General features: G+C 38.4%; 1 protein-coding gene across 1 annotated transcript; it reads left to right on the top strand.

Moving 5' to 3' along the window:
* Positions 1–29,475: 29,475 nt before the first annotated feature.
* Mmrn1 (multimerin 1) lies at positions 29,476–71,301 on the top strand. Its single transcript, XM_038319611.1, has 8 exons — positions 29,476–30,107; positions 37,559–37,678; positions 40,198–40,304; positions 52,615–52,728; positions 53,836–54,009; positions 55,470–57,428; positions 69,156–69,308; positions 70,172–71,301. Exons 1-8 carry the CDS (start codon positions 29,542–29,544, stop codon positions 70,591–70,593), a joined length of 3,615 nt encoding a protein of 1,204 aa, XP_038175539.1. The 5' UTR covers positions 29,476–29,541; the 3' UTR covers positions 70,594–71,301.
* The last annotated feature ends 788 nt before the right edge of the window (positions 71,302–72,089 follow it).

Genomic DNA, 72,089 nt, shown 5'->3' with positions numbered 1-72,089 from the left:
ATTCAAATTTTGGAACTGAAGTTGTATGTGGAACTTGTGTTCACTTCATGGCACTATTAAAAAACACCTGAGTGAAACATTAATCTAATTAATATTTATCAATAAAAAATAAGGACTCAAATATTGGGGTAAGAACCTGAAAGATCATATAACAGGGAGCAGCTGCCAGGTGCTTCCTCCCTTTCCCATTTCTCCCTTTTAAAGGGGCAGAGATCCTGTCTCAGTCCCACCCTACCAGTTCCTGTCTCCTCTCTCTACAATCCTCCAGACCTCTATGGTTAGCTAGTAGCTAGCTTCTGCTCTCTGACACCAAGAAAGATTTATTTGTCAGAACACAATCAAAATATCACACAAACACTTGAGATAGTTTATATGAAGAAAGTCTCATTTCCTTCTTGGCTCAGATTTTGGAAATTCAAGAATAAAGTAGCTTATTTACACACTTTATCAACTAGAAATCAAAAAGAGGGATGCAAAGACAAAGGCCTTACAATCTCTGTTAAGGACAAAAACATAAGTAATTCCTATTCCTGTCTCCTTAAAGGTTTCACCATCTCCCAACAGTTTCAGCTGGGCCTTTAATGCAGAGAAAGGGATCACTTCCTATAGCACACTGGACTCTAAGCATGAGTAGGAAAGGGAGGCACTCAGCAATTACCATGACTACAGGAGATTTGCCTTTTGAACATGTTTGATTTATTCATGCAAACATTCCTTACAACACCATGTCAATATAAAAGCTAACCAGGCATCTCATCACGTGGGGGAGTAGTTAGTCTGTAACATTAAGGGCCAAGCTTGTTGGTGTTTCCATCCCACCAGATACCCCACAGCCAGCAAGCCCCAAAGAAAATCACACAGAGATTTCTATAAGTTATAAAACTGATTGGCCCATTAGCTCAGGCTACTTATTAGCTCTTGTAGCTTATATTAACCCATTATTCTGATCTATGTTAGCCATGTGGCTCAGTACCTTTCACAGCGGGGCAGATCACATGTTGCTTCTTCTTCGGAGTCTGGGCAGGAGTGGGAGGAATTGGCTTCCTCCTTTCCAGCATTCTCCTGTTCTCATTGCCCCACCTCTACTTCCTGTCTGGTTGACCTGCCTATACTTCCTGCCTGGCCAATCAGCGTTTTATTAAAATACATGATTGACAGAATACAGATAATTCTCCTGCACCATTAGTCAAACAGGAATCACTGAGGCATCTTCTCCATGCACTCACATCTGGAGTTCTGCCAGGTGGACGGACACACAGCTGCTGTGAAATTCTTTAGCTTTCGGCAGGCCAGTTAGGTGGCCCTGGTGGAAGTCCAGAAAATCCCCCAAAAGCTTCAAGCATCAGCGAGTGCTGAGAGCAGGACATACATGAGCTCAATAAAGGTGCCACAAGGTCCACAGCAACTAAGGCCAGGACTGCACAGAGGACTACATCAATCTCAAGAAGTGCAGTGTCAGAAGCCAGGTCTCAAAAGCATGGCAGTGTGACCCTAGCAGCCTCTTCCGAAGTTCCAGGCTTTATACCATTTCATTGGGAAGTAGCTTTGTTATAAGGGTTCATAGCTTAACACTGGTTCCCTAATGTATCCATTGCTGCCTTGGGGTTAGCTCTTTAGCATGTCAAGGCTCATCAAATTGACTCTATGAGTTGCTTTGTAGCTGGTTCATAAGCACTTGCCCTAGGGCCTAGCTCCCATCAGAGCTGCCTGGTGCCAAGCAGACATTGCATTATTCTAAGTCACACAAAAATGGTTTTTTAAGTTACACAAAATGTTTTCACTTATGCTCACTTATGCAAGTGACTTTTAAAGGAAAGGCACTTGAACTCTGAGCAGACTTTAACACATGGTCTGACAGTACTGAAAAAGGACTATATGTGATGTTTGTAATGCATCTGCTTTTCACCCATGCATTGTCACACGTGGTCAGATGTGGAAGTTTCCATGTTGGGCACCATTATTGTTAGATTAATTTTTAAAAGCTACTGTGGACAGAGAAAGAAGGTGGAAAGAAAGAGAGTCTTCATCTGACCTAAGGTGGGACCATGTTTATTCCTAGTGAGGAAACAAACATCTTGTCATCCTCACATGTGGATAATCAAAATGCTTAGGGAAGATTGGATGCAGAAATAACTTCCATATTCTGCAACGGAAGCTGGGAAGTGTAGTCCTTCAGCAAGAAACTATCATTCCTAACTCTGAGAGGATATAAAAAAATGCAGGGAATGTGTTATGGGTGGCCTTTGCTGAGGCAGTTCTTTGTCAAAAGGGGTAGTTCTGGGTCCATTGCAGAAGGAGTCCTCTGGTCTTGTAGCAAGGAAAGAGTCTTTCCAGTTGCAATGTATTAGGTTATTGCTGTCCTCTCTTCCTAAAGGGGAATTGAAAGTAATTATTGTGAAATCATCATTACAGGGTTATAAACAGATAATTTGGCCTCAGAGTAGGACTGAGAGATTCCCCAAGAAAGCTGTGGGTTAGGGAACACCTGCGGTGGAACAAAATGGTCATAAAGTTAATTCAGGATGGCATGACAATGACTGGTTCCATTGCCAGGACTATTGCATCAAAAAGAGCAGAAGTCACTAGGAGATACAAAGCATCAAAGGAAAGAAATGGGGAAAAACAGAGGACTAATGTAAAGGACTATATCCAGCCCTGGGTAAAAGGACTAAAGATCCCCTTTAGACAGTTTTTCCACAGAATGTAGAAGGTCTTTTTGCAGATGTATCAAGGAACAAATGAAGGTGTTGTAGAGTGAACACTATTGGGAAAGCTTTTGTAGAACTGTTTTTTTTTGGGGGGGGGGTATATAGTGAAGTTTAGTAAATAAAGAATTTAAAATACAGCATGAAACATAAGAATTAGGATAATAAGGAGAAGGGAAATGACCAGAAGGAGGAACCAGAGTGGGAGGGAAACAGAAGCCCAGACATAGGATGCTTGTGTTTTGATTTTTTTTGGTTTCTGTTTCTAGATCTCATTACAAACCAGTTAGAATTGATTATTGGTTTGAAAACAACATGTCTATGGAGGACAGAAATCGATTCAAGCAGTCGGGTCTCATCCTTTTACACTTTGGAGTACTGCAGGAGTCAAGGTCCTGAAAATGTTAAGCTGATCTTAGATGGGGAAGACAGAGAGTTTAATTGATGCCCAGGAAGGAGGCTTCAGCCCAGCTGATTCCCAAAATGATCTCCGGAGCGGCGAGATGTGGGTCTCCCATTTCCTCATGGTCTGTTGGCCATCAGGCTACAAGAACAAAGAGAAGAGTGGTGGCAACCAGGGCTTGGCTGGCTGTGAGTACTACAGAAATAACCTGACAGTCAGTTTCAGTGAGACAGTGCAGATTTATTCCAGAGTGATGAGAAAATATAGGATGTGGGTAGCAGCAGGGCTATCATAATAGGTAATATTCTTTATTTGCATTTGGCAGCATGGTCCTACCATATAGATGGGAGCATAATACCTAATTTTTATATGGGCACCAGGGGGAGAACTTTTCCAGGGAACTGTATAAAATGTCACACTTAAGTCAGGCATCCAGGCTCAGAGACAGCTTTCTAGTAAGGTCAGACAGAGAGTAGGAAGCCGCTGCTGGGGAAAGGGAATCTCCTATTTTGCACTGAACTCAGAGATTGGTTCGGACATAGTAGACTGCACCTTAAGCAGCAGGGTCTTCCAACAAGAAGAGGATGAGTTAGAGCAGGGGTTCTCAACTGCCCTTCTGCTGAAACCCTTTAATACAGTTCCTCATATTGTGGTGAGCCCACACCATAAAAATATTCTCATTGCTACTTTATAAATGCAATTTTGCTATAATTATGAATAGTAAAATAAATATCTGTGTTAATTATATAATTAATTTAAAATTATAGGCAACTAACTGATGGGCAGGGTCATGACCAGAGTCCTGTAGAAGGATTAGATAACTAGAACTAGCTGTTTGTTTACATCAGACTCCTACATAAGGAGCAAGAAGCTGGAAGCCTTGGAAAAGAAGTAAGCTAATGTCAGCAGCTAAGGAATGACTATGAACAGAAAGTGCCCATGTGATATTTCTTGTTTCCATATATGACACATTTTGAATATTTGTTTTAACTATTAACAACACCAGATATTTTTAATGAACAAAAACCCAGTATCTTGAATAAAATAAATCTTTGGTTAGAAACAATTTGATAAGGCAAAATTTTTAAAGTTGAGATTATTAACTACCTGACTGCATTTATTTGGTATTTGGAAACATGACAATATGTAGTTTTGTTAACATCAAATTTATATTTCTATATTTCAAGAGACAATTTAATTTTAAGTTGTATTTTTCAAAAGAATTATTTTCAATTTCAAATTTAAAACGTTTACTCCCAGAAACTATGACTGCCTAACTATCTCCTAAAGTCATTTTTCTAGAACACTCAGCCATCCTAATGCTATGATCCTTTAATACAGTTCTTCATATTGTGATGGCTCATGACCATAAAATTAATTTTATTACTACTTTATAACTTTAATTTCTACTGTTACAAGTCATAATACAAATATCTGTGTTTTCCAATGGTCTTGGGAAAGCCCTGTGAAGGGTCATTTAACCAAGGACCCTCAGGTTGAGAACTGTTGCTCTAGACATCCGAAATCACTACCCAAGTTAGTGACTGCCGTGTTGAGAATGAATGATTCAACTTATAAAGATTTACAAAATTGGAAAAAAAAAAGTTGGCCCTATTAACAGAACCTTGAGAAACCTGTACATTTTCATTCCATAAAATCAACCAATAGATGAAGGTAGTTAGTTACATCAAGTCAAATCTGTAATAAATGCATTACATGTAACATAAACTGGAGTAGCTAAAGCCAACTCTTACTCCATTCGTCTATGGAAGAAATCCCTAAGTAACCATATACTAACAACAGTAAGTATAATCTTTAACCTAAGTCTATTTAAAAATAGGTTAGTTGTTTAGAGGAATAATTTCTACAGTAAGATAAACAAATTAAATGAGCTTTTGGCTTTTGCAGTTTCTTAGGAAACAACCCAGGCATCACTGCCAAAGCCCTTACACTCTATGTAGGTTTAAAGGGAAGAGCACAGACAGGGCGCTGGCGTTATCTGTCTGGGTAGAGACTAGACTGTATTCTCAAAGCACAGAATGGGAGTGCAGGTTGGAGAGAATCCCCTTCATGTAAGTCAGCTCCTCCTGTACAGTCTGAGGGATTAGAATCATGGCAGGGCAAGACAGTATAGAGTTTCCTCCATCTTGTATTCTGGCTGAAGTCTTTTCAGGTTTAAGTAGAAGCTGATCCCCTTGAAGGAGACTCTATTCTAGGAACCCAAGGTCAAGATGCCCCAGCTAAGTTATCTTAGCTTCTGGTAAACTGCTTGCTTCTGGGAATCCCTACTGCAGCTGTTGAACAAATTGTCAGAATGTGGTTTTCACCTTCAAAAAACCCCACGTTCTAGATGCTTAGTTCTATCTTTTGGTCATCACAAATCTGAGTAGAGTGCCAGCCAGCTGGAATAAAGACCTTCAGCTGACTAGAAGCTATGTCTGAGTGATCATCTTATGTGGCCTTCCTGTAACAGGCTATCACTTAGTGCAATCATCTATTGACTCTACAAATATGAAACTAACTGTCAAAGGTTCCATGTGGATAGTCTAAATAAGTTCCCAAAGCTGTGAGTTTAATGACAGAGTACCTGGCATAATCCTCCTTTAATAAGAGAACTTAAGTGGTTAGGGTATAGACCCTGAAATTAGCTTTTCTAAGAGGAATAACTGAATACCAGGGTAAAGGGCATGACCAGTCACATATGAGTTTGGTGGTAGGCTTAGAAACACGTTCCCCTGTTCACAGCATTCTCCTATACCAGTTCAGGAGATGTTAAAGGGGGAGTATTTGCTATTTGCTTCTCTGTTGTTTGAGGTATTTTGGATGCAGGTGTAGACTCTGAGGTCCTCTGTTGAGCAAGAGAATCAGTCTCATTGTCATGTGAAACATGAGGAATAATTCTCTTATATATAAGAAGTTTTGTTTGTTTGTTTGTTTGATTTTCTGGTCAGGCCTACACAGCCAGAGGTAGAAACAACAGAGTTAGGGCAAGTCTTATTTCTCAGGCAACTGTGTTCTGAGGTTAGCATTCAAGTCACTCTGGCGGGATGGTGCTCTATCCAAGGGAACTTGTGATCCAAGAGAACTGATTGAACCTTGGGATTTCCTGTCATGGAAATGTTTTGTAAATTTAACCATTTTATTCAAGTATTCAAGCTTTTATAACCAATTTTTAAATATACCTGATTTTGAATATTAATATTTTACATTAAACAAACTAATTTATTATTCTTTTCAGGCTTAATTTTGACAACATATACAGAATACTATATGATAGGAGATAACAGAAAGCTCTATGATGAAAGATAAAGGATAAAAATTGCTGTCTCCCACCAAGCTTGTCTCTGTAAATATATGACTTTTGTATTTAGCATAACTGGCCATTTGCTTGCATAGCTTATCTTTAACAGTTTACAATCAGTAAATAAGTCTATAAAATTAGTATTTTACAATTTTATCTTTCATTAGTTTGAGACTTAAAAATTATAATTATTGGATTAAAGATCCTTTAGATTCAAAATAAACTTTAAACTATATATACAGTCCACAGTAAGACTAGAAACCTTATTTTCCTTATTCTTTTATAATGTATTTTTACAAAATGCCAGAGTTTTTTTAAAATATGACTCAGTTTCAAAACAAACAATCCTGGAAGCTTGGTCTAAAAGGAAGATACAATAATAAACAGAGAGCTCAGTTGGTCTAGTTATTATATGGGTACTGTCTTAGCTGATTTGTAATGTGTGGTCATCTTAACCAAGATGGTGGTGAAGTCACATGGCTTTTGTAACCTTAGAAAAGAAGGAGACTGAGTCACATGTCTGCCAAGTTGGTGGCAAGCCATGTGATAGTTTTTACTCTAAGATGAGCCTAGGTTATTAGCCAAGTTTGCAGCAAGCCATATTGTTGCTAGGTCATTATCTAAGATGGAAGCAAGCCACACTCCAAACTGAGTTCATCAGGCCCATACCCCTTCCTAAACAAAAGTTGAATCCAAGTTATATGCTTGGTATATTACAGAAAATTAAAATCCTCTAAAAAGGGGGGGGCAAAATAATTTTTGTAGGCTGCTTGGGAATCTGGGAAGTATAGAAAACTGCTAATTATTAATGTCTAAAATTTTCAGGAATTTGGAGCATTTTGAGTTTAAGATTTTCAATTTAGGCTTGTTCATGCTGCTTAGGACAAAACTGAAGGGAGTGGACATGGTCCTATACTGCCATGAGGTTGAACGATTTTGGAAAGCATGATAAACCAATTAAAAATCAAAACAGAAATCAACAGTAAATAATGAACATTTCTGCAATATATTTTTAAAAGAGATGCTCATCCGGCAAGGGAGTTTCACAAAGACATGCATGCAAAAGAGAAGGGATGGAAAAAATATTCCTTATATCTTCATATAGTTTTATGTTCTACAATGCTTATTCCTTTCTGTCCTTTCTTAGAGTAATATATATTACTAAATACACTAAATTATGTATATTTTCTATATCATGTATATATATATATATATAATGGATAGATTCTCATGCACACATTAAATACATTATATACAATAAATAATGCCTAATAGATATGAAAATCTCTATATCATACAGAGTTATGCAGTGATAATAAATGTTTGCCTTTTTAAAAGTTTCTTAATAACTCTTTGAAAATACTTTATAAAATACTACCTTATTTTGCCATTTCCTGTTTCAGACCTACACACTATCCTCTGTTGGAACTGAACCTTTTATTTGGGTATTGTCATAGGTTAATTACACTCTTTCATTCTAATTGGCAATTACCACCTCAAATAGTTTTGCCTTTTTCAATTTTATATTAAAACATAATCAATGCATGCATAGTTTATTTTAAAATGTAATTTTCGAATCTAACAGTTATGTTTACTCATTTCATTTGCTCATTTGTGATGGAATAATGTTTTTATAAAGCAACAAAAAACTTACATGCCTTTAACATAATAGTCTATTGGCACGTAGTGAAGAGTGAATGTGTAATCTGCCTACCTGTGGTATGACACCATTCCAGAGAGGTCTACAGTAGTGATGAGAACTGCGTCAGATGATCCCAATGCAGCCATTCTGAGAAAGCTTGGAGGTCCCCAAAGCAAAAAAGAGAGCTGGTCTTCTGACTCTTTATCATTTCTTCTAAGTAAAATTCTATGCCTAGAGGCTACAAGCATGTATGTGAGTGAAATTGAGAAGAGATACTTGAATACCGTATGGCTGTTGCTTTTGGACTAACCGGCTTCTGCCCTGGCCTGCACTTCATACCATTCATTCTCACTCTGGTTTGTAAAGAGAGGTTTCTCTGTCCCACTCTGTCCTGCAGCCACTTCTAAATGATCACTCAGAGGCTAAATATTAATTAGAAATTTCTTGGCCTAATAGTTCAGGCTTATTACTCAGTAGATCTTACATTTAAATTAACCAGTGTCTGTTAATTTATATATTGCCACATGGCCATAACATTACCGGTCTCCTGGTCTCTTGTTTCTTGGGCAGCTGGTTGCCATCCGCTTCAGACTTTGTCCTTCTCCTCTCTGTATTTTTAGTTTGACTTTTCCACCAGGCCTTATTCTGCCTTGCCATAGGCCAAAGCAGCTTTTTTATTAGCCAATAAAAGGAATACATATTCACAGCATAGAAAAGAGTTATCCCACAGCATTGGTTTCTTTTTTTTTAATTTTTATTATTAAAAACTTCCACCTCCCCCTCCCTTAACTCCCCTCCCCCTCCCTTGCCAGTAAAAGGAGCAGTCAGGGTTCCCTGCCCTGTGGGAAGTCCAAGGTCCAACCCACTCCATCTTGGTCCAGGAAGGTGCGCATCTAAACAGACTAAGCTCCCCAAAAGCCAGTACATGTGGTAGGATCAAAACCCAGTGCCATTGTTCTTGGCTTCTCAGTCAGCCTTCATTGTGCGACACGTTCAGAGAGTCCGGTTTGATCCCATGTTTTTTCAGTCCAGGTCGCGCTGGCCTTGGTGAGCTCCCATTAGACCAGCCCCGCAGTCTCAGTGGTTGGGCATACTCCTCGAGGTCCTTACTTCTTTGCTCACGTTCTCTCTCCTTCAGCTCCTCATTTGAGCCTTGGGAGCTCAGTCCTGCACTCCAGTGTGGGTCTCTGTCTCTATCTCCCTCCATCACCAGATGAAGCTTCTATGGTGATATGCAAGATATTCATCAGTATGTCTATAGGAAAGGGCCATTTCAGGCTCCCTATCCTCAGCTATCCATAGAACTAGGTGTGGACATCTCCATGGATACCTGGGACCCCCTCTAGAGTGACGTCTCTTGCTAACCCTAAAATGGCTTCCTTAATTAAGATATCTTCTTCCTTGCACCCCTGTCCACCCTTCCTCCATCCCAACCATCCCATTCCCCCAGGGTCTCCCCATCCTCCCCTAGTCACTTTTCTATCTACATCTCCCCATCACCCCTTACCACCACCCCACCCCCACCCCCACCCCCAAGATCCCAATTTTTGCCTGACAATCTAGTCTAATTCCAATATGCAGGAGGATAACTATATGTTTTCCTTTGGGTTCACCTTCTTATTTAGCTTCTCTAGGATCTGGAATTATAGGCTCACTGACCTTTATTTTTGTCTAGAATCCACTGATGAGTGAGTACATACCAAATTCATCCTTTGGGGTCTGGGTTACCTCACTCAGAATAGTGTTTTCTATTTCCATCCTTTGCATGCAAAATTCAAGATGTCATTGTTTTTTACCGCTGAGTAGTACTCTAATGTGTATATATTCCACACTTTATGTATCCATTCTTCCATTGAAGGACATCTAGGTTGTTTCCAGGATCTGGCTATTACAAATAATGCTGCTATGAACATAGTTAAACAAATCCTTTTGTAGTATGATAGGGCATCTCTTGGGTATATTCCCAAGAGTGGTATTGCTGGATCCTGGGGTAGGTTGATCCCAAATTTCCTGAGAAACCACCACACTGATTTCCAAAGTGGTTGCACAAGTTTGCATTCCCACCAGCAGTGAATGAGTGTACCCCTTACTCCACATCCTCTCCAGCAAAGGCTATAATTAGTGTTTTTTATTTTAGCCATTCTGACAGGTGTAAGATGGTATCTCAAAGTTGTTTTGATTTGTATTTCCCTGATTGCTAAGGAGGTTGAGCATGACCTTAAGTGTCTTTTGGCCATTTGAACTTCTTCTGTTGAGAATTCTCTGTTCAGTTCAGTGCCCCATTTTTAATTGGGTTAATTAGCATTTTAAAGTCTAGTTTCTTGAGTTCTTTATATATTTTGGAGATCAGACCTCAGCATTGGTTTCTTGAAAAAGTTTTTTTCTTAGAGCTCACCATATAGAGACCAGGCTAGCCTCAAGCTCTGGTCTATGCCTTTTTAGTGCTGGAATTAAGGGTGTGAGCCAATACTCCAGTTGCATGAGTCCGTTCAATGCTTCCAGACCAGCAGCAGTCTGTGAATGAAATTTCTGAAGAGAAGCTCTGGCTGGCTGAGAACGACCAATTCCTGGAAGAAGTGTCTGTGACTGCAGAGACTGGTGGCCTAGTTAAAGTTTCAGTACTGTGAGGGATTTGGAATTTTGTAGGTTTAGGGGATATATCTGAACTAAGACCTTCTGATAATTAGAAAAAAAGAAAAGCTCTGAGAAGACATTAACATAGAATTAGCATTCTAGGAAAACAAATAAAAATCTCTTTGAAGCTCTAAACCTAGCAGAACACTAGCTCAACCAACGAAAAGCTAAGAACGTCATTGCATAGCAAGCTAGACCTATATAATAACTCATCCCATCTCGTTGCAACTGCCTCTCTGCGGTACCCACCAATATATTTTAAACTTGACCTGATTTATAACTTCCTTTGTTCTATAACACTATGAAAATCCTTTAAAATTGCTTGCACATTGGAACATGGAATTGGGGGTAACCTGAGTCTGTGCTTCTGGGTCATAGTCACCCAAAGTAGCTTCAGAGTAAACTATTGTCACAGGAAGCCCACCAGAGAGGACTGTTCAGACAGAGTTTATAATTGAAAGGCTTTGTTCCAGCTGGTATTTGGGAACCAAGTGTAGCACCAACCATTTAGGTTAGAGGGTGTTTAAGGCCAAACCCACATCCTGGTATCTCACTTGGCAGCTATAAGGAGTGTGAGTCTCTGCAAGCAAGCAGCTTAACAGACGCTTGGATAAATTAGCTGGGGCATCTTGGCCTTGGGTTTCTAAAATAGAGTTGGGCAGTTTTCAATGGGATTTGTCATCAAGGAAATCAAATTTCTCTCAAATCTAAAATGACCTAAGCAAGCATACACGATGAAAGAATGTCTGCACTGCCTTGCCCTGTCACAATTATAGAGATACTTATATCTCTCAAGCTGACTAACAGGCTGTTGAAAATAATGGGCCCTAAAGATAGTGGAGCTTTTCCTGGAAGCTCATGCTAGGAAAGAGAAAGGGCACCAGCTAGAGAGTAAACCTGTCTTTCTGAAAAAGAATTTAGAACAATTTTAGAAACTTGTCAAACTGCCTTACAGGATGTGAGGGACTAAAACCCAGATAATGAGAAGTCAGGAATGGTCCTGACTGTACTGACTCTATCCTGACCAGGTTTGATTGGATGTGCATGCCCAAGACCTCTAGTAAACTTTTATCTTCCTTCAGGACCCTGTAGATGGACTCAAGGACTTTGCTGGACTTGGAACTCAACTTCCCAGAGTGACCACATTGAATAAATATTATTCTGCTTTCTACTTTTAATCTGGTTCTTTTAGTTGGTTTATTGTGCATGACTGGCCAGACCACCAGACTTGACTTGGTACAAGCTGTAACCTCCAAGTCATCTCCCAAGGAAACAGACTATGAAACAATTAACAATTCACATTTACCTCATCTGCTTAGAGCAGAAGACGGGAGAAAGCAAGGGAGAGAGCAGAGGTGGAACCTGTATCAAGATGGCAAACTTTACTCTTTGATCTTTTGTATTACTAGATTTTTCTTCTTAAAAGAAATAGAGCAGAATTCCTACTGTTTTTCTAAACTGTATTCATCTAACTTGATAAAACCGTGCCAAGTATCTGACAATTGCTTTCACATATTCTTGGTTGTTTTCATATGTTGTTTATGTTAAAGATTTTTTAACAAATGGTGTCCACTGAGTTCATTTTAAATTCATTTTTATGGTTATATGCTAAACTTATTTTTTGGCATGCCCCCCTAAAATGCAAATTTGAGTATTATCATCATATATTAAGGCCTGATAAATAAATAACATATTACTTTATAAAATTGAATACTCTTAATGTTTTAATCCATTATATGATAGCTTATGAGATAGTAAATGTTTAATAATCCTTCAATGAAATATACAAAATCTCCCTCTAAAACATATTCTATATTTTTATCTTATTTACATGTAATTGGTAACATAAAATTCATGGTTTCTTTAAAATATGTTTTTCTTTTTTTCTTTTCTTCTCTTTTTATTGATTTTATTGAGGTATACATTTTTCTCTGTTTCCCTACCTTCTTTCCCTACCTCTTCTGCCCTCTCCCATGGTCCCCATGCTCCCAATTTACTCAGGAGATCTTGTCTTTTTCTTCTTCCCATGTAGACTAGATCCATATATGTCTCTCTTAGGGTCCTCATTGTTGTCTAGGTTCTATGGTATTATGAATTATAGGCTGGTTTTCCATGCTTTGTGTCTAAAAGTCACTTATGAGTGAGAACATATATTTGCCTCTCTAGGTCTGAGTTATCTCACTCAAATATGCTGTTTTCCATTCATTTGACTGCAAATTTCAAGATGTCATTTTTTTTTTCTGCTGTGTAATGCTCCATGGTGTAAATGTACCACATTTTCTTTATCCATTCTTCGGTCGAGGGGCATTTAGGTTGTTTCAAGTTCTGAATATGACAGACAATGCTGCTATGAACATAGTTGAGCACATGTCCTTGTGGCACAATTGAGTTTCCTTTGGGTTACATACACAAAAGTGTTATTGCTGGGTCTTGAGGAAGGTTTCATAATTTTCTGAGAAATCACCATACTGACATCCAAAGGGGCTGTATGAGCTTGCACTCCCACCAGCAATGCAGAAGTTTTCCCTTTACCCCACATCCTCTCCAGCATACGTTGTCATCAGTGTTTTTGATCTTGGCCATTCACACAGGTGTAAGATGGAATCTCAGAGTTTTGATTTACATTTCTTTCATGGCTAAAGATGCTGAGTATTTCCTTACATGTCTTTCAGTTGTTTTAGATTTCTCTGTTGAGAGTTCTCTGTTTAGGTCTGTATTCTATTTTTTATTAGATTATTTGTTGTTTTGAGGACAAATGAGTTCTTTATTTTGGAGATCTGTATTATGTGGGGTTGGTAAAGATATTTTCCCATTCTGTAGGCTGCTGTTTTTTCTTGTTGACCGTGTCCTTTGCTTTACAGAGGCTTTTCAGTTTCAGGAAGTCCCATTTATTAATTTCTCTCAGTGTGTGTGCTGCTGGGGTTATATTTAGGAAGTGGTCTCCAGTACCAATACATTCAAGTATACTTCCTGTTTTCTCTTCTATGAGGTTCAGTGTGGTTGACTTTATGGTGAGGTCTTTGATCCATTTGGAATTGAATTTTGTGCATGGGGATAGATATAGATCTATTTTCATTCTTCTACATGTGGATATCCAGTTATGCCAGCACCATTTGTTAAGTATGCTTTTTTTCCCATCTTATATTTTTTGCTTCTTTGTCAAAAATTAGGTGTTTATAGGTGTGTGGATTAATATCTGGGTCTTCAGTTTGGTTCTATGGGTCCTCCTGTCTATTTTTCTGCCAATACAGTACTGTTTTCAGTACTGTAGCTCTGTAGTAGTGGTGAGAGATTGTGATGCCTCCAGAAGTTCCTTTTATTGTACAGGATTGTTTTGGCTATCCTAAGTTTTTGCTTTTCCATATGAAGTTGAGTACCATTCTTTCAAGTTCTCTGAAGAATTTTGCTGGGATATTGATGGGCATTGCATCAAATCTGTAGATTGCTTTTGGTAAGATTGCTTATTTTTACCATGATAATTCTACCTACCCAAGAGCCTGGGAGACCTTTCCATTTTCTGGTGTCTTCTTCAACTTCTTTCTTCAAATATTTAAAGTTCTTTTCATATGTCTTCCACTTGTTTGGTTAGAGTTACTCTGAAATATTTTATGCTATTTGTGGTTATTGTGAAGGGTGATGCTTCTCTGGTTTCTTTTTTAGCTTCTTTATTATATATAGGAGGGCCACTGATTTTTTTGTTAGTTAATGTTGTATCCTGCCACATTACTGAAAGTGTTTATGAGTTGTAGAAGCTCCTTGGTAGAATTTTTGAGGTTGCTTATGTAAACTATCATCAGCAAATAGTCAGAGTTTGACTTCTTCTTTTCCTATTTGTATACCCTTGATATCCTTTTGGTGTCTTATTGCTCTATCTAGGACCTCAAGAACTATATCAAATAGATATGGAAAGAGTGGACAACCTTGTCTTGTTCCTGATTTCAATGGAATTTCTGTGATTTTCTCTCCATTTAGTTTGATGTTGGTGTTGGCTTGCTGTATATATTGTCTTCATTATGTTTAGGTATGTTCCTTGTATTCTTGCTCTCTCCAAGACCTTTATTATGAAGGAATATTGTATTTTGTCAACAGATTTTTCAGTATCTAATGAGACAATCATGTGGTTTTGTTTATATGGTAGACTATATTGACAGATTTTCATATGTTGAACCATCCCTGCATCTCTGAGATGAAACTGATTAGACCATGGTGTATGATTTTTCTGTTGTGTTTTTGGATTCAGTTTGCCAGTATTTTATTGAGTATTTTTTCATCAATCTTCATAAGTGAGATTGATCTGTAATTTTCTTTTTTAGTTAATGTCTAAAGCACAGTTGGGTAATTGTAACTTCATAAAAAGAATTTGGCAATGTTCCTTCTGTTTTTACTATGTGGAACAGTTTGAGGAGTATTGGTATTAGTTCTTCTTTGAAAATCTTGTAGAATTCTACACTGAAACCATCTGGTCCTGGGCTTTTTTTTCATTGTGAGACTTTTGATACTGTTTCTATTTCTTTGGCAGTTATAGATCTATTTAATTTGTTTATCTGGTCTTGATTTAATTTTGGTAAGTGATATTTATCCATAAAGTTGTCCATTTCCTTTAAGTTTTTTAATTTTGTGGAGTACATGTTTTCAAAATATGACCTAATGATTCCGTGGATTTTCTCTGTGTCTGTTGTTATGTCCCCCTTTTTAGTTTTTGAACATTCTCTGTTTTTCGGTTAGTTTGGAAAAATATTTGTATATCTTGTTAATTTTCTTGAAGAACCAACTCTTTGTCTTATTGATTCTTGGCATTGTTTTCTTTGTTTCTATTTTGTTGTTAGTTAAAATAATAGTAATAAAGTTATAAATGCCCATTTTCCTTTTCTGGATGTGTTATTCCACCTTGGATGCCACACAACACTAATAAAAAGTAAATACTATTTCTAACTCACCATTTTAAGGTATTTATTATAAAAACTTTAATCTTTAGTAAGTAATGTAGATTTGTGAGAAAACAGAACTATTAATCTACTTTGCCTGTATTGAAGACAATTGAATATCTAAGGTACCACATGCTTTCTTTGTTTTAGATGCAGTATCCTGAGCTTTCATTTAAAGTTATGTCATTAAAACGATTTTCTAATTAAAATGTTAAGGTTAAAATATGTTGTAAATAACTATTTAATAGATATATGTATATATATATATATATATATACATACACACACATATAGTGTGTGTAACTAAGTTAAATTTAAGATAAAAAATTTAAAGAACAATTCAGTAACCTGAAATAAAATTAATGCTTGAATTTCTAAAACAATATTTTTAAAATATTTTAAATAATTTTTAAAAATTCTGTATTCTTGGTAGTATACTTTTACTAGTGGACATTTTAGATATTTGGTTAAATGTATTTTCACATTGGACAAAGCCATTTTTTTAAATAGTCATTGGAAAAATAAAAAAAGAATATTGAAAAAACATAAAACCCACTGTGCATGGTGACTCACACCTTTAATCCCAGCACTTAAGAGGCAGAGGCAGGTTGATTTCAGAGTTTGAAGCCCTCTTAGACTACAGAGTGAGTCTAAGACAATAAGAACTATGCAGAAAAACCATGTGTGTGTGTGTGTGTGTGTGTGTGTGTGTGTGTGTGTAATATGTTTGGAGATTGATGCCTCCTTAAAATATCACTAATAATTTACATAGTTATTGTCTTCAGAATCAAAGAAAATGACTCCTTCTGAGACATGGGAAAGGTCTTAAGAAATGCTGACTTTAATCTAGTCACCAGAAATCCTATTACAATCTCCCTAGTCTCTATTTAGGACCAAGTCGGCAGGTATGCTCTTTTGGAAGGAAAAGGGGTACCATTTGAACCTGACACACAGAAAGCTGAATGATCTAGCAGCTGGAGTCTTTCAACGGTAAACAGCTAGGATGCTTGTTTTCAGTACTGAACAATAGGCTCAGTTGGACAGTTTCAGCTCTCCGAGGAAATCAGCTTACAAGAGAAGAAAATGCATGGCTCAATGCTTAAGAGTACTGACTTCACTTCTAGAGTAGCTGGTTTCAATTCCTAGCATCTATCACAACCATCTGTAACTTCAATTCCAGAAGAGCTGACACATAGACATACGTGCAGGCAAGACACTCATATGCATAAAACATTAATCACCACAATAAATACTGTAGAAAATAACTGCAAAGTAGTGTAGCTGACAAAGTCCACTGAAATACGTCCAGGATTGAGCAACTAGCTTCCCATATATTTGAACATGATGTGTAAGAATCTGTAGATGCTTCAGGAAGAAGACATTAATGCGAGGTTTATATCTAATTTCAATTCTTGCTCAAATATTAGTCACACAGAAAGGACTTAGCTGGCCAGGTGAGTGCCCTGAGGCTTCCTAATGTATATGTCTTTGTACTCTGTTGCTAGGCAGTCTCTGAAACAATAAGGGCAATGCCTGAAAAGGCAGCTTCCCACCCCTAAATTCCCCCTTCTCCAGTTCTATGAAAGAATGCTTGCAGACAGCCTATAGAGAAACCCACAGGGGTGTCTACTTGCTGGCATCTAGGCTATATCCATGGACAAAAAGCACAAAGGTAAGCGCTACCAATGATTTGTTTTGAAAGCATTCATTTTATTTAAAAGTGTGTACTATCTATAATCAGGGGAACATGTACATCATTAATCTTCTGACAGAACTCAGAGAGGCATAAGCACAGCCTAAAGAGGCCCAAAACTGTTCTCACATCTTTTAGGGTTAGGGTGATTTGGGTTTACAGACTGAAACAAATATTTGCGCCATGCAGTTTAATCTGTGGTTTTCTGTGCTGATTGTGAGAAGGAAGTTCAGAGTCATCGCGTCTCATGGTTGGATTGAGTGAGGTGTTATAATTTCAGCTCTGCTCAATATTATGCTTACTAAAAGTCAGCACAGAAAGGGTTAATAATTACTCTACCCACCTCTGGAAGTCCCTGAAATGAGCAACAACTCAATAATTAGGACTTACAATCTGAGTGATTCAGAAGGCTTTCTCATATAGGAGCAAAAATAACTTTTCCACGCTGCAACTAACAAAGAAATCCATGGATTCTGGGGATGGGGTGTGTTCTAAGCCCTTTCTGGGGCAAAAAGAAAGAAAATACAATGACAGGATTTTTTTATTATTTTTAGATGAAAGACCTACACAGGAGTGTTAAGTAAAGGCCTTTTTTTGTTTCTGAAAGGTGTCAAGATGACCTGAAAGTGTTTCATCGAATAAGGCCTGAGCTGCATTATGAATGGCTCAGCATACTGTCTCTGAGCTTACCTCTTGCTACCTCATAAGTAGACACTTTTTCAGTTCATTGAAGTCTTACCAAAGACTGTATGCTGAGTTTATTTGTGTGTGGTCACCTTTCAACTTGTGATTGACCTTCTGAGAGCTGAAGAGTAATAGGGTAAGTAGGAAAGGAGCAATGAATGATTGTCTTCATCAAACTCAAGTAAAGTATTTTAGATGAAGGTGATGTTCTTTGTGGGCAGTTTTATGTAATTTTAAATATGGTTATAATACTTGTTTTCAACAGCTGGTTATTTCCTAAATTTAATAGCAAAAGGAATGAATCTACAGAAAGAAATACTGTATTTACACTGTTTATGTAAATTGAATTATTAGCTGTCTTCCCAGTTTTTGAGGTAAACAGCACAAAAAAAGATGAACTTAGGAACAATAATGTTTTTAAATAGAAGAATAATATTTTAATTTTGTTTTTTATAATACTGAAATGAGAGATATGGTGATGCCTACCTGTTTTTCTACTTCAAATGGGTTTTGCCATTATATGTGTTTGTTTTTTGTGAACTTGACACAAGCTACAGTATTCTGGGAAAAGGGAATCTATACTGAGAAAATGCACACCTTAAGGTAGTAGAATCATGTAGACACATTGTGGGATATTTTTCTGATTATTTGTGATGAATTCAGAGGGAGGAGTCCTCTGTAGAGGATGCCTCCCCTGGTCTGGTAGTCCCAGAAGGTATAAAAATGCAAGTTGAAGAGGCAGGCGAGTCTTTTTGAGTTCGAGACCATCTTGGTCTACAAGAGCTAGTTTCCAGGACAGGCTCCAAAGCTGCAGAGAAACCCTGTCTCCAAAAACAAAACAAAAAGAATGCAAACTGAGTATTCCTCCATGATCTTCGCTTCAGTTCCTGACTCCATGCTTCTGCTTTAAGTTCCTGCCTGACTTCCCTCCAAGATGAAATGTGATAAGGAAGTAGAAGATGAAGTAAAGCATTTTCTCCCCACATGTTCCATCACGATGTTTTATCACTACAATAGGAAGCAAACGAGAAAAGAAACCAGTACCAGAGAATGAGTTGCTGCTGTGACAAGCATGACAGGTGTTAGACTTGAGGATCATGAGGAGGAAGATCAAACCCAAGATGTCCAGTCTAAGCAAACTGTATTTTGAGGTACAATGAAAGGGAAGGAACAAAGTAAGGTTCACACATCAAATGTACACATCATATGCATGGGCTTTCAAGCAGCTCACATCAGATCTAATAAACAGGAACTTATACTTAATTACAAATAGAAACCTTAACTCACAAGGGCTTAACGCAGGACAAACAGCAACTTATTCTTTACTCACAGAAACCGTAAGCTGCAGGGTATATTTTTTCTATTTCGTTTTTCTGTTAACTTGTTCCTGTTTTGGCCTCACACGGGTTGATTTTCGAGGCATTTGTATCTCTAGGCTGGAAAGGCACTTGAGCGCCCAGAACATAGTGAGTGCTGTAGGGTATCCAACAGAGACGAGTACTCAATAGAAAGCCACGCCATTAGAACTTCCAGCCAGACACTACACTGAGTATTTGGGTTCCCAGTGTAACCCCAACCCCCTACTCAAAGTGGGATTTTTAAATACAGAAACCATTTTCTGGGTTGATAAATTTCAGTTAGCAAGAACAGTTAGCCAGAAGTAGGACTACAAAAGCCAAAAAATAAGGTTACTATATTTAGAGATTTTCCCAGAACTATGGAATAAATATTAGCTTTCGTTTTGGCAGATGGTCCTGTCTATGTGCTGAGTTCATGACCTGAGTGGTACTTTCATCATGGCATCACTTGTGCTAGGCTATGGGGCTCTGTTACAATGAATTGCCCAAAAGAGCTTGAAAGATAATCTGGCAGGGTTGGACTCCATGAATAGAAGCCAGATGAGGCCATTGGTGAAAGTGTAGCCCCAATTCCAATGCAGACCCCAGGATAGTGAAGATTAGCTAACTTGGCTCATCTCTGACTTAGACAGTGCTGTTTTCATGGCGCCCTACTGCACTGATTTCCTGAGTGTCATCTCCTGAGAAAGGAATGCTTTTGTTGCTACTTTTTGTTACAATTGCTTCATTTCATTCTCCTGAATAAATATACAAGGCATCTTTTTGTGCATTGGCTGCATTTGGACATCTCCTTTTGTGACTTGTCTTATTAGAGCTTCTGACTATCCACTAAGTGGACTGGTAGTGAGTTCCCATGTTGTTCATGGGGTAGTTTGTTCAAATACAGAAATGCCTATTGTTCTGATTAGTGATGAGTGTTTGTTTGCAATCCCAGCCTTGGCATGCCCTGCTGGGACCCACCTCTATCAATACACGTAGTCCCAGACTGCTCATTTTATGTAGTTCTTTCCCTGAACTGGATGTTATTTGCAAATGTTCAGCGTGCACTTTCCCAGTGTTTCATGCTGTACGTATCTCAGCAACGAACTCTGGCTCCACACAGAGACAATGAAGTCACTCACACTTATTCTTAGAAGCTCATGGTTTTCATTTTAATATTTAAGTCTGTGAAAATTATTTTGGAGTTGGGAACACACTAGACATGAAACACATTCCATTGTAGTTTTTTTCTGTTTTTGTTTTTTTACTCTTTGGATTCCCATGACACAGCTCCCAAACAAATACATGGAGACTATTCTTACTTTTGAATGTCTGTCCTTAGCTTGGCTTGTTTCTAACCAGTTTTTCTAACTTAAATATCGCATTTATCTTTTTGATGTGTCTCTGAGATTTTTACTTTTTATTCTATATATGACTCCTAGTGTCCTTTACTGTGGAACAACCTTTGTACACTCTAAATATGTATTACTCTCATTGGTTAATAAAAGAACTGACTGGCCAATAAATAGGTAGGAGTTAGATGGGTCTGCAGACAAAAAGAGCTCAAAGAAGAAGAGGGAGGAGTCTCAGGAGTCATGAGGAGACATGGAAGGAAGATGAACTTGTTATGTTGATAAAAGGTACTTCCATGTGGCAGAGCATAAATAAGACATATGGGTTAATTTAAAATGTAAAAGTTAGTAACAAGCATAAGCTATCATAGACTGAACATTTGTAATCAATAGTAAATCTCTGTGTAGCTATTTGGGAACCAGCAGTCCTGATGAAAAACTCATCCTACTGTCCTCCTCTCCTTCTTCTCTTCTCATTCTTCCCTCTTTCCTTTCTTTCGAGCCTAGACTGTTTTTTTCTACTATTTTTTCCCCTCTGCCTGGCAGCTCCACCTAACCATCTCCTGTCTAGCTATTGATCGTTCAGCTCCTTCTTAGAACAATCAGGTGTCTTAGGCAAAGTAACACAACTTCACAGAGTTAAGTAAATGCAATATAAAATTATGCAACGCATCTTTGATTCATTAAGCAAATATTCCACACCATAAATGAATATAACATATCTCCAATTAATATCAAACATTTTACATGCAAATTGGTTTTTAAAATGCATCCTTATTTGTCACAGAGCTGCTCAATCATGGAACATCTCAGTGTTGAGCAGTCTTGGTGTCACCTGCCTCTGGCTTTAGGCTAGAGCCCGGTTTGAATTATACACTAATATTGCTGTGGTTTCTGGAGCTAATGACTTAAAGTGGGATCATATGAAATATTCCAGTTGTTTCTTGTGGAAATTATTTCCCAGTTCTTAAGTCCTTCCTAGATCTTGAGTAGTGCTTTGTCATCACACTGAAAATATAGACCCCTCTGGAGGACAGACTGCTGGCAGTGCTGTTTGTCAGTTTTTGACATGGAGAAGTTCTCCACTTGTTCCAGTGTTGTGTTATTTTCTTTGCTGATGTCTACTTTCATTGCTGAGTTCCTACACAATTGTTTTTAGCTCTACCTTTAGCTTTTGATGATTCTTTTGTTGCTTCTTGGACTCTCAAAAACAGTGACACTTCCGTTGCTTGGTATTAGTTAGTAGAGCTATCATAAATTTATGTATACTTATCTTACATACATGCATTTGCTTAAATTTTCTTATTAATAAAATTTTCAAGTCATATTTGAAAGAGTTAGTGTCCATAAGAATGTTATATGCATATAGAAAATATGCTATATTTTCTTTTCCCACCATTTTCTTAATTCTTTGTGCTCCTCCTCACGCTGGCTAAGACTTTTCTGTGGAACTGGCCTCTCCTTCATATGAGGAGTAACCGCCTTTCATCACCATAAGCAGTGCCAGCTATGTGCTGTGAATCTGTTTCTACTGCCAGGTAACACAGACTTCAGTGTGAACTCAGATTTTGACAAATGCTTTTATCTATCTGGAAATATGCATGTATGTGCATGTTTCTCATTTTTTTTTATTATTTCTTCTCATTGATTTTTAATGTGATACATTCTATTTTTTAAGGTAAGCTCCAATTGAATTTTGATGCCAGCCTTCTGGGAATCAGATGTATTAACCTTTTTCATACTATCATTATGTTCACTAATTTTTCCTTTATGGTAAGGAAGTATGCTAGTTATCTGTTTCTGGGATAAAACATCATGACAAAAGCAACTTAAGTAAGATTATTTTCCAGAGAGCTAGATAACCATATCAGTGAGGAAGGCATGGAAGTAAGAGGCAGAAACTGAGAGACTGCATCTCAACTGAACACGGGGAGAAGAGAGAATAAAGCTCACCCAGGTGTGTATTTCTTCCAGCAAGACTCCGTATCCTAAAAAGTTTCATAACTTTCCCAACAGCACCACCAGCTGGGGACCAAGTGTGCAATATGTAGAAACATTTTATCCAAACCACCACAGGGTGTAACCAAAAATTTCATTTGTTTGTAGTAAATACTTTGTTTTGTATGTATTCTAACATCTGTGAACTCACAAATTTCTATCAGATGTATTTATTGAATTTTTGAAAAGAGTTTAGTAATGCTTACATGATTATCTCAATATCTGAGAAAATTTATACTATTAAATCTGTACCTAAAGGTTTTTGGGTTTTTTGGGGGGGGAACATTTTCACTATGAATAAGACCTTTCAGGATTTTTTTTAAAATGTCCCTTTCTATCAGTTTTCAAAAATGACCATATCTATTTATTTTAAACTGTCAAACATAATGTTTTAAAATTATTCCGAAAACCCTCTTAACATTTATAAAGTGTATAACCTCTTTGTTATCTTCCCACATTAATATGTATCTTTGATAATCTCAGACTTTTACTTATTACATATCATTGTACTGCATTATATTTTCTATTACCATTTACAACTGTACAGTTTTATATTGCATTACATAATATATTATTGTATTACATATTAATAATATAATGTAATATATATTAATATATTGTATATCAATATATTAATGACACAATATCAACTTTGAAAATTGTTTTATCAGTTTCTATTATTTTCTCCTTTTTATATATTTGGAACAGTTTCTTGTCTAAGACTTAGTTCATCCAACTTTATATCAGAAACTTATCTCTTCAGTTTTCTGTTTATTACATATGCTTTTGAAGTGATGATTATGCGTATTTCTTATGATTTTCCCCATTTAATTTAAAATGTTATAAATTCCTGTATTTTCACCTCTGAGCTAGATTTTGGAAAAATACTTGAGCACTTTGAGGGCTTATTTTCTTTGTATAATACTTTAATGTTTGCAACATACTGTATTAAGGATTTTTATACTTTAAAATGTGCTGAGAAATAGTTTCCTAGGCAACTTAACACACATGTTCTTCATGTGCATTCTGAAAGCATGCATCCTTTCATTTGGGGTCTTCTGTACAAATCAATTAGAGTAGCTGATTCGCAATTTTATTCAAACACTCTATCAGTGCTGGTCATCTGTATATTTCTAAGAGAGCACTGTTAATTTCTCTGTCACCATGGACTTATCTCTTTCCACTTTCAATTCTGTCCAATTTTGCTTCATTTATTTTGAAGATCTACCAGGCACGTATAATTCAACGTTGTTCCATATTTTTAGTGTACTGTATATGTGAAGATCGGGCTACTTGTCACTGAAAAGACTCTCGATGTCTTAAGTGAACTATTTTTTAATTTGTATATCCCCCTTTGCTTTGAATGTGTCTCTGTATCATGCATAAAATACACTTGTTTAAGGCAAGACATGCTCACATTTTGTCTTTTCTGCTGTAGTTTTCCAACTCTGGCCACTACTGCCTTTTAACTGGATTGATTCTTCACTTTGTACTGAAGGTTGGTTTTCTGTGACTTGCCTTGGCTTTCTCTCCCGGAGGTGTTCATCTTATTTTTCTAAACTTTTAGTTCTCTCCTTTCTCTTCTCTTGTCCCCTTTATAAGAGCTGAGTACCTTTAAAATATTTCACTTTGGGACTATTCCATTGGCATTCTTGTAGTGGCGAGTATCAGAGACACGCATTTTAACTAACTCCTGGTGTGCTTTCAAGCATTATTTTCCTTTGCACATGTAGCACAAGTACCAGCAAATGCACAACCGAGGTTGTGCTTGCACAGAGTGCAGCCATCACACTGCACTTCGCTTGCAAGGGCTATGGCTAGCACCACACAAGCTGTGAAGTTCAGGACTCAACGTGTGGATGCTATTTCAAGCACCATAACTGGTTATGCAGGTCAGCTGACATTCCACATTTCTGTGCATTAGCACACATCACTTTTCTGATGGTCATCACTCCTTCCTGCCAACCTAGCTTACTTCTGGGCCAATTTCTCTTTTAATATGATGAATCTTTTTACTGTGTCTTACAGGAGACAATTTTTTTTAGACTTTGCATGTCAACAATATCTTCATTTCATCTATACCCAAGAAAAATAATTTTTAAAGTTGTATATTTTTAAATTTATAGATTAATCTTCCCCTTTAAGCCCTTAAAATATGACATTTCATTATTCTTTCCTTCCATTTGATTTAATAAAAGAATCAGTTTTGTTTGACTCATGTATATACATATATGTATACACACACACACCCATATATTGTCATCTTTCAGGAACTACTTCCAGTACTTATTTCTTTTATTTTTCAGAAAGTTTCCTACAATTTGCATAAGAATTGATTTGGAGGCAGTGCTGAAGTTCTGGGTCTCCTCAATTTTGAAATATTCCTGCATGATTTTATCTTTTGTCTTCTTCTTTGCTCATTTCTTGCAATCATAGATAAGCATGTGTTCTTAAAGTATGAAATGGTACTCAGGCTCATGAACTTTGTGTGTTGCTATGTGCCTGACATTCTTTGTTTAATAGCTTTTGGGTTCTCTTCACGTTAGCCACTGTTACTGCCACTCACCTCTCCATGCAGCTTCCCCGCTGAGTCCTCTGACTCCGTTGTTCATCTTCATGTGCACTCAAATGTGGCTATTTTCTCATTTGCACATGCATTTTTCCACATTCTCCCCACATTCTAGCATAGTATTTTGAAATCCTCTATATCTATAATATCGGGGCTTTTTCTGTTAGTTTATTACTCGTGTATGGATCACATTTTCTCCTTTCTTCATTTGCCTCAATTTTTGACTATGTGAAAGGCAAAGTTTGAGGTAAGAAGCCAAAAAAAGAAAAATGCTTTAAAATCGACATGAAAGACCAGCAGACAGTGTGTTGTTAGTCCTGATTTCAAAAGGCACCTAGCCTGCCCATGGGAAATGAGGCACCCACATTTGTAATCTCCATCTAAGCTGAACCAAAATGACTAAAGCTTTGGTAACTGAGCTCATTGTGAGCTTAAAATATTTGAAGTTATAGCTGGGATTTTCCTTTCAACTGCAGGCAAGGATTTAGAGAGCTATTTATCCTTTACTATAAAAACAAGCAAAAAAAAAGCAGAAACCCTCCGGGCAGGTATGGTATGAGTGCTAAATTTAACAGTTGTGTTACTTCTTTGACATCTAAAACTGAAAGGCCTAGGACCGCCTGACCACGAGATCCTTTTGTCCCTTCTGCTCCTCACGATAAGGTTGCACAGCCATGCCTCTCCTTTTATCAAGAAGACCAGGCACAGTTCCCACTTGTCACTAAGGAGTGGCTTTCAGCAGGCTGTAAGGAAGCGAAACTATTGAAACACGCTGAGCTCTCCCACTTTCAAAACTGGGTACACCCACCCGTCTTGGTAAGAGCTGATCTCACCTGTCTGTGAAGGCAGGGACACCATTCTCCATGTGACAAAGTTTTGTGGGCAGGGAAGTCTCTCACAGTGCCGCTTAAGAAGCACTATCACTTTGTACATCCACTGTTGGCTGCTAAGTGTTCAGTCATCCATGGAGCCTGAGAATGGGACTCCTCTTCTACTTGCAGACCAAAACCAGGTGGTTAGAATGTCGGATGAGAACTGATAAGACATCTCCGTGGTTAAGAAAACATGTTGCTCTTGCAGAGGACCTAGTTTTGGTGATTAGTGGTTGTTTTTTCTTTTTTTTTTTTTTTTTTTTTTTTTTGGTTTTTCAAGACAGGGTTTCTCTGCAGCTTTTTTAGAGCCTGTCCTGGACCTAGCTCTTGTAGACCAGGCTGGCCTCGAACTCACAGAGATCCGCCTGCCTCTGCTTCCCGAGTGCTGGGATTAAAGGCGTGCGCCACCACCGCCCGGCTTGGTGGTTGTTTTTTACTGGGATTCTAGACCCATTCTGCAGAAGTAAATCATACCTGGCGTTATAAATCTAGTCAAAGTTGCTGAGAAGGCCATAGGCCCCAGGGAATAACTTATTACCGTTGTTTTGTGAAATCGACATGGTATTTGTCTTAGTTGGGGTTACTATTCTTAAGATAAAACACCATGACCAACTTGCGTACAAGTTTCTCTGCACGTGCCCTGCAACTTAACACAAGTCAGAGCTATCAGAGGAAGGAGCCTCAGCTGAGGAAATGCCTGAAAGAGATCCAGCTGTATGATATTTTCGCATTTCATGATCAATAGAGGAGGGCCCAGTCCATGGTGGGTGCCGCCATCCCCTGGCTGGTAATCCTGGGTTCTATTTGAAGGTAAACTGAGCAAGCCATGGGAAGCAAGCCAGTTAGCAGCTCCCCTCCATGGCCTCTGTATCAGCTCCTGTCTCTGATCCTTCTCTATTTGAGTTCCTGTCCTAACTTACTTCAGGGATGAACAGCAATGCTGAAGTTTAAGCCTAATAAACTGTTCGCTCCCCAACTTGCTGTTTGGTGTTTTTGTCACAGCAATAGAAACCCGAAAACATCAAGCTACCAAAAGAGAAACACAAACACCTACCTTCCTTTTCTTCTGCCCCCTTCTCTCCCTCCCTCTATCACTCCTCTCTCCCTCTTTCTTTCTCTCTTTCTTCCCCTCTCTCCCTCCCTCATTAAGATCCCTTCCTTTATCCAAAAGAAGTAATATGCTAAGTTTTCTTCAGTCCAGGAGATTTTTCCCTTAACTTTTTAATGCTTACTAATCAGTCTGAGAAAGCAGAACTTGGGGTCTGGCCTTTCATGATTTCTGTAATGTAAGCGTTTTATGAGTAAGGACTGATCCATATACCAGCAAGTAAGCTAGGCATTCTCAGGGCAGTTATAGCACAGCAGGGCTTAGCAGATCAATAACAACATACTGAACCTTTAGCCTATTGATCGCAAGGTCACTTTAAGCCTGCATAGGGACAAGCACAGGTATTATAATGGTCAATATCTTGCAAGAGATGAAATGCGGTGCTCATTGCCATTCAATCCTATTACTATTTGCTAGCTACGTGGCATCAGGTACGGATCTGGAAATTAGTCCTTTACCACGAACATTCACTTACTGTGGCTAGGATCGGGTGGTCTTTTAAACCACTGAAGCAAACAAATAAAGCAATGGAAGGAAACAGCATATCACTGTTCCGTTTTGCAAATGTTCAGCAGTGTCTGAGCTATTTCTATTTCTACAGGATCTAGCATGGCCGACATTAAATTGTGCTTTAAATAGAAATGTCTTTGTGGATGTTTGCTGAGTTACTGCCCTGCTATAATCTAAGGTGGCTTGTTCTTGTCTCTTCTAAGCAAGGCATCTATAAAATCTGTTTTGTACGACTGAGAACTACATTCACAGGGTCAATTTCTGCAGTGTGGAGCTCTTTTGCCTCTGGGGTTCCCACTGGATTCTCTGCTCTTATGGATACATTTTCTAAATTGTGCTGTTTTGTAATCAAAGTCAGAGTTAGAGCTGTAGTCTTGGTTTAACTCACATTGTATCTGACAGTCTCCAGTAGGTCAACAATGTAATCATATAAATCAAACCTAAAACTGGAGGCTAGAAAATGTACCCAGACAAGTATTTGGTAAACCAAGGGAAATTTTTCTGGTTTATTTTGAACCCTGGTATCCATAATTAGGGACAAGAACACATATCTATAATGATTTATAACAAGAATGCAGCATATCCACTTTGCTAATTCTTTATAAAGTCTATTCTGTGGTCAACAGAATACAGACCACACATAAAGAGACACTGGGTAACCCTTGATCTGATCTTTTAGAGTTCCAATACCTAAGAGTAAGTTTCTCCCATGATTTGGAATTTTTAAAGATTGAATGAATAAATGTGTTTATGTCCCAGACAGTGATAATGTTAATTTGTCTAGTGTCTGTTAGGAAATGTTTCAGAGAACAGAGTTTAGCTGAAGCCTATTTCAAGGCATGCTGGAAAAATTAACTTATATTTCATAAAGGGTCTTTACTTCAAAAATACCTTTAAAAGCTTTTCTTTCAACTGGATTTTCAGTTACCTAAAACTCCTCTGCTTTTGGTTTATAGCAATAATGTGACATTCCCCAATTTAATGCATTTTATAAGCCTTCATTCATTTCTCAATGGTAAAATCCTAATCAAACACCATCACTCACAGATCTGAGCTGAAAAGCACAAATATTAACTCCTGAGTATTTATTCTGTTATTGGTATCACTGATAAAAAGATTTTAAAGTCAAAATTCAAAATGGATTTCTTGTATGCCTTTATATTTTTCATTTTTAGATTTTGTATTACCTAAAATTGTAGAGATGGACTTTTAGTAAACATCCAACTGAGGCATATTTATAAAATATATCCTTCCCTCAGTACAGGAAGAAGCACAAAGATGCCAACTGTGTGCTGGTGTATGTGCCTATGGTTATGCATGGCTCTCCGGGTGTGGCACAGAGGGAAGAAAATCTCGACAACATTTTTTCTTGGTTTCCTGATACTGTAGAGCAAAATATTAAACTCTTTCATCGAGCCTAAGAAATTCCACCCTCCACTGCCAATGGGAAGTGTTTTTCAAAGGCAGAAGTACTTGAGCGTACCTGGGAAAAGGAACGTGACTTCATGGTTTCCCCTGGCTTTTCCTGGTGATAATTGTCTGTGTTTTCCCCTCTTCCCTTAGCTTCTCAGAGGTCCTTTACCACATCCATTGATCCATCCTAGGAGGGTCACAGATCGCCGAACAAGTACAGAAACAGGAAAACTGGCTTCCTGCGCACACTGTAAACACAGAAACCTGTTTCCTCTGCACACGCCAGATTGTCTAGATCCAGTTTCAGTACATTTGGTGCAGAAGTGGCTATCAGGAGAACTGGAAGGTCTGTGTCTCTCAATTCCACATGAAATTTTGTGCATAAAAATACTGCCATGAAGGGACCGAAGTTGCTTGTCCTGCTTTGCAGTTTATGGGGAGGGGTCTTGGGGCTTACCAACATCCTGCGTTCAAGGACTGCACCTGAGAAGGAAAACGCACTGACTCTGAACTCCACTTCAGCTCCTCAAAGTGAAGTACTGAGCCTCCAAGTGCTCTCTGACACTCAGAATCCCTCCTCTAAGGCAGCTGCAGCTCCCGAGAGACCTTCGGAAGACACTCTACTGCTGTCAACACTGCAGACCTCTGAGACAAGTGGGAGAAGCCAAACACCCACACCCCTAGAGAAGACAGGGGCAGTGATGGCACCACTGCCTCCTGCTCTCCAGAGCAAACCCATTATGAAACCCGGCCCGGGAGCAGGGATGGTGGAGCTTGCTAATGCCACATTGAACTTCCTTCAGAGTTTTTCCAGAAAGTCCAATCAACAAGCTATCTCCCCCAAGTCGGCTGGAGACATGGGAAACAGGTCCCCAAGGGAAACGCACCTCAGCAGAAGTGACAGCAGCAGAAGTCAAAGACCCAGCTATCAAAAATCCAGTTTTGAAACAACCAGAGGAAAGTAAGAAACATTCTCTTCTTGCTCTCTTTCTGACTGTGGTCTAGACGTTTGAAAGCTAGTGGTCTGAAGCCTCTCATGCTCACAGAATTGTGCAAGGTTCGTAGCATCACTTTGTGGTTGGTAGTGGTTTCAAAACTGCAGTCGTGACCTTTGGGAAAGGAGATGAGAAAAGGACAAATGGCTAAAATCTCTTTTCCACTTTCTCAGAATCAGGGACACCCACATGGCACTGTGAAAGGTGAGGGTGGAAGGCCCACTTAAGAGAACTTAGCTATGTGTGGCTGACAGAACAGTTGTCCAGAAAATCCCATTTCTGTTGTCAGAAGCGTGATGAATCAGAAAGCAGGCTTTTCAGCTTGATTTAATGTGGCAGCAATCTGAATTGCGGAAGTCAAATAAAACTAAGTATTAAGGGGCATTGCAAGAAAAGTCCCAAATGGGCCCAAAAACAAAACACAGAGAAAACATATACCTAAGCAAGTGAATGTTTTATTCACATATGATGTGGTCGTCTGTGTATTTAGAGGTATGAGCCAAACTTGTTAATAATTTTACCCATAGTGAAGTAGTTTCAAGAGTCTAAATTGAGTTAGATGTTATACCTATAATACAATAAAACTTCAAAGTAGTAGTTCCCACCTGCTGGGTGAAAGCTGTTTTGAGCAAGCTGTTGACTGGATAACCTGAGGAGAAAGAGCTAGGAAAGTTAAAGCCAATACATCTGAGTGTCCGGGTTCCTGTAAGTCAAGTTTATTTATAAAATTTCAAGTTCATAAAACTTCAAAGATAAGTATCATATTAGCTAAAAATTCACTTGGAATTTGGAATCAACCAAATTTACTGTGAAATAAATGTTACCAGCCATGTTTAATTTGGGACGAGTGGAATTTTGATCCACAACAGCTAGCACATATCCTACTTACTAAGAAGTTCCCTAGTAAATAATAATAATGACAAATGCTATCTAGTGAGAATCTCCTAAATTGCTTTCATTTATCATTTCTATTTACCATGTTTTGTTAGTTTCTGTAACAACCTGATTTTCTTGAATTTCAATAGAACTGTTTAACAGTCCTAGGGAATGATTTTGAGCTTTTCATATGTCTGTAATTGGGAGAGTTTTGATGATAGAATAGGAAGCCAGTAAAGCATATGAAAAGACAAACTAAAGCACCACTTATAGAATAAGTATGTATCCTTGTAGCACGATTAAAATTACTACTTAGCTATTTTATATATAAACATTAGATTTGTCATTAGAGTTGATATTAGATTAATGGTACTTATTTTAGCTAAGGCTTTTCTCCACAACACTTGGGAACATTTATTTTTTGATCATTGTTTATGAGTGTCCAGCATGTGCCTGGAACTCTTCCAGGCTTTAAACACACAAAGAATTTGAATGTCCTCCTACCTCTGTGAATATTTGCTACAAAAAGTAAGCATCACTATATCTACTGAATTTCCTAACATCAATATGCGTTTCAAGAAAACCACATATGAAATGCAACTATAACTGAACAGCACTTTACCCTGTGGATTTCCCACTGAGAATAATAGTCAACTGTTTCTACAGTAAAGAAACAGTTGACTTAGAAAATCTATTATTTGGGGGCCTGGAGAACCTAGGCTTTTCTATCTACTCAGACTAAGACATCCTACTCATTAGACCATCCCTAGGATGGTGGTGAGAGAAAAGCAAGTGCCCCCCCCCTCTCACCACAAAGATCCAAAGACTCGAGTTGAAAGAAGGTTTCCATGTTTTGATTTGATTAACAGTAACTTATATGGCATCTGTGTGTGTTTAAACCAGTTAACCATTATATATAACAATAACTCCATAACAAAGGGAAGATTCTGTCATGGTGTCTTTTTGAAGAGGTTAAATATTTGACGTAAAGTCATTTACTTAGTAGCTCTCAGAGCAAAGAGATGGCTGGGCTTTAGAGGCTTGGTGGCCCCTGGTGCATTCCCCTAGCAGAAGAGAGGGCATCATCTCAAGTGAGAAGACAGAAGAAGTGTCTCACTTCTCTGCTTGTGAATCTCAAGGGCTCTTGGCTGCCTCCAGAATATATTTCAGATTCCTTGCCCAGTTACTCACACAACCTTGCACATAGCCCCCACCCTTATCTTCTACCACACCCTACCTGTCAAATTTTAAGTTCTTTGGTCCACAATATCCTGAACCTTCATTTCCTCTTTCTCTGTCCAGATAGCATGCTCTTTCCCTGTTCTCTATTCCTTTTACACCCAATGGCAGCCTTCTTGAGCAGTTAGATAGCTGCTCTAATGCCTGCTATGGTTCTCAATCTTCAAAGAATTCTTTTTTCTTTTTCACTTTTTTTGTTTTTTGTTTTTTTGTTTTTGTTGTTGTTGTTGTTGTTTTTACTTTTTTTGAGACAAGGTCTCTCTGTGTATCCCTGGGTGTTTTGGAACTCTCTCTGTAGATCAGGCTGGCCTTGAACTCACAGAAATCTGCAAGCCTCTGTGTCTGAATGCTGGGATTAAATATTGCCTGGCTCAGAGAAGGATTCTCACAAAGAACTCAAGAACTCTATGCATATAGGAACCTACTTCTGGTGTTATTAAAATCTCTACTATGTTAGGTGCATGATAAATAATCACTCTGTGCTCTGGCCTAGGTGATATGATGTATGTAGGAAAGCATAAAAGAGAATGTGAAATGGGGGTTCATATGTAAGTAGAGCTATCCCCAAGAAGTACTTCTCAGTGAAAATAAACCCTGGGTGGTCTAGGACAAGCACATCGTACCTTTATCACTCTGTCATGTTTGGATTTAATAATAATTCTTAGTCAAAGGGACTACTCGTGTGGATGATAGGTTCCTTTCTGCAAGATTCCTCTGCATTATTTTTGTCTGACTTTGTTTCCTTTTAGCACTCTTGGGGGGCTGTAGCTATGAGAGATCTGTGGTTTCCTGATGGGCAGAAGGGGTGTTTCTAAATGACTGAGCACATTGAAATAGGCACAAAAAGATGAAATTAGTACTAGGGCATTTATATGTTGGACAGATATTTGCTGGGCATCCAATGTGTCCTCAACACGGTGGTCATGGCAAAACTCAATGACAAAAATTCCCTCACCCTGCACCCTCATGAGACCCAAGTCACAGGGTGACAGATGTGAGCAGGAAAGATAGTCTGTAGCGACTGAGTGCTGGTGCCAAATGTAGTATATGTGTGAATGCAGCTGGGGAGAGTGAATTGGGGTAAATGGCTATCCATTCTCAATAACACAGTAAGCCTTGGCTAAGATTAAAAGACAGAATGCGGTGGGGTACAGTCCAGACACCCGCCTAACTTATCCATACTCATACCTGCTGCACACAAGGATCCAGTGGTTGTTATCTCGGTGAGCTAAGCTGCTTCTGTAAATGGAGGCCTCAGTAGATTCTCTACACTTCCCTCTCTCTACAAACATTATCTCATCTATCAGCAAGTCTCTTCTCCCTCTAGTGTTTTCCACGTCACTCTGCCTCTCTCCATCTTGTACTAACCCTGCCCTTGTCAGTCACCAGTCTCAATTCCTGACTTCCATCAGTATTCCACTCCTGCCCCCCACCCTCCACATGGTGAGAGTTCACTTAAACAAAAAAGTCCGGCTAGCGTTCATCATTGGACATAAAGTTTCTCTTCCTGGTGCCTGAAATGAATATCTCAAATATTGACATGAAATTAGGATTGTGTTATACTCTCTTAGAATTTGTTTATCGTCACACACTTTTGCAAACCTAAAATGAAAAATAAATGAAACTGGCTTAAATAAGGAGTTGGAAATAGTTACTGGCTGGTCCATTGTACTTTTCAAAATACATTCTAAGTGCTCAAAGAGGTGTTTCTCAGAATCAGGGGGATTTGGAGTCTCACCATCTCTCTTCACACACGACATCCGCTTTGAGTCCTCCAGGCACCGATGGTTGTGGACTAAAAAAGTTAACATCCATCTTTCCAGAATTTCATAGGTTGGGGGGTGTTGTATTCCCTGAGTATTCCTTCTTCAGTGTTTAGAATGAAGGGGTCCTTTTCCTCTTCCTACTTTAGTGTGATGTCACCTCTTCAAGAGACCGTCTCTGACAGCCTGACCTCATCCCTCTAGTGCACTGCTCCTTTCTCATCGCACCCAGAGTTTCCCTTAGCACACTCACCTGTGTCTGCAGACAGCCGCTGTGCACATTTTGTTTTTCGTGGAAGCAAGGACTTTACCTATTTTACTGGTAATTCTATTCACTGCCTGGAACAAACAAAGAGCTCAGGGAAGCTGAGGAGTGGTGGATTGCTGCATGGTTTTGGGGTCAGGTGGGAAATCAAAACTCAGAGGTAGAAATTTGAAAACGTTAGTGAAGAGAAGTATTTCAGGTCATGGATGTGGATGGTCCAGAAAAGGGAGCCTGGAATTAAGAATTAAGATAAGGGTTGGAGCTTTTTAGGGAGTATAAGCTGGCCTTCAACTTGCTATGTTACCCAGACCGACTTTGAACTCCTGATTCTCAGCTCTGGTATGCCCAGTACTGGATGGGCATGTGTGTGTGTCACCTCACCTGATGTCACTGTGTTTGATGGCCTAATAGTGACAGGTGTCTGCATTGGTGGTTTTAAATGAATGGCCATGGAAAGGAGAAGAGAAATGAGTAATCAACATACAGCAAGAGAGAAAGAATAATTCAAAAATACCATTGAAAAGGAGTAAAGCAAGAACTGAGAATACCACCATTTCAGTCGTGTAGATACATAGTTTAAGGGAGCGCCTTGCTCCAGGTGACCTGGAATGTGAGGGATTGTGAAAAAAACAGATGACAATCATGGGGAGGGGGTGATTAGAAATTAAATCTTGTCCAGACAAGTCTCTGTTTTCCCTGCTGTCCTAAGTCCACACAGTATTTGAAAAGTTCCAGTTGCGACTGGGGACACTGAAGTGCCAGGAGCATCACGTCAGAGAGGAAAGTTCTCATCTTGTTGACAAACAGGTACTTCCGTTATGTCACTGTCAAGGCAAACACCGGAGCGTTTCCTGCATTTCAATTTCTCCCATTAACCATAGACTTCTATTACTCTTCTATTTCTTGTCATGGTTGCTACAAACATATACATCTAAAGTGCTTGAATTTGACAAGTGCTTGTTCAGAGAAAGTAATTAAGTGAGAAACTGCTGTGTTCCCACACCTTTTATCTTTCTAATTACAAAGCTATAAGTGAAAAATATACCATTTAAGGAGACATGCTGAAAGAGTCAGTTGACAGGAAGGACCAGTGGGTTAAGCAGAAAAGCAGACATCACACATCTAACCTGCTTTGTCTGCTACTGGTCAAAGTCTGACCCCTGCTGGAACAGAAGTCATCTGCGATACTCTGCTGAGATCACAGCCTAAGGAGAACCAGAATTGAAGAAAAATAAAATTTGGCAAATTCTTGAACAAGATAACGTCATATGTTTGACCACAAGAATATGTGTGTGTGCCACTTGTCTGTAATTTTGTGAGCCCCATTTTAATAGTACTTTGTTATTGATTTTAAAAATAGAAAATAAGTTCCACCCAAAAAGCATACTCCAGCTATATCAAGGAATGGGGAAAATGTAGCTCTCTTCTCACATCTTATCACAAATACTGCACATAGCAACTACCATCACACTGAGCATCTGGTACATGGCAACGGTGTCACATCGAGAATATCCTACACAGTAACTGGGACCCTGAAGGCTGTGTGCCATTATCATCCGTCTCTGGAAATGTGACTGCACTCACCATTCGACCGTTCCATCTCACTCCAGAGAGCAAGTAATGGTGCTAACCACGCTGCCAATGTGGGTGTCAAAGAGGTGTTCCTTTTGCTTGTTTGTTTTTGCACTAGGTTTCTGCCTCGCCCCTAAAATGTCCCCCAATTTCAATTGTTTCTCCCAGTATGTTCTCCCTCCCCAAGCTGATCCCCTTTATTCCCAACCCCACGTGCCCCCAATCTGATGACAAAATCTATTCTATATTCCCTTCTCGGGGAGATTCATACATCCCTTCCTTAGACTTCCTTGTTACGTAGCCTCTCTGGGTCTGTGGACCATAGCATTACATTTTATTTTACAGCTACTATCCACTTACATGTGAGTCCATACCATGTTTGTTTTTCTGGGTTTGGGTTACCTCACTAGTTGAGCAAATGTACCACATTTTCTTTATCCATTCTTCAGTTAAAGAACTTCTAGATTGTTTCCAGTTCCCAGCTATTATGAATAAAGCTGATATGAACATAGTTGAGCATGTGACCTTGTGAGAGGATGGACCATTCTTTGGATATATTCCTAGGAGTGCTACAGCTGAGTCTTGAGGTAGCTCTGTTCTCAACTTTCTGAGAATCCATTATATTGATCTCCAAAGTGGCTGTGCAAGTTCGCACTCGCACCAGCAGTGGAGGCGTGTTCTCCTTGCTCCATACTCTTGACAGCACTTGGATTTTTGATCTTAGTCATTCTGATAGGTATAAGACGAAATCTTAAAATCATTTTGATTTTCATTTCCCTGATGGCTAAGAATGTTGAACATTTCTTCAGATGCTTAATGGTCATTTGAGTTTCCTCTCTTGAGAATTCTGTTTAGAGCTGAAGCCCATTTTTTATTTGGATTATAAAGTTTATTAGTGTCTAGTTTCTTGAGTTCTTTGTGTGTTTTTAATGTTAGCCCTCTTTCAGATGTGGAGTTGAAGAGCTGTGGGCTGCTGTTTTGTCTTACTGACAGCGTCTTTTCGCTTACAGAAGCTTTTCGGTTTCATGAAGTCCCATCTCTTAGTTGTCATCTACCTCAGTGCTGTGCTAGTAGTGTTCTGTTCGGGACGCTGTCTCCTATCAATACATTCAAGGCTCTCCCACACTTTCTTTTCTATCAGGCTCTTCGTATCTGGATTTATGTTGGGATCTTTGATTTACTTGGACGTGAGTTTTGTGCAGGGTAATAGATAAGAATCTATTTGCATTTGTCTACATGCCTACCTCCAGTTAGACCAGCACCATTTGTTGAAGATACTTTCTTTTTTCTACTGCATATTTCTATCTTCCTTATTAAAAAATCAAGTATTCAGCGGTGTGTAGATTTACGTCTGGGTCTTTTATTTGATTCCATTAATCAACATGTCAGCTTTTATGCCAAACCATGTGGTTCAATTTTTTTTACCTTATATTTTATTACATATCTCCCAAAGTAATAGACAGAGGTCTAAGTCTTTGATCTCAGTACAAATACTAAAATTAAATATAAGAACAGTTCAGGATTTTATCTAAGCCTAACAAAATGTAGGCTCTGATTATTTTCATCATATACTGTCTATTCAAATCTCCTTAGGTACAATTATCAAACACTGTTCATTTTCTTTTCTGTATATAAACAAAGGTCTTTGAAAATGATTTTGACCAAAATTGAATTTTTCTACCAATAATTGTTGTTCACTCAGGAACTGGTGTGCTTATGTACATACCAAGTTATCTCCGACAGTGATACTGGACACTCACAGCTCTTACACACCAAATGGGAGAGGATCCTGTGGCTGGTCCAGTGGACTCTGTTCCCAAAGGTATGCAGTATTTTCTAAAAATAGATGTTTTCTATGTAGACCTACAATACATACGAATAGCCATTCCAGGCACTGTATGGCTAAGCAGAGAGAGAGAGTCTTTATATTAGATTAGATAGATTACCTTTAGTAAATTAAGATGTGATTACTAATAATACCTGTACTGTGTATTTGCTTTGAGAATCATGTGAGCTAATATGCTCATGTACTCAGCTTACTGCCTAGTACCCTGCGAGTGCTTAGGGGGTGTGAACCTTCTTGTTTCATAGTTACTGCTGTATTATTAACCTAGTCAACAAGCCTGGACTGAGACTCTTATGAAAGGCATAGTAGATAACTTCAAAGATTTATTAACATTTTTTAGATAAAAGTCTGTATATAATTTGACTTGTATTAAAGATTTAGAAAATCATTACCTGTGATTGTGCATATAAAAGCAGCTTTTCTTTTGTATGTCTTAGTGACCATACTATTCATTACTTAGATGGATATATTATTTATACATTATATTAGTAACCATGTTGTTCATGACATATATTTCTGTATGGCTATAAAAATTAATAAATAAGCATTTCTAAAAGTGTCTTTTTGAGATATCAGAATAAGTAAAGGTCTGTGAAAATAATATTGACAAAAATATTTTCTCTAACAATGAATTTTTTCCAATAATGGTTGTTTCTTCATTTATATATAAATGAATGTATATTATATTATGTATAGATTATATTAGTAACCATACTGTTCATTACATATATGGATATATTTATTATGTATATGTTATATTAGTGACCATGTTGTTCATTGCACATATGAGTATATTATAATGGATGTCCATACTCACATACACCATTGTCATAAGATAATATAAGGCTGAGCTCTTCATAAATTCTCTGAATCCACATAGTAACCAGAGCTTGACTAGAGATGTTCACAAAGAGAATGATAAAACAAAAGAGAGAGAGAGAGAGAGAGAGAGAGAGAGAGAGAGAGAGAGAGAGAGAGAGAGAGAGAGAAGGAGAGAGGGAGGGAAGGAGGAGGAAAATGTAGCACTGCTACTCAAGCCCTGAATCTAAGGTACACAATTATCATACAAATAACCCAGGCAATGAATCTGATGGATCAGCAGTTTGGAACAATGCACAGGAAGGACACATAATATCCAGGTGTTTCTGAGTCTCTTGAGGACTGAGTAGATCATAGGGATTTGAGAGAGCTAAGCTGTGGCCATGCTTTCAGCTGTTTTCCCTTTGTGGCAATTTTCTTGTCAAGGAAGGCACAAAGAACACGTTGTTAATTCTTGAGTAATGAAAACATTACTATGGTAATCTTTATCATATTGTTCTTCTGGGTTCAAGGTGAGTTCCTCTCCTGCTCTTTACTCTTTTCTAAACCCAGCTACTTTATCCTTATTCCTATCTCTTCTCTTTGTGTCTATTTGAATGGGTCCTTGCATTTGTTCATGATTTCTGTATTTATACAATAGATATCTAAATTCCTTTTATTATATCAACATTTTATGCAGCAGACACTCAGATTGCCAGAGCAGAAACATTGACCATCTAGCATGATTCAACAAAGTTCTAAATTCTGAGTCTATTCCACAAACTAAATAAATTCCATCTTCATTCCTTATTTAACTTTAGCAATTGGGCTAGATGATAGTCCCTCCAACACAATTATTTACTGAATATAACTTATTGAAATAGATGCAGATGAATATCTTGGTGTGCTTTTAGTGCTGGAAAGAATGGTGTTGCTCATTCTGGTATTGAAAAAAAACCTCTGATATACTATCCTACTTGTCACATTACTACAGAAGCTGAAACCCCACTAATTCAGTTCTTCACCAACAACCCTTGTACAGTTCACTAGGGTTGGCTGTGACAAATTCCAGTAGCATAGGCGTAACTCATACAATCGAGATTAAAATTCCAATTCCACCAGTTTAGATATGAGTATTTGAGCAAGTTATTTTATCTCTTGATTATTTGTGCTCCTCAGCTTTAAAGCATAGTATTAGAATTAAACTAAGTTCTAATACCAATCTAGCTAGAAAACATTATGCAAAGCAAAACTATCTTATCTTAAGAAAATGAAGTGATGGATATTAATTTAAAATACCAATAGTAAAATTACTCATGCTTTTTGTTGCATATTCAAAGAAATCCTGTTGGCTATTTTGAATATAATACTGATGATATGCTTAAGACTTTATAATAGAGCCGGGCAGTGGTGGCGCACGCCTTTAATCCCAGCACTCGGGAGGCAGAGGCAGGCGGATCTCTGTGAGTTCGAGGCCAGCCTGGTCTACAAGAGCTAGTTCCAGGACAGGCTCTAAAAAAGCTGCAGAGAAACTCTGTCTCGAAAAACCAAAAAAAGAAAAAAAAAGACTTTATAATAGTACCAAGTCTAAATGGTTATTACATTTTGGGAATTATTCCAAGCACTTTATATTTGTAAGTCCTGATTCCATCTTAACATAAAACAAATAATTTTGTATCAATTGTTTTCCTCTCCAGATCGCAGAAGATGTCCAATGCTGTCTATAGGATGCAGCATAAGATTGTGACCTCATTAGAATGGAGATGCTGTCCTGGATACATAGGGCCAAACTGTCAGATCAAAGGTATATGCCCCTAATAACATCATAATACAAAATTCTGATAAATAAGTAGTTGAATGTGTAACATAAGGGCCTGCTAGTTGGGGTTTCTCTCCTGCCCGGTTCCCACAGTCTTTAGGTCCCAAAGAAAAATCACGCAGAGGTCTCCATAAGTTATAAACTGATTGGCCCATTAGCTCAGGCTTTGTATTAGCTCCTATAACTTATATAGTCCATTATTCTTATCTATGTTAGCCACATGGCTTGGTACCTTTTTTAGCGGGGCAGGTCACATCTTGCATCTTAGGTGTTTGAGAAAGGACTGCAGAAAAAGCTTTCTTCTTCCCAGAATACTCCTGTTCTCCTTGCCCCACCTCTACTTCCTGTCTGGTTATCCCACCTATACTTCCTACCTAGCTTCTGGCCAATCAGTGTTTATTTAAAACATAATTGACAGAATACAGACAATTCTACCGCACCATGAATGGACCAATTGTGCACCAAGGAAAATTACTAAGCAGCCAGATGTTAGGTGTGCTGCTGTTTTCAAACTTCCTAAGTCACCCACAAATCTTGTAACCTGCCCTGTCGCTGTTCCTCTCATCCTTGTGTTAGTTTTAAGAAATGAGTAAGAAGATCTCACTGTACTACTGATTATTAACTAAAACTACAAAGACATGCCTTCCTTAGACATTATTGTAAAGTGTAACTTTATACTTTAATAAAATGGTTAGAAATAACCCATATAAAATGATTATACAACACTCTGGCTTTGTTCCAGTTCAACTACTTGACATAACAGGGCTGTGAAGGACAGTTCACGTTAGAGAATATTCCGTGTAACTTATGAATAATTAGGTGAGTTTTTTCATCTTAAAGGAGTCATTTTTTTAAAGCAGAGATTTTAAGGATGCCCTGGTGGAAGGCTGATCAAGCACACAGACCCTGCTGCAGCCTAACATCCATGCACCTATTATTCTGCTTTCAGATTAAACAGCTTTTCTTTGACAAATAAGATGTGACATCTGCATTCATATTTTAAGTGGATGAATATTACAAGAAAGGCCATTAGCAGTAGTGGGGAATTCAATCAACGGTGTAGGAGATTGTGATTAAAAATTAATGTAACTGTGGAGAAACCATTATGAGTCGCATTAAGAAACAGAGAATCATATGCAAGAGCTCCAAGAATCATGCAGTTTAGTCAGGGATATTATCCATGGTTACGAGCCCATGCAGCGAGGATCTGAGGACAAATCTTCCACACTGCTGTTTTCTCTGGGCCTGGTTTAAGTTTCATAGATAACATGAAATCCAGCACATTTTCAAATGTATCAGTAATTTTTTACCCTGTAACCAGGTAAAATAAAACTTTTACAAAAACATTACCCACACTGAAAATATTTAGAAATGAGGTAATACAAAATATCTGAAAAAGATCCAAATATATTACTTCTTTCAAAGAATTCATTTTTATAAGGTGTGCAAATATAGTCACAGTGTTACAGTGCATTTGTTTCTTAAACACATTCTTACGTTACTTAAAAATCTTGACACTATTTGGAATTTTGCTTATGTCTTTATTTTTCTTCCTATGTGAAAGATATTTAGAGAATATTAATCTTCTGATTATTTTTTAAAGAATAAAGTGTTGGTTTGCAAAGTGTCTTTTCAGATGCGGGCTGTCATTACACACCCCACTGCACAGAATAGCTGACTGCAGGTGGCAGGGAGCAAAGCAATATGTCAAAGCATGTCCTAGGCCCAACCGCTGAGAGCTGGGCATGCCCCACTTTCAGCTTCCTGGGCTTGCTAATCGATTCTTAAGTGTTATGGCAGACTACATGCATGCAGATGAGAGAGAAACTACAGAACTCCGGGATGGTAAATATACCCACAAGAAACAAAACTAAGTGATAATTATACTGCCATTGGCTTCTTACAGGGATTACCAAGTATCTAAATGTAAGTGGTTTGTATTCTGTGGTTAATCGCATCTGAAATTCTTCCTAGAAGCCACCTATGGCTATCTTTAATGTAGGATTTGCAGTTTTCTGTTTCAATACATGTTGACAAAGAAAAGTCTCAGAAAAGCATCATTGATGATTCCTGTCATAGCCACTGAATTAAAGCTACACAAAAGGCCAGCATTTGCTGATTAATCTGTTAGGTGTCTTTTCTATAGAAATCTATGTGGAAATAAGGCTAGGGTGGCAGGTTTGCCCAATTATTTTTAATTGTTATAGTGTGAATTCTAATGTAGCTTTGATTCTAAAAGGATGTCGTGTTGCTCAGACATAATTCTGGCTATGTTTCTCTTATTTTTATTGTAGTCTAACAAGTACTTGCATTTTTTTATGAGTGCAATTGATACTGGCAGGGTCAAGAGTCACTGTCTCATGCTGTCCCTGAACCACTGTTCACTAGTTCTCTCCTGCTTTATTTTTTCCTTCATGCTTTTCCATTCTGATACCAACCTAATAACACCCCAAGCTGTCCCCTTACCTATTACATTTAATACATGTGTACCAGCCTTTCGTTTTCATACAGGGGATCAAATTGTCCCCCATAAGCATAGAGTGTTTGACAGCACTCATGAGGCAGGCTGCCCCAAAGGGCAAGAATTATCAATCTGACTGGATCCATTCTTTAAACCTCTGCTGAGACCTCTACAGTTTGGTTATGTAGATACCTGGTTATGTAGGTACAATAGCCATTATTTCAGGGCTTATCCCTCAAAGTATCACTGGGTTATTTATTCATAGAAAATGTGTGAAGTTCCATACACTCTTTATAAATCTCTGCTTCACAAAGTAGTTTCATCTCCAGAAACAAAATTGATTTAATAATGTAAATATAATTTCCTTTTAATTTGATTGCAGTAGAGAGATGGTTTAAGTATATGATAAGTAACAGTAGACCTACCGGTAGCTAGACCCTCCTCTTTATGCTTCCCCAAGAGTGCTCACATCTTCCCAGCTCTTCCTCCTCTTCCTTCTGAAATCTATCCTCTGGGTGTCAGCAAGAGATGCTGCACATCAAACCCATTGGATAATTCTTCCCAGCTCCTATTCCAATGTGCTTATCTTCTCTGTGTGTGCTCTGGCACAATAATCAGAACCCTGGATTCTAGTGGTAGTTTACCTACTAAAACAGGATAGTATCTAAAAGAATCCTCTTTTTTATTACATGACTGGTACTTTAGGGGAAAAAGCAAATATTAGGTCTGACATCAAAGCAATAATTTTCATATAGTTATATGACTTCTGGACTTGGTCACAAGTCTTTCCAGCTTTCCATTGGCAAGAACCTTATTTTATTTTGCAATATCATATTAGAGACTTTTTTAATGCCTATAGTAATATACCACTTATGGCTCTGAGATAAAATTTGCAATTCTGTGTCTCTCCAGTAGATGTCTCTAAAATATTCTGAAGTGAAACAAGGCATTATATCTATTATATCACAAAGGAAAATAATTTATGTTTAATTGATACTGGTTTAGAGAAGATCCTTTTGCCAATTTGTTAAGCATTTGACCCCACGCAGGTTTTCTAAAAAAAAAATCTATAAAATTACATTTTAAAATATCTATCACAGCAATAGTGAATACTGAAAAGATAAGTAAAGATATGGAATAAACTGACCCCTTTAGGTACATTGTAAACACATGACAAACATTTTATTTTGCATGTGTAAGAAAATTCAACCAGTTATAAAACTGCTTGAACTAACATTTTAAATACATGACTTCAGAAGTGAGATTATTTTACAATACATTGCAAATTCGTCATCTTAAAATTTATACAATTTAAATGAAGAAACATTTCTGTTTCTTATATTTTCCCAAAGTTGATTTTTCCCAGTGTTCTTCACCCTCTTCTGCTCTAGGACATATGTAGTGTTATGGGAACTTCTTGCTCAGTAACGTTGTGTAGGATTTGACTAAAGGACATTGATGCTCAGAGCCTTTGTCTGCGAAGCTGGCTACTTCAGCTTACTGAGTTCATCTTCATGAGCACACTGAGCATCTGCCTGCCAGTGTACCTGATGCTGCAGGAGCAGCTAGAAGTCAATATACACAGGAAGGCTTTCTGGCAACTAGCAGGAAAGAGAGCATCCTCCTTACTGACTTGACATTACTGAATTCCTCCATGTGGCTCAAAGTGCTCAAGAAAAATATCTTAAAAAGCAAAAACAAATAACAACAGCAAAAAAAAATAACTTGCAAATTAAATCTGTCTTATTAAATAGAAAACAATAATTAACACACCTAATAAGAAAGCAGTTTCTCTTGACATCTGCTGACCTTGCTTCTGAGTCCTTGATCACGAATATCAGAGTTTGCTTTGCAGAGAGAAACATAAGACCAAAGAAGCACAAATAAAATCCAACATTGCCTTTTAAAAATAAGTGCACAATGGTCTCCATAGTCTGCTGGCTTCAGTTAGCGCTTCTCTGTAGCTGCATCTGTCATGTAAAAAAAACAAGGGAAGAGACCTAGAAATCTGCACTCCACAGAACCAAGCAGTCCGTGCTTGTGTGAAAGAGAAGATAGATTGCCAAGAAAACCTCTGCAGTCTGTGTTGAAGAGAATACATCAGCGGACACAGAACGATTGCTAAATGAAAAAATAAAGGACCATCGATCAACCAGGCTCCTCATCACAGGAAAGGAGCAGACTGTAAGAGATCCTATCAGCCCTCTGCAGCTGCCAGTCAAAATCCTAGGATATAAATTGGGTTGAATGGAAGTATTGAGCTCTAACTGACAAACACAGCCAGGAAAAGATAACATGAACTATTGAATTTGTAAAACAGGCATTTCGAGTTTTTAATAGCCTTGCCAGTGACCTCAGCAAATGCACTACAGAGCAGAGAGCTTTGTGTGAACACCAGATCCCAAAGATCTTTGTGTGGTGTTTAACCCCCTTCAATTTAGAGGACAATTTTATCACCTACTTCATGTGGGTACACACATGCATAAGGACCTTTAAAATTTATTCCTCAATTGTATTTTTCTTCTCATCAGTCTTTTTAAAACTTCACCAAAATGTTCAAAATAAATTAAAAGGTTTAACAGTCTACCATACAGGTCTTAATCATCCAAGAATGGGTTAAGAAACTAAAGACTTTCGCTTGCTAGCTCTGTGTATTGTCCTTTGTTCTGGGGATTAAGGGAAGGTGCCCTTGTCAGGTTTGGGGCAGGTGCCTCTGGGGGAAACTTTATCACTGGTCCTAACAGCTTCCTTTCCTCTTCCACTTGTCACTAACTGAAGAAGGTTTGTCCTTGTGCTCCTTGGTTTCAAGGCTTTGGGTTTATCTAGTTCATCACTGTTTACAAAACAAAACCCTTCTTTGCAGGATTCATGAATGATATTTTATGACTGTTTTTACTCCAAGGTCAATAGAAAATTAGTATTCAGTATTCAGTGTTATCTCCCTTCTGTTGCCCAGTTTGTCTCAGCGGGGCTTCTTACTTCTGAATATTAAAGGTTGGTCTGAACTGGCTAGTACAGGGACAACTATGGTGCTAGAGAAGATCCTTTCACTTAAATCTCAAGCAGCCCCTCTCTACAATAAAGGGTGGACATAGTGGTTTGAAGAATGGCCTACACAAGCTCACATATTTGAATGCCTAGACACCAGGGAGTGGATCTGTTAGAAAGAGTAGAAGGATGAAGAGTGTGGCTTGTTGGATAAAGTCTGTCACTGAGGGTGGGCTTTTAGGTTTCCAGGCCAGGTAGGTTCTCTCTCTCTCTCTCTCTCTCTCTCTCTCTCTCTCTCTCTCTCTCTCTCTCTCTCTCTCCTCTCTCTCCTCTCTCTCTCTCTCTCTCTCTCTCTCTCTCTCTCTTTCTCTCTCTCCCTCCCTCCCTCCCTCCCTTCCTCTACCTCCCTCCCTTCCCCCTCCCTGCCTCCCTCCCTCCCTCCCTCCCTTCCTCTACCTCCCTCCCTTCCCCCTCCCTGCCTCCCTCCCTCACTCACTCCCTTCCTCTACCTCCCTCCCTTCCCCCTCCCTGCCTCCCTCCCTCCCTCACTCCCTTCCTTCCTCTACCTCCCTCCCTTCCCTCTCCCTCCCTCCCTTCCTCTCCCTCCCTCCCTTCCTCTCCCTCCCCCCCTCCCTTCCCCTCCCTCCCTCCCTTCCTCTCCCTCCCTCCCTCCCTCCCACCCCCCTCTCTTTCTTCCCTGATGTAAAGCTCTCATCTACTTCTCCAGAGCCATATGTGCAACCATACTTCCCTCTGTGATGATAAAAGACTCTGAGCAAGACTCTGAAACCGTGAGTGTGAGCAAGTCCCCAGTTAAACACTCTCTTTTATGAGTTGCCTTGGTCATAGTCTATCTTCACAATCACTTACATGTATCAGAGACAAGGGTCCCAACTTCCCAGTTCTAGCAAGATGCTAAGTAAAGAAGTGTAATGTTATAATCTCTTCATTAAGTCTACAGCATGCCATACTTGATAAGTAATAAAATGAACAGGTTTAATTGTATTAGAATGCAGTAACAGTATTTGAAACAAAGCTTTACTGTCTAAACAAAAGCTTTAGTAAAGTATACTGAAACTGTGAACATAAGAGCTATGTGGAGGGACAACGATAATGTTCAACCATTTACCCACCGTTTCAGTAATGCTGATATATAAACTATAGTAAGAATGCATTACTTATTTTTTACTACTTTTTAAAAAAGAAAACTACCTTTTTTTCATTATACATACCAATTCAAGTTCCCACTCCCTCCTCTCCTCCCATTCCCTCCACTTACCTCCCCACCCCACGCCCTATCTATTCCTCCATCTGTCAGGTAAGGCACATTGCCTTGAGGAAGGTCCAAGGCCCTCCTTACTATATCTAGTCTGAACAAAGTACCCATACAAAGAAAATAGGTTCCCAAAAGGCCAATACATGGAGTAGGTTTAAATTCTGGAGCCACCGCTAGTGGCCCCTTAGTCTGCCCCTGCCATGCAACTGTCAACCACATTCAAAGGGACTTGTTTTGTCCCATGCTGGTTCCTTCCCTGCTCTGCTGGAGTTGGTGAGCTCCCATTAGCTCATGTAGACTGCTTCAGTGGGTGTACTCATCAGGGTCTTGTCCTCTTTGCTCATATTCTCGTTCCTCCACTCTTCAGCAGGACTTTAGGATCTCAGTCTAGTGCTCTGATGTGGGTCTCTGCCTCTGTTTCCATCAGTTGCTGGAAGAAGGGTCTATGGTGATATTTAAGATATTCATCAGTTTGACTACAGGGCAAGGTCAGTTAGGACACCCTCTCCTCTATTGCTTAGGGTCTTATCTGGGTCATCTTTCTGGATTACTAGGAATTTCTGTAGTGCCAGGTTTCTTGCTATCACCATAATGGATCCCGCAATCAAGATATCTCTTTCCTTGCTCTCATTTCTGTACCTCCTCCATCTTGACTATCCTATTTTCTTAAGTTCTCCTCCCCATTTCTTTTCTCCCCTCCTCTTCCCCTTCCACCTTCCCTTCTCCCCCAATCCCTATGCTACCAATTCTGTCAGGTGATCTTATCTATTTTAACTTTACAGGTGGATTTATATATGTTTTTCTTAGGGTTCACTTTGTTACTTAGCTTCTCTAGTATCATGAACTATAGGCTCAATATCCTTTGTTTATAGCTAGTATCTACTTATGAGTGAGCACATACCATATTCATCCTTTGGGGTCTGGGTTACCTCACTTAGGATGGTGTTTCCTAGTTCCATCCATTTGCATGCAAATTTCAAGATGTCATTGTTTTTTTATCGCTGAGTAGTACTCTAATATGTAAATGTGTCACATTTTCTTTATCCATTCTCTTGTTGAGGGGCATCTAGGTTGTTTCCAGGTTCTTGCTATTACAAACTATGAACATAGTTGAACAAATGTCTTTGTAGTACGATTAAGCATCTTTTGAGTGCATGCCCAAGAGTAGTATTGCTGGTCCTGAAGTAAGTTGATTCCCAATTTTCTGAGAAACCACCATATTGATTTCCAAACTAATACATTAATTACCATAATAAATATAGAGAAAATGCCAAGTCACAGAAATCATAAAACACTCATATTTTAATAATCCCTGATAGGCTTGCTGGTGTCTCCTGGCTCCTGACATGCTTTTCTTTGACCAAGGAAACATCCACAAAATGTCCCTTTCAGGAAAATGATTAAACACAGGAAACTGCTTTGACTTTCTCTGAAGAATTCCCTCTCAGATCCAGAGCCATTGTAGGGCACAAGTTCTTTGTACATCTGTAATGTCTGTTAGTGTTGATGCTCTGGAAGTCTTGTTCTAAACTAAGAACAACCATTTTAAGAAAAGTGGTAACATTCATGTTTTGCAATCTATAAAAGCTGCATGCTTTTAAATGTTGTTCATCTTCCTTGATATTAAATCAGGAAAATACCTAGGGCAATCACAAATGTAGTTTCTTCTTAGAGCTGTGGAAGCACCATTTAGTCATAGTTGGGGCAACATCAACAAAGGAACATTTATTAACTTTATAGCTATGTCACATACATTTAATTTGAATATAAATTTATTAGAAAAGATTTCATTTTCTCAAGCAACTGATCACATTATATTTGGTTTCATATAATATTTGTGTGGCTGTCTTGAATAATGTATTCCAAATATCATCTGTTTCAAATATAGGTGTTTTAATATCGTATATATGTAAAATTATTCACAAGGAGAATAATTTATAAAATGCCTTCTTAACCTTGGCCCCAAAGATTACTACTAAAGCCCCAAAATCCTTCCAGTGTTTCATGTTTGACTCTGTTGCACAAGCTCTCTCTGTCTTTCTGTGCCTCGTCTGTGTGTTTGCTGCATTGCAGGAAATGTGGCGCATATATATGAACCCAGCACGACTATGCTCAGATGCTTGCTGACATCATGGCCATCTTGTCCCCATCTAAGATGTTTGGACACGGTGACTGACAGCAGCAGGATTCTCTCTGAAGCTATCTCTGGGTCTCCAGGATGACGTTCTATTTCTGCTCTATCGCTCTATTTGTCTGGAATATCCAGTGTACTCTCTTTTCCATTGTTTTACATCAATGGTGTTTTGTTTGTTTGTTATATACAGAGTTGTTCTTTAACCAGAAAGGCCTGAAATTCTTGTTAATCTTCCTGCTCCATCCTATCAAACACTCCAAATACAGCTGTACACCACCTGGATTGACTATATTCTTATAATCACCATTCATAGAATTTTTTTCTTGAATGTTCCTATATATGACTATATTATTAATAATATTAAAAATGTTTTTCCTTCCAGTTTTCGGAGATAAAACTATTAACTGTAGTCAAATTCATGACTTTTGGATTTTAGTTAACTTCTAAAAGTTGTTAACTAAATAACTTCTAAAAGTTCAGTTAATATCTAAGATTTATGTATGAAAGATATTCATTTCATTAATAATATTTTAGTTTTTAATTGACTTTTGGTTTCCTAAACATTTATTTTTTTCATTTCATTAGATATTTATTCCACAAAGAGTAGGGGCATAAAATTGATATGTCATGATATCCTATTTTATAATAATTATATTATGTGACATAGGAAATATTTTTTAGATAGTGCTGGGTTGGAGTTCTATTCATCATACATCCTGAAGAATATATCTTTTATCACATATACATAGTCAACTTGAAATAAACTAATATCATAGTTTTAAGATTAATTATGTAAGTTGTTATACGGTATTATTGTGTATTTTATGAAAAGCATGGTTCAGTATTTTGACAACTGATAAGACACATTAATTCATCCTGACTAGAATCTGTAGTGTGGAGCACAAAGCCAGCTATGTAGGAAGGAAGACTGACAGCCTGGGTGCAGAATGGGAGGAGTCTATGTCGGAGGAATTTTGAGCCATCAGTAGATTTTAGATGTGACCGCTAGGGAGACAGCAACAGCTTCTTTTATGGTCCATAATCCATTTGCTCGGCCCTATTGTCTAAATCACAGAGAGAATGACGATGAGTACATGAGAGAACTGAGGAATCCTGAGCAGTTCTTGCCGATGCCACTTTTTATAATGGCCCACTTCTTTACGGAAAGATGAGCACATGGTTTTCACCGTTAGATTGTAATAAACCATACCTCTAAAGCATGTTCTAGCCATAACTAGGATCCTATTTAAGAAGCATGAAGACTGACTTTTGTATTTCAGTTTTACTGTGAATATAGAAAAAATTCTGCCTCGTATCAATAAATTGTATTAGATGTGGAAAATCTTTCAATTCTTTTCTAAATTAGTGGATCTAGCCAGAGCCATGAATCAAAATCACCTAACAACTTGAAATTTTTAAATACATATGTGTCCAATCGCCCAGCATAGGTCCAATGAGCAATGGCCCTGGGAGAAGAATTGGAACAACAGCAATAGTTTAGTCTCCAAGTCACAAAGACTTCATAAAGACTTCTAGTTTCTATCTATAATAAAATTAAAGAAACAAAAAACCCAATAGCACTCTAAAACAGTAAAAAGCAGCAACTAAGATGCAAGATATGTATAAAAAGCTGAGAGTGGGGAAGTTTCTATGGTAATTAGCCTGTGTCACACTGCCATGGCACTGACCACTCTGACCACTCTGCTTTAACTCCAACACATTGTCTCACTCACTTTTAAATTGACTAATGCTTTTTCTTTCTGTGGTCAAACTCCAGAAAGTCTGCAGTAAGGAGATGGACAAGCTATTGTAGTCCTATTACACCCATTTGCTCATCTTGCCATTAGTATTTACAATCTATGGTCTGGACACTCCTCACTGCCCAGAGAAACAGGGAATGGGATGAGGTCAGATTGCAGAGGAATATCGATCATGCTGCTTTACTTCAGTGGTTCACAAGCTTTAGCATGCACAGAATCATGTGACCATCTTGGTAAAAGAGGGATGGATGCTCCACGCAGAAATTTCTTAAATCAGGGTAGGGTTCTGAAGCTATAGGTTTAAATTTTCCCAGAGAATGTTTTCATGGTCACAGGAGTGACTCCAATTTGCAAACCATTGCTTTACTGTTTAGCTATGCCCTTGAGTGGGCATAGATGCCAATTGTTAGAAACACACTTTATTATTCCACCCACAAAGGAACCATGGCAGGAGAGCTGCACTGTTATTTCAGAGATATCTTTGCATGAATTGATCTGAATTCACACCCAAAGAACATTATTGTTGGAGCCTCACAGGGGATTAATACTTTTCACTCCTTACCCTAATTCTCAAACCATTGTTCTTGTCTCAAAACTCTGCAACAATTTCTTCTCCTAAATAACTCATCGGTTTTGGTGGGAGGGGACATCAAAACAAACTCTACACAATTGGAAATTCATTGATTTAGCCCAAGTCCTTAAAGAACAGCACGGCAGAATTCAGTCTAATAATGGAGACAAACCCCAATTAATGGCAAACCTACAGCATGTTTTAAGGAGCAGGAAAGCGTAAAGATTGTCAGCAAGGCCACATGTGCATCGTAGGGGTCATTGACATGCAGCTCAATTGCCGTTTCATTGACACAAAATTTCATAGGGAAAGAAGTCCAGCTAGACACCAAACACGTATTTACATATGTCTGTGTGTAGGCACCAGTGATCAAATGTGTTCATTCAAAGTCTATAATTTAAGCATGTATTACTGAAGTGTTTAATATTGCAAATGACTCTCTCAAAATTGTTTTCCCAGAGAAATATTATATAGACATTTAAATTATTTGATTTGTAAGACATGGTATTCCTTAAATATAGGTACAAGAATTTCTGGTTTTTATGGATTGTCACTGACTTTATGGGTTGATTGCCCTAGAGATATACCTGTAATTGTTTAATTTTACCATTAGTTTATCAGAAACCATGTGTTCATTATTTTTTTAATCTTGGAACAACTGCTTAAATGCACTGTTTATTAAGCAGCTGATTTGGTGTCCTGCTGTAAGGAACATGCAGCTTTCACTCCTTCCAGCAGTCACCAGTTGGGAAATGCATTACTGAAACATCAGTCCCCTTACAGGGCTGCTGTTGCTTTTACCATAATGGATTGTAATATCCACTCAGTTTCGTAGGCTGCATCTGCAAAGGCTTCTGTCTATTTTTTTTCTCCCACATGGATTTTGAATAATTCTTTTTTCCAAGGCAAAATTAGAACCCCAACCTCTAACTGCATGCGGCATTACCCTGTCCCATGAATGGGGCAGAACAGTTTGCTCTGCAGTCAGCCTCATCACCACGCTTCAGTACACAGGAAAATGAACGTCAGTCCCATTATCACTCAGGACTGGAAACAGGAGCCCCTTCCAATGCTAACACTGAATACTCTCTCTGCTTCTGTCTAGCTGAAGAACAGCAGCAACTGGCACACAGTAACCAGGCTGAAAGTCACACAGCTGTTGACCACGGAACAGCCCAGCAGACCCAGCAACAGCAGAAGCAAGACTGTTGCGACCCAGGTCTTAATTACTGTCACCTTCAACCCAATAATTGTCAATACCATTTCAGTGGTGATGGATTAACACACTTCTCAATCCTGTTATATGGTTGCTAATTGTTTGGAGAAACTGCACTAGAATGTAGGTTCCCAAATGGAAAAGATATATATTAAGCAGTGTGGGGAAAAAAAATCCATGCACAAACCCAGGAGACTAAAGACGCTACAATCACACATCCAGGGAACATACCAGTTTTCCAAAATCAAGCTCAGCTTTTGTTTGATGTAGAAGGAGCAGCTCGACTGAGTTAAAAGAGCTGGGAAGGCTGTTTTGACTGATAAGACACCACAAAGGTGTGCTGATAACTTGGGGAAATGGCTGTACACATAAGACCTTGTATTGATCAAAAGTCAACCTGGGATGGGTTTTTTGTCCTATACAGTACTTTGCCATCTCAGACTTAACTTTAGCCCCAAAATGAAGTTAGTGCCAATAACATCTCTTCAATAGTAGCATAGATTTTGATAAACAAAGCAAAGCACCCCACTGAGAAATGATAATTAAAGACATCTCTTTTTTTTAAATGCAAGAGATCATCATGTTAAGAGAAATACAGATTTAGAAAGAAAAACATCATGTTTTCTCTCACACATGAAAACTATATTTATACAAACTCACATATAGGATCTATGTGTGTGTGTGTATATATATATATGTATATATATATGTATGCACAAATATCATACATGTATTAGATACATGCATTTGATAATAGATATTAGATAGATAGATGATAGATAGATAGATAGATAGAAAGATAGATGATAGATAGATGATAGATAGATAGATAGATAGAAAGATAGATGATAGATAGATAGATGATAGATAGATAGATAGATAGATAGATAGATAGATAGATAGATAGATAGATAGATAGATAGATAGATGATAGATAGATAGACTGAAAGGCTTAGCAGTAGGGGAAGTCACTGAGGAGGAGGAAACGTGGTCTGTATTCTCAAATCTATAAGTGTATGGTGTACTTGAACTGTCTTTATACACGATACATTTTGACAGGTGTTACATCTATTATTTTAATGGTACTAAATCTCTCTCTTTTACATGCAGCTGTGATTCAAAAAATGGCAGAGCAAATGAGCCAGCAGGCGATGAAGCTGACATTTTTGCAGAAGAAAGTGGACAATGTTTCTCTGGCCACAGAGGACATGAGGAATGCATACCTCTCCCTGGAAGGGAAAATTGGTGAAGACAAAGGCAAGGAATTTCAACCTCTTCTAAAAGGTAAGAGTAAAATAAAAATTATTCATTGACATGTTCTCCTGCCACTTTGAATCTTTACTTTAAATTAAATAATAAAAAATGAATATTTTTAATGAGGTAATTTAAAATATGTAACTTAAAAATACTTGGAAATTGTGTTTCAAAACATATTTTTGTAATACTCACTTGAACTGGCATTTTGTACCTAGTTACAGCATAACTTGTATTTAGCCATTGTTAGAATGAGCCCACTTGTCCATCACAGTTGCTAGAAAAGAGTGATGTTGGTGATGCAAAAGGAAGACATAAAAGGGGGGGGTGATATAACTATAGTATAATCCAAAACCTTTAAAACTGAATGTCAATAACATCGACAAAAGAATGCCATTGAAGTCACATGAAACAAAGTCAAGTAAACTTTAATGAGCAGCTCTTCCATTTACCATTATTTCTAGCTAGACTTTATAAGTATATGTTTTATATGCTTTATTGTTCCTATTATTTCTGTATGAGATAATGCTTTTTGTTTGTTTGATTGGTTTTTGTTTTGGTTTTGTTTTAGACTTTTCAAGTATTCACTTTCTACTTAAGTCATTTTAAATAATCCAGACCATTTTTCTTCCCATCCTCTTCTTTTTCTTCTACTACCTCTTTCTCTCCCATTTCTTTCCTCAATTTTCTTTTTCTTTCTTTCTTTCTTTCTTTCTTTCTTCCTTCCTTCCTTCCTTCCTTCCTTCATTCCTTCCTTCCTTCCTCTTTTTCCTTCTTTCTTTTTTGTTTCACACAGCCTCAGCATGTTACCAGGTGCATTTCAAGTGTTGGAAAAACTATTAAGTGTTTACTGCTGGCGATTTCCTCTTGTTAGGCCAAAATTAGTGTCATATTATTAGCATGTCTTAAATTCATATTTTAAAATGTCTCACTCATCTTGTAAAGAATAGTAATTTCAGTACTTGCTTTTGTAAGGCATTGTTAAGTCTTATGGATATCTACATTTCCCTTCAAGTTATTAAGGTTTGTCTCTGATTTATTAGCATTCATGAGTTCACAATGTAAGTGCTGCCTTTAATTCCTAGTCAGTTGACGATGCAGTTATATACTAACAACAGGAACATACTCAGACAAAAACTCCAGCATGATTTATTTTCATTCAGAACTAGGCTTAGGATTGCTGTCGAGCAGTCTGTGTCACTGGAGTCAATAGCATTTCCTGTTTGCCATTTGCCCATAAAACCACTGGCTTATAGTGATAGTGTGTTCTACATGGTAATTGATTTTCCATGTCATATTTGCCAGTCAAAGAAGTGGTTATCTTTTAAGAATACTAGAAAAAAATTAATGTCATAAATATATGCAGGGGAGAATTACTTTCACTAGTACATGTAGTTAGTGTTTGGTGTTAGAATTTTAGCCTTTTCACAAATACGTCTTTTTAATTAAAACTGTGTGTTTTTTTCTATTTTTTATCTTATTCTTTTTAGCTCTAAAATCAAAAAGCATTGATGATCTGCTAAGGAGTATAGTGAAAGAACACTTTCAAGCCTTCCAGGACGACATGCAGGAAACGATCGCGCAGCTCTTCAAGACCGTGTCAAGTCTGTCAGAGGACCTGGAAAGTACCAGGCAGGCAGTTCTCCAAGTCAACGCGTCCTTGGTTTCAGTAACAGCCCAGCAAAAACGTCCTTTAACACAAGAAAATCAACCCACATGGAAGGATATCACTGACCTAAAGAACAACATCACGAATGTCAGGAAGGAAATGGCCTTGACCTGTGAGAAGCCGATCAGGGAGCTAGAAGCAAAGCAGGCTCACTTGGAAGGAGCGGTAGAACAGGGGCACTCAGAACTAGTTCTGTACCAGCAAACCCTCAATGAAACTCTCTCCAAAATGCAGGAAGCGCACACACAGCGGTTATCAGTTCAGCAAGCATCAGGAATGGAGAATGTTGTCTCTGAGGAATCAAGCAGCAGTAACGTCACTAAATATCTCTCCGTGCTCCATGAGACAGCAAGCAAGCACGGGCTGATGCTGCTACAGATGCTCAGTGATTTGCGTGTCCAAGAAAGCAAGATCAGAAACCTCACCATTCTTTTGGAGATGGAGAAAGAGTCAGTCAGGGGAGAATGTGAAGAAATGGTATCTAAATGCAGGCACGACTTTAAATATCAACTGAAGGACACAGAGGAGAATCTGCATGTGCTAAACCAAACCTTGTCTGAGGTTATCTTTCCCATGGACAACAAGGTGGATAAAATAAGCGAGCAGCTGAATGATCTAACATATGACATGGAGATCCTCCAGCCTTTGTTGGAGCAGAGGTCGCCGATTCGACAGCCGGTTATACACGAACCAAAGGAAGCCGCGGTTACGCGCAGAGAGCTACAGAACCTGATCGCGGCTATCAATCGCCTAAACGTTCTTACTAAAGAACTTACAAAAAGACACAACTTACTCAGAAATGAAGTGCAGAGCCGGGACGAATTCTTGGAAAGACGTATCGGTAACCATGTTTTAGAAACAGAAGATGGCCTAAATAAGACAATGACTGTCATAAACAATGCCATCGATTTTGTTCAAGATAACTATGTGTTGAAGGAGAGTTTAAGTGCTAGGTCAGATAATCCCAAGGTTTGTGAGTGTAACCAAAATGTAGAATCCATTTTGTCATTCATTTCTGAGTTCCGGCGACTGAATGATTCTATTCAGACTTTAGTCAATGACAATCAGAAGTATAATTTTGTTTTGCAAATTGCTAAAGCCCTTTCAGCTCTGCCCAAAAATGAGAAACTAAGCCATTTAAATTTTCAAAAGGTTTATCAAATGTTCAATGAAACCTCTTCCCAGGTGAAAAAATGTCAGGAAAACATGAGTAATTTAGAAGAAAATATACTCTCAGCAACAAAGACTGCCAAAGAGTTTGAAACTCGTTTGCAAGGCGTTGAATCTAAAGTGACCAAGACACTCATACCTTACTACATTTCATTCAAAAAAGGTGGTGTGCTATCAAATGAGAAAGATACTGATCTTCAGTTGAAGGTATTAAATTCCAGATTTAAGGCACTGGAAGCAAAATCTATCTATCTTTCAGTGAATTTCTCTTTGCTTAACAAAACTGTTCATGAGCTTTCAATGGCATGCCGCAATGCTTGTGCTAGCACTTTTGGACAGAGTGCTCCCTTACCTATGTGGACCGAAGGTCCCCTGAGAGACAGTATGACGGAACTTGTGGAATCAATTGTTAAAATAAAAACTCAAGCTGTTCTATCTAATTTAACCTGGAGTGTTGATCGATTAGTGTCTGATGGTCTGGCAAATATTGTCAAGCCTCAGAAGCAGGTAAAACTTCAGAAGAAACCCAACGCACTTAAGAAATCTGTGAACGTGACGACCATCTTGATAGGCCGGACGCAAAGAAACACAGACAGCATTCCACATCCTGGTAAGCTGGAACTGAAAAACTACTTTGAGCCTCTTTCATGCTATAGGTTACATGCTATTGGGTAGATCCTATTTCATAGCCAGACTGGACGCAGGGAAGGCACATACTCATGCTTGGGCTAGGTAAAGTAATGTAAAGTAACTGATGCACTCTGTTATGTCTGATTGAACGTAAGTTAGATGTCAATGTGCAGCTAAACTTTAATAGATATCCTGTCTACACATTTCCACTCTATCTAACCAGACCATTACAAAATAAGCTAACATTCTTCTACGAAACATCTCTCCATATAGCTAGAAATTTAGACCATAAATTAATCTGAGCTTTAGTGGGTAAAATATGAAATAAATACTCAATAAATGTCTCTCAAATTACTGAATGAAGGGACCATTCAGGAATCAGATTTGAGTAGACTTCAGAAAGGGATGGATGTAAAGAAAAAAATCTACTTGGCTACAATTTAGCAAAGAGTGAGATGTCTTTGAAAGCTCGGAGCAATGAGTTGGCTGCAGTGAATATGCGATGCAGAAGTATGAAGTTGCTGCAGTGCCAATCATTGTCAAACAGACCAACACTAGGACACAAGTTAGGACAGTACTAAATAAATATGGTCCAATACAGTGAGGGGAAGAAGTAAAAAGAGATGGTTGAAAGGAGCCGTGAAAACTGTTGTGAGGGTGTAGTCAGCAGAAAATAGGAGCAGGGGAAGAAGTGAAGACCTAAGATTCAGGTCTTGATCCTCACTGTAGCACTGAGTCTCTACTTTAGTCAATAACCTTAAAAAAGAAAAACAAGCTGGCAGCGGTGGCGCACGCCTTTAATCTCACCACAGGAGGCAGAGGCAGGTGGATCTCTGTGCGTTCAAGGCTAGCCTGGTCTACAAGAACTAGTTCCAGGGCAGTTAGAACAGTTACACAGAGAAACCCTGCCAAGAAAGAAAGAAAGAAGGAAGGAAGGAAAGAAAGAAGGAAGGAAGGAAGGAAGGAAGGAAGGAAGGAAGGAAGGAAGGAAGGAGGAAAGGTAAGACAATTCACCCCTCTGCATCTGTTTCTTGTGCTGAAATGATTGGTTTGCAGTAGGTAATTTCCTAAGGTCATGAGGAAAAATGTACCACAGTGCATCACTGTGAGAAATGCTATGCTCACAGCCCAGGGCGGTTCACTTACAGAAGAGAGAAGCACATTCTGAGTTTTGAAACAGGGCATGAGAGGATAGTCAGATGTTGCTGACTGCTCTCACTTGCGTGATTAATTTGATTAAGGGCCTGACAGGAAATAACACAGCTCTGAATTTTGTTTTTCTGATGGGACCTTGATAAAATTCCTTCCTGTGCATTTATTTACTTTTCAACCAAATTTAATATTCTTATCTATGAAAGTTAATAACAAAAACTTCTTTATGGCATCTCAGTCAAGACAAAAATAATAATGCCAATACAATAAAGACACACTGACACAATTCCAAGTGCAGTCAATGTGGAAATCCCTTTCAATGAATTCACTGTTTAAGGCCTGGGATCCTTTCAAGCCAATGTCATTTGCTCACCTGTCAACCCGACCCTCCTGCTGTGGGCTATAAATTGGTGGCATTCCGTGAACACTGAACAAGTAAGGACTATATAAGATGACAAAATCAGGGATGCTAGCTAAAGCACCTGAGGGGCCAGAGCTTACCGGACGGTAAGGTGTCTGCCATGAAAGCCTTGGGGCCTGAGTGCAGATCCTTAAAATTCCTGGGAAAAGCCAGGCATGGCTATGATCATCTGTAATGGCAGCAGACAGGGCCAGACACAAACAGGTTTCTGGAGCTCTCTCTCACCAATCAGTCTAGCAGAAATGGTGAACTCCAGATTCATTCAAGAGATGCAGAACCCTCAAAGAGTAAGATGGTGAGCCATTGAGGAAGACATCCTGACACCAACCTCTGGTTCATTCACAGGCACATGCTCTGATACACAAGTGCAGACATACAAGCACAAGTTTTGTTGTGTTTGTTTGTTTTTAGAGACAAAGTTTCTCTGTTTAACCTTAGCTGTCCTGGAACACACTCTGTAGACCAGGTTGGCCTTGAACTCACAGAGATCTGTCTTCTTCTACCTCCCAAGTGCTGGTATTAAAGGCATGTGCCACCACTGCCTAGTGTCCTTTGACTTTTGATATTGTAGGGAAACACCCAGAACTACATTTTCTTTTGCATAACTAAAACCAGAGGATAACACCATTATTTCTGAAACCTCTTTATCATATTATTTATCTTTTAGCAATATTTACAAGAGTATAATTTGTGAGAATAATCTATATATCAATTTTAATAGATTATAACTTATTTTGAAGCCTGACCCTATTAACATTCACTCACTGCAGACTTTGTAGATGTACTAGATATGTTGCTTCATTCAACAATGCCCACAAGACAGGTATTATCATTCTCTTTTGAAGAACCAGGAACAGCTAGCGAATAACCAAAGTATCCTCCAGGTATCAGGTTCCCTGATCTACTGCCTCAGGCCCCATCCTCGATCCTCACCCAGAGATGGGAGAATGTACTCCTATGCCTTCTCCCTTATGCTTCTCTTCCCTGCCTCTCATGCTCTTCAGAATATGACTGCCACTGAGCATTCCATGTGGCCAAAGCTCAAATTCCTGGGACTTTCCTTTATTAAGTATTCAAAGACTGACATCCAAGACCTCCATTGATACGGCTGAAATCTTGATACTGATTTCAGTTTGACTCTCCTGTGACCTGACCACAGGATAGTTACTGAAAGTCTCATGAGTTATTCATGAAATCTGCCTTAACCTGTTATAGAAAAAGGAAAAGCCTGCATTCAGTTATGCTAAATATGGTATCTACCAGGCCATTGTTGAGAAGCTATTCTGGCTTAGTTTCTAAACACTTGATTTGTTTTTATACAATACTCAGATAGATATCAAAGATTTATGCATTGTAATTTCATGTTTGAAGGTTTGTTTGCACAGCAATTGGCTGACTGGTCCCTGGAGAGAGACTGGCTGTTTGCCCTCCCAAGGGCAACAAACTCTGCAATATCACTGTGGAGTGAGCAGACTTTGTGGTCTCCACTCCCCACTGTTTAAGCATAGAGTCATGTTACAAACCTCTTTTATCCGTGATTGTTCCTGTACTCCACTGAGGAAGACTTCAGTGTACAGAATATTCAGCACCATGCCAACATAGTTTTCCAAACTCATCCGTCTCGTGAATATAAAGCAAATTAGGAGGAAAGCCTCATGAATCCTGACCTGTTTTCACTGCTCACACATTTCCAGCGCTTGTGACTGCATACAGTTGTGATAACTACTGGGTGCTGAATTTAGAACCAGGGCTCAGACCTTTCTTAGTAACACATTTATTTGTAATGTAACGTATGTTTGAAACTGTAAATCATCTGTAAAATAACTGGACCACCTTACAAGTTTAGTTTCTAGATCAAGGAAATGCTCTGCCTGTAGCCCATTATCTAGTTATGATTATGTGATGCAATTCTCTTAGCTCTGTTCAACTGCTTACATTTTTATTATTTCACCCAGTGTTTGATGTCTATTTTCTTTTATCACTAGAAATTCAGGATTGAATTTTTAATCTTGCTGTTTTCTTTTTCTTTTTTCTAACAGCTTCTGTCTTTCAAAAAGTCATTGCTTGAAACTCAGCATGGGCATGTGGTGTGTGTGTGTGTGTGTGTGTGTGTGTGTGTGTGTATGTGTGTGTGATGAACCTTGTGACATAATGTGAAAAAGTACAGACTAAAAAGCATAATGACTTAACTGTGCAAAATCCTGCACATTGTTAAGCAATGAGAAAGGACCTACACATGCTTCTTGTTTTCTTGTGGTGCTGGGGATCGAACTCCAAACCCTGTGAGAGACAGGAAAGTGTTCTCTCAGTGAGTTACATTCTCAGTGCTTTACAAAGTCTATAAAGAATGGTTTTCTTCAAGAGAATTTTCTATTGGTATGATTTTCTATATTACTTAAAATAAGATTTTTTAAGTGCACCTTAAGATAAGATATATTTGGCAAAGGTGACCTCTGTATAAAGTAGCTACTTTAAATCACTTCAGTTACAAAGGCTGATTGAATTCAGAAGTTGTTGTTTATTTTAGACAGTCTGAAAACCACACACATTTGGTGATCCCTGGAATCACTACAGTCTTTGGAGTTCGTTGTATCCACAGCTAAAATGGAGTATAATTTAAAAAAAAAAAAAAAAGACCAGGTATGGCAAAAAATTCAGGAAAGACTCAGAAAATTAATGAATAGGCTTCTTTGTGCTTCCATTATGAAGAGGCCAATGTCTTTGTGCTCTTTAATGGAATAGGGAAAGATGTTATAATATGTGCACCATATCTCTTCGCAGAGAAGCCCCTTAGCTCCCATGTCAGGCAGGCATGCTGTTCTTAACAGGTACAGAAACCCATTCTCTGAAGTGACAGTTGCTCAGCAGGAACAATCCTGCATTTCAAAAACCAAATTGTAAGCACAAAGCAAGTTTTAAGGATGGTGCAACTTCTCAATTTCAGTTATGTGTGTCTTTACCCTCTCTTTTCCTTCACACCAACCTTCTTTTTATGCTTTGATTATACAGAATAACAGCTTCCACTATGACTTTTTTTAAAAAATAATGCATATTCATAATATATTTTACTCATTTGCCTCTCCCTAACCATCTTTCTGTGAGACCACTTCTTATTTCAAGATCCATTAACTCTTTTATGTGCATAGAAGCATTAAAGATAGTCTTTGTGTCATTAGATAGGCCTGGTTATAGGCCTATCTACTAGGAATGACTTCCACTGTTCCTATGGATAAAACATATCCGAGTTAAAGAGAATATTAAATGAACAAGTTTCTGTTCATGACTTCTTGTGAATTAAAAGTGTCCCCTCACCTTCTTTATTATCTCCCTTCCTGTGGAGACTGGCGACAGATGAAGCGGGAAGGCTGGCAGGTTTAACAAATCCTTCATACCAGGAGGTCTATGACTAGTCTAAAACCCATGCATTCAATGGTCATTTTCTGAACTCAAGTTTGTAGTATTTGGTCTGATGATGTGAGAGACAGAGAGAGAGAGAGAGAGAGAGAGAGAGAGAGAGAGAGAGAGAGAGAGAGAGAGAGAGAGAGAGAGCACAGAGATGGAACAGTTGGCTGTATTTATCTACCCATTAACTGGGTTTGCATGTTTGCTCAAGCAAGAATCAGCAGTTTTCACAGCAGTAAACTCCTCTGACACCAAGACTTGGAAGAAAATTTGATTACTAATGGCTTTTTACACCAAATGCAATAAGTATATTTTTGCTGCTCATTAATTACAATGTTTCATTTGACATACGGCAAAATAGCATTGTATTTTATGTATTGATTATCACATCCTTTTTAAAGTTAGTCAACACCAAGAAAATTCTTTTTACACTACTTAGTTTGAAGTATTAATTTGAACTTCTAGAGCTGTGGAGATAGCTCATTGGGTAAAGGTACTTATTCTACAAACATAAAAACCTAAGTTTGAATCCCCAGCAGCCACACAAAACAAAGAGGCATAATTGTACACGCCAGTGACCCCAGCATTGGGCACAATACAGATAAATGGATTCCAAAAGTTTTCTTGATAGCCTAGATTGCAGGTAGAATTAAATATTTTTTAAAACAACATTTGAGGGGTTACAAAAAAGGAAAGCCAAAAAAATATTATCAACAGATATTATGTGAAAGAAAAACAATTATAAAAATTAACATTTTTAAGAAAAAGCAGCAATGACAGAAAAAAATTTCTACACATGAATATGTTAGAGAGCCCAATATAAGTAATTGAATAAATTAAAATGTTATATATAAACATGCACCTTGACACTTCCAAGACTCGTCAGGAAGGGAATGTGAACTATTTCTACAGTAATGCAAGGTTAAGTTTCATATAACGAATGGGGAAGCAGAATGACACTGACTTGTGCCCGTAAGTATGAGAGTAGAAGGTTTTGTCATCACTGGAATCGGGGTGAGATATGAAGAAAGGTGAGCGTGCGAGCAGTCACCTAGCAGCAAAAATCACACAGTGAATGCCAGACTGCTTTCACCTGCGTGCTGTGAAACTGGCCAGAAGCGCCAGGGCGGGTCCCCACTAATCCTTTTGAAACTCTATTATGTCATGGGCAGGGATCACAGTTACTGGCTCGGTACAATGTTATTGTTTAAATCAGTGGTTCTCAGCCTCCCCGATGCTGCAATCCTTTAATACAATTTTTGATGTTGTGGTGGTTCCAACCATAAAATTATTTTAGTTATTCATAACGTCATAACTGTGATTTTGCTACTGTTATGAAACATAAAGTATATATCTCATATTCAAGATATCTGCTTTGTGATCCCTTCTGAAAGGGCCACTGTACTCCCAGATGGGTCATGACCCACAGACTGAGAACTGCTTGTTTAAATGAAAAAAATTAAAAGTGAGATAGTTATGCTAAAACAGAAGCATACAGTAAAATCATGAAGTAAAATATAATAATAACTTGTGCATATAACCATGTTCTCTAACTTACACAATCTATTGTGTATATAATAAGCAAGAATAAAGCAGAACACAGTGTGCTAGTTCCGCTGTGAAATTCTGACTGAGTAAGTTGTGATTGAGTGCTGTAAAAAACGAAGTAGATGGAGTGTAGCATCAAATCAGTGCCTGTCTTCAAGCAGCACACACGGGGAGCAGGCAGTCACAGCCACAAAGTGCGAGTGTTTGTGAGGGCAAGGTGCTCTGGAACGGAACGAGCTCGCTAATGTGTGCAAATTACCACCATCCTTTATGCAATGTTATAATAGGATGGAGAAAAAACCCAACTGGAGTGCATATTAGAGTTCAAAATGCCAAGCTCAAGATTCGTGAACTATCCCAAGACAATAGAAAATTAATTTTAGTCATGCTCTGGGTAGGGAAATTAGCATTAAAAGATTAGCCATGCTCCCTGCACAAGATAGTAAAGCGTTGAGTTGGTAAAACCGCTCTACTAATTGTTCTTATCTGCATGACACCCCGGTGCTCTTTGTGAAAGTGTGAAGACAGAATTTGGATAAAGCACTAAGCACCAATTCAAACTTCCGTTAACTTATTCATTCATCCTTTAAAGCTTTGCCGTTTCGCGTATGTCACACATTCGGTGAATTCATGGCGATGTGGCTAAGAAGGTAACTGTGAGCCCTGGCTTCCTAAGCAGGGAAGTAAAGACACGTGAGCAATTACCGTCCAGTGTGATAAGTTCAATACGAGACACATACAGCATCGGGCAGTCATTGAGGGAAGGTAATTGTAGCAACAGGGAAGGTGACTAAATTGCATTCTCAGAGTTCACTTTCTATGCTAATTCCATAACAAATTGATTATTGAACTCCTAACCATTTTAAAGTGCTATGGAAATAAAGAAGAACAATCTGAGTCATGGGATGTATAAAAGTAGAGTTGTAGCAAACTACGAGTAACTTCAACTGCCATACTGTTATTAACCATGCTTGCTGGTCTGTGAGGCCCAATCCCTGACAGGGTGCCATGACATATTTTAGCATTGATTAGCTAAACACACAACATAAATGTGAACATGCTCTCACCGCAGGCCTGGGTCACTGACACATTCACACAAAATAAAACAAGGCACAGTTTCCACAGACAAGTCAAGTATAGTAACTTTAGTTATTGACAGTACTAATCAGAAACACACAAGTTGAGGTAGACTTTTAGAGGCTGTCAGTAGCATCAGAGTACAAGCGACTTGCTGTGATAAAATTTTAGACAGATGCAAAGCTACATAAGACCTACGACTTATTTTGCATTGGAAGAATATGTGAAATCTTTTCAAAAGGGACAACTATCAATTGTCACTGTAATTTCTACCATCAAGACTCAGTTGGTATAATGTATGTAGTACTAGGTATCATGGATATTACATCTTAAACTGTGAGTCACAAAACTTGAAGGCCAGAAATACCTTAAGTAGCAAGTGGGGCAAAGAGTGCAACCAAAAAAAAGAAAAAAGGAAAAAAAAAAGAAAGAAATTTTGGAAGCTGATGCTGCGGACAGGTGATTAGAAATCACAGGGCAGAAGTCCGATTAAGCAATTCACAAGAGGTTTGAACTGCTGCAGTAAAAGGATAAAGTTCAGGTGCTCAAGTAGGCAGAATTGAACCCCATCTTGCAGATTAGTGACTCCTCGGAAAGATCGGGATGCAGCGTGGGCAACAGGCTCAGTAATGCTGAGAGACGAGAGCACCATCTCCGAAAGTAATGGGGCAGGAGAATGACAGCTGAGTGTGCACACCGGACACCGAACACGAAGCAGAAGTCTTAGCCTTGAAGAAGTGAGTGGAATTGGTAGCAATGAGAGAAAGTCGTCATTTCATAGTGTCTTGATTTTTTTTCTCCCTGGAATAGGTCTGGTGTCTTTACAGACCGAGTCTACAGGTGAGGTTGACATTATCACCTGGGAAAGCTAGAATTATAGAGCTTATCAAGTTTCAGAAATAATTCATTGTCCTGCAACTCTGTTGTGTAATCTACTCATTGCTAGTGAAGTTTGTTAAGTGAGCAGTCTCCCAAGAGTTAATCATGGAGTTAGGTCAGGGATGTCAAAACGAATGGAGCCAGTGCTTTGCAGTCAGGAGCTCACAATTTAACAAGCAATCGAGACTCCCTGGGAGTTTTCAAGCTATCAGGCAGTGGGCTCAGTTCCAGAATGAGCTCTGACTGCAATCGAAAGGCCTGAATGTCTGGTTAAAGGCATGAACCTGTTCTAAAAATGCAGGTCAGCTTACAACATTTCTTCAAATACATTGAATGTAATACATAAAATATGTTGCCTAAACTGTTTAAATACTTTCCTAGATGGGAGAAGTAGTTTATAGAATCTCTGTAAAGAAAATTCCAAAATGATTGGCATGATTGAATGTACTAATATATTCTCTTTAAAAAAAATAAGTAATACAGGCATGAAGTTTGATCACAGTTTTAGTAAGTTGCTTATGTACATAGAGGAACAGATTTTTTACATAAAACAATTATTAAGCAAAACAAATCACCCAGTTTTAAAAATGAGAAATATAGGTTCCTCATTTCATGCAGCCATACAACTCCAGGGTGTACATCTTTCATGGAGGTTTTGTTGTTCCCTTTTCTGATACCACATCTAATCAAGTAAATTTCAGTGCTAATACATTTAAAAATCACCCTGCATCTCAGTAGTCTTCTGCACATCTCTATCTGACTGTGTGTGTACATCTGTTGTTGTGTATGTGTGAGCATTTATGTCTGTGTATATGTCTTATATGTGAGTGTATGTGTGCAACTGTATGTGCAAGTATAGATGTATGTGTGTATGTGCATTTGTTTACATGTATTTTATGTGTGCATGTGTGTGTGCATTTGTGGCTTTTTGTATGTATATAATTGTGTATATATAGCTACATGCATTTATTTTTATCTATATATGTATGCACACATATATGGATGTGTGTAAACATTTTTGTACTTTGTGTATATATATATATGTGTGTGCATATGTGTGTGTGTATGAATTCAAGTGAATTGGCATATACAGTGCAACTTGAACATCCATATTTATTAGGTATTCACAATAAGCAAGATATAAAATCTCATTACCTGCTCATCAAAGATTAATAGATAAATAAATATATTGTCTGTCAGGGATGTGGCTCAGTAAATAATGTGTCTGCCATACAAGCATGAGGACTTGAGTTCGGATCCCCAGGACTCATGTAAATAGCCAGGCACAGCAGCTTGCATTTATAATCCCAGAACTTGGGAGGTAGAGGCAGGAAGACTATGGCTCTCATTGTTCAGCCTAAGTAGCCAAATCAATGAGATACGGATTTAATGAAAGGCCATGTCAAAAAATCAGATGGAAAGTGGTCAAGACACCCCACACCAATCTCTGATCTCCACATGTATACATATGCACTTAATAGCACACCTGAACACACATACACATGCAAGAAAGATGTTTTGTGAACATACAATAGAAGCTTATTCACTTGTAAAAATATTAAAAATATGTCGCATGTAGAAAACTAAATGAAGCTGGATGTCACCACGGTGAAACAAGCCAGACTCACAAAAATGTAATTTCCTTCACATATAAAATCCAGTCATTATATATGAAGACAGAGTAGGGGTATGCTGGGGGCATGGGGAATTCCAAAATTTAAGTGATCTACAGTCACAAAATTTGAAATGAGTGAATTTTAAATTTAGATTACTGCCACAAGGTGGCGCCATAACAAAAACTGTGGCAAGTAAAGAATGATTCTCCCAGCACTTTCTCTGAATTTACATAATTTTGCATTATGATTATACCTGCTATTGTAACTTGAAGCTCTAGCAACTTCTTTTGTGTGTACTGCATGAACTGTAAGCTCCCCAACAGTCATAGAAGAATGTTGAGGGTGTACCACATTCTTTAGTTGCTCTTCTTTCTCTCTTTGTAGCAATATACTCTGATTTATTTGACAAGTTGAATCACTGGCTATTAAAGGGTTTTAATTTTTGAGATAAAATTAAAATAAATCAAAATAATATTACAAAAAAACCCTATTAGCAGTAACCTCTGTGTACACAGACCAGAAGTATGGACCTAAGTAAATGAGCCCTTTAATGTGAGTACGGCCAAATTTTCCAGTCAAGGGGTCTGGCCATTTAACTGTCAATCAACATTTGACCTTTTTGTCAGATCCTTGTATTTGAATTTTTAAACTGTTTCTACCTGATATAAACATGATTTAATTATAGCTAAATTTACTATTACTTAATAATAGTAAGTCATATGATCCATAGTAGTGTCAAAGGTGTTTAAAGACCTACAGAGAGTTGTCAGGGTTCAGTGAATTGTCAGCTCATCTCATTAGCCATTTTCCATTTTTTAAGTGAAAATGTTCTTGTGTCTGATGATCAGAGGCTTTCATGAATGATAAATATGAGTCACTAAATTTGTGTGTTAAGATTTTTCTCTTGATTTGTCACTTACCAAAATTTTAACTCTCAAAATAAGATTCTATTTTCAGATGATCAAATATAAAAGACCTTTTCCCCCCTTTACTGTTAAAAAGGGTAGAGCTAGAAGGATGATGGTTCAGACTCTGAGTACTTACTAGTCCTACAGAGAACGCTGGTTCTATTCCGAGCACCCGTGCCAGGCAGCTCACAACTGCCTCTAACTCCATTTCCAGGGAATCTAAGTCCCTCCACTGGCATGAGCAGGAATCTGTACACATATGGCACACATAAATTCATTCATGTGTTCATATGAACACATTAAAGTTTTAAATAATAATACATCCTTAATATTAAAAAAGTGTCTTCCTTCTCTAATGATTTGAAACCTTACCCTTGGCATTTTCCAGTTCAAATATAAATAGTTCTGTATTTGGATAGTTATAGTCTGTTCCAAAGTTTAAGACACTCAAATACAATTGATCACAGAATTATCTTTACATCACACAACGGGGTCAGATATAAGGGTTTCGCAGGACCCATGTCCACCCTGATGAGTGCCAGAAATGAGCTATCTGCTTGAAGTCCCATGCCCACACTGGTGAGTGGCTTCAGGCTAAAGACACATTTTCCTTATTTCAAATTCAGCATTTCAACTATTCTACTGCACAACTCTTGCTGGAGATGGAAATAGATTATCCGTTTTATGCTGTGATTCCCTTCCAGGAGCGCATGAACGTTCCAGCTGCAGCAGCTTCCCGTGCCAGAACGGCGGCACGTGCATCAGTGGGCCGGCCAGCTTCACCTGTGCTTGCCGGCACCCTTTCACGGGTGACACCTGCACTGTGAAGACGGAGGAAGAAAACGCCCTAGCACCAGGTACAAGCCTCACCTTGTTCTGCTTTGCAGTGTCACCTAAAAACACAGGCAGGAAATAGTTGTGAAAGACCGTTTGTGCCTTCTTAGCCTGTTTTTCCTGTTTTCTTCACTCCTGTAGATTGGTGTTAGTTTCACATCTGAAAGTGCAGCACTCCTGGCCCCGAGGCTGCTCAGCCGGACAGGGTACTGGCAGGCAGCTGACACCTGAATTTGATGCTCAGATCACACAGGGAACAGGGAGAATTAACTCCTGAAAGTCGACCGATGGCCTATACAAATGTACATATATACAAGAAGAAGAAGATTAAATTTTAATGTAGCACTCCTGACTTTTATAATAGAAAATGCGTACAACATTTAAAATATATTATCTTTCGTGGCCACAGAATATTTCAAGTCAGACTTTCTGTTTCCTGTGTTCAAAAGTACATTTTAGTTCATTTTTAATCTTTCCTAAGTGTATATGGCATTAATTACACAAAAACTTGCTGCTGCCTGCTTCTCCTTGATGAACAAGGCTTCGTTTTACTTCAGTTTCAGCCTCTAGAAAGGACTGTGGAAACTGTCTCCCCACCCTGCAGGGCATTCTGGCCTCCTCTAATGATCGGGCTTTGAATCGCACCATCTTTAGGGAACATAAAATGTACGCATTTCTACAAAACAGGTGTGGGGTGTGACAATCAACCCTGATCTAAACAGAGAAACAGGCTCCGGGAGACTGAGAGTTTCCAGACACATGGGCATTGTTCAGCTTGGTGCTTGTGCTAAAGACTGGGCAACCGAGATAAATTGAGAACTATAGGAAGAAAAACAAGATAAAAACCTGAAAAAATAACTCTTGCCTTGTTTTTTTCCTTGAACAGATTTTTCCAAAGGATCTTACAGATACGCTCCGATGGTGGCGTTTTTCGTATCTCACACTCACGGAATGACAACTCCCGGTCCTATCCTGTTCAATGATCTAAGCGTCAACTATGGCGCTTCATATAACCCAAGGACTGGCAAGTTCAGAATTCCATACCTTGGCGTGTACATATTCAAATACACTATAGAGTCATTCAGTGCTCATATCTCAGGGTTTTTGGTGGTTGATGGAGTAGACAAGCTTAGATTTGAGTCTGAAAACCCCGACAATGAAATACACTGTGATAGAGTTTTGACTGGGGATGCCTTATTTGAATTAAACTACGGGCAAGAAGTGTGGATGCGTCTTGTAAAAGGAGCAATTCCAATCAAATACCCACCTGTGACCACATTTAGTGGTTTCTTGTTATACCGCACCTAAGATTGTCTGAGAGAAAGACTGGCACTCCACTCCAGAGCTGGCTCTCTCTCTCTTATTTTTTTATCTACCCTTGCACACGCATCTGCTCTGTTGTGACATTTCTGCATGAAATGAGAAATGTCTTTTAAGAGTCTAATGTCATCAAATGATTTGGTTAGCCTGTGCAAGAAAGGATTGTTTCCCCTAAGGAAACGCAGAGACTGCACAGAAACCCAATGTGTATGCTACTGTACACATGCCTACCTATGCTCTCTCATTGTGGTATCTCCAATGTAAAATAAAATGTCAGCCACATGCTATTGTCAGTCGCAGCAAGACTTGCCAAGGAAGCTTAAATTCTGATTTATTCTCTGTGTGTAACTATAGAACAAGAGTTTCCTAGAATAACAAACTCAAATATAATTCAAAGGCAAGAAAAATCGCCGTTTTTCAACTTCTATTTTTGCTTTACTTTTGAGTTGATTGTTCTTATATACTAACATTTATATTTGTGCTAAAAACTAAGAAAAGTAAAGTATGCTTAAATATTCTCTTTTCAAAATTGGAAAATGGAGAAATAACTGACTCCTACTTGGATATTTATACTTAATTCTGTGGATATGTGTATTACTTCTCTGCCTCTGTCACATAACATCTACATGAAGACAAGTGTAATGCTTTTAATTCATATTCTTTTATTGTAGTGTTGTGGGGAATTTGGGGTTTCCTTTTGTGGACTCTAAGTCTTAATAATAAAAGATTATAAAGATGGACACTGAAGGAAGCTCAAGTCCCATTTCTGTAAAGTTTGGGCAAAAATTAGCAGCTGTACATTTGGGCAGCTTCCAGGAGGAGTGACACAGAGAAGAAAGGAAAAGGTCATGAGCTTTTCTCCCTTTTTCCATTTTTCATCTGATGTGTGTGTGTGTGTGTGTGTGTGTGTGTGTGTGTGTGTGTACGCAGATGCATGCATGGATGTGTGTATGTGGTTGTGGTGTACACATATATGCATGGTTTTGCACATGTGTAAGCATGCATGTAGAGGCTTCTGGTTGGTGTTGGAAATCACACTTGATCACTTTTCCACCTTATTCATTAAGACGGAGTCTCTCAATCAAACCCAGAGGTCTAGGATATGGCCAGTCTAGCCAGCTTGCTCTGTGGTTCCTCTATTACTGGAATTACAAACAGGCATCCACACCCAACCACCATCCTATGCATTTTCTGAGAGTCCTCACTCTTGCACTTTGAACTCTAACTACTGGGCCATCTCCCCAAGCCTTCATGCCTTTTGGAGTTAGGGTTCAAGAAAGCCATCATGTTCAGCAATGGAGATACAGAAGTAGGCACTTGATAGAAAAGAAGACGTTTTCAGAGAAAGCGTGAGAAAGCCCAGAATGAAAGGGAAAGATTCCCTTCAAGAAATAGAAGATGGGCACTAAAGGTTACAAGTGAATGAGGCACAATTCCTCCATGTCACCATCAGCAGCAGGCGGGCTTCTCAAAGAGGTTTAGGG

This window comes from Arvicola amphibius, chromosome 2, assembly GCF_903992535.2.
Source record: "Arvicola amphibius chromosome 2, mArvAmp1.2, whole genome shotgun sequence".
NCBI classification, from domain to species: Eukaryota; Metazoa; Chordata; class Mammalia; order Rodentia; family Cricetidae; genus Arvicola; species Arvicola amphibius.
The sequence above is the reverse complement of the archived record's forward strand: the minus strand, read 5'-3'. Positions and strand labels throughout refer to the sequence as shown.

Bases quoted from the DNA above. Each gene is read 5' to 3' on its own strand.
- Mmrn1 (XM_038319611.1), top strand. From the start codon at position 29,542: ATGAAGGGACCGAAGTTGCTTGTCCTGCTTTGCAGTTTATGGGGAGGG. The intron at 52,729-53,835 runs GTCTTAATTACT...TTTTACATGCAG, and splicing joins GCAAGACTGTTGCGACCCAG to CTGTGATTCAAAAAATGGCA. The intron at 54,010-55,469 runs GTAAGAGTAAAA...TATTCTTTTTAG, and splicing joins ATTTCAACCTCTTCTAAAAG to CTCTAAAATCAAAAAGCATT.